Source organism: Excalfactoria chinensis, chromosome 2 (genome assembly GCF_039878825.1).
Source record: "Excalfactoria chinensis isolate bCotChi1 chromosome 2, bCotChi1.hap2, whole genome shotgun sequence".
Classification (NCBI taxonomy): Eukaryota; Metazoa; Chordata; class Aves; order Galliformes; family Phasianidae; genus Excalfactoria; species Excalfactoria chinensis.
Genome location: NC_092826.1, coordinates 37,729,881 through 37,801,969, shown reverse-complemented (window position 1 = coordinate 37,801,969; position 72,089 = coordinate 37,729,881). Strand labels below are relative to the sequence as shown.

At 37.6% G+C, this 72,089-nt stretch overlaps 1 protein-coding gene across 1 annotated transcript; it reads right to left on the bottom strand.

The window, feature by feature from the left end:
• Window positions 1-25,014: 25,014 nt before the first annotated feature.
• ALKAL1 (ALK and LTK ligand 1) lies at window positions 25,015-60,725 on the bottom strand (the record flags this gene model as incomplete). The annotated part of the gene is made up of 5 exons (XM_072328074.1): window positions 25,015-25,240; window positions 27,966-28,042; window positions 29,766-29,846; window positions 35,693-35,746; window positions 60,626-60,725. Coding segments are annotated over 4 exons (300 nt in total), but the record flags the coding sequence as incomplete, so codon positions are not given.
• Between the last annotated feature and the right edge of the window lie 11,364 nt (window positions 60,726-72,089).

Sequence of the window (72,089 nt, the reverse complement as noted above, 5' to 3'; positions counted from 1 at the left end):
TAAAACATTATAAGTGTATGTAATAAGAGAAAAGGACTGTATGGATTCATGTCAGTGGAAGAATTGTTAAGCTGCATAAAGTCAGGCAATTTTTATTTCATTCAAACTTTCCCTTCATTCAGGTCTAAGCATTCTAAGTATGCAACTGGAAGCAGATATATTCTTTTGCCTGAGATACTTTTACATTATTTTGCAACAGTAGCTTAGGTCTGTATCAAATAGCACCTGAGATTATTTTCCTGTGAAGCTATTGTTTTTAACGCTTAAACAAAAGGAAATATATATTCACTTCCATGTACCTTCAGCATTCATTATTCTATTTCACCCCAAATTAATGTGTTTCAAATGCAAAACTGCATTATAAACTTGTGGAATTAGCCAAACTACTGTGTTAAGGACAGCTTCCTGGTGGTGGGAAAGGCATTAGACGAATAACAGCTCTCAAGGTTTAAGTGGTGCTGCAGGGTATTAAGCTCCATAGAAGAGCTGAGTAAGACGTGTCAGGTACTTTATATTCATGGACAATTTCACAAAGGAGTTGATCGTGCTTTCCTTACATTATGAAAGCCAATAGGAATGGCATGGTTACCAGTTTAAAGACTGCAGAATTGAGCCTGTCACATTGGCTGCTAGGGAGTTCTTTGTATTAAGTGTTCAAAGGCAAACATTCTTGTAGGTATTTGCTATTAAATTGTTTCATAAAGGCCACTTTGAGCTTTTAGTTTTTGAAATACTGTAAATTTGCATGAGAGCCTTGGGGCAAAATGCAGAACTTATATAGGTTAAAACAGCTACTGCAGGATTCAACCCTAAGTTCATAACTAGAGTTAGCATAATGAAAAGAAACAGACTTACCACTCATCTGTATAAATGGGTGGCAAGCAAATAACTGCTTAGTGTCCATTCCTCTGAATATTGTTCCTAAACTTTTTATTTTAATGAACAAAAAATCTAGGTATTCTGCATACTGACACAAGCAAATTACAATACAGTTTCTACAGTTTTTATCTGCTAAATTCCTGTTTGCAACTCTTACTCATCATATAAGAAAATATGCAGGGTATTAAAAGCTACATCTACTTCAGATGGAGACTCATCAAAGCTGTCTCATTTTGTGTAAAACACTTAACAGTACACATGCAACTCTGAATGTTACACAAGTGGATAAGCTTGGTTTTTCTCTCTGCAATTAGTCCACCTTTACATGGAAGAGTTTCAAGTAAAAGAGCTGAGACCCTGTCCACAAACAATTTTGCCCTCTAACTTGGCAATGAGGACTCCAAATCATCCCATGAAGCTGAGGGATTTCGGAATAGGCCTTAGAATGATCAGAACTGACTTAAGAGGTTGCATTTCTCTCCCCTACTGTGTTTTAGTTGGGGTTAAACATTATATGCTTATCTAACAGGATGCCTGTCTTCCCTGCAGGATCCAAAGAAGCATATATAAATCTGCCCCACACATTTGCCTAAGACATCTGAGAGTTCCTCTGCCAGCTCTCTGAGCTCACAGACACAAGCCAGATGTGGTCTGGAAGCTATAGATCCATTTTAGTATGGCCTTATGCCCAAACTAAAACATCTTGCCTCAGCAGAGCTGTGTTAATGACTAGATGGCTTCTGGACAGCAGCTGGTAAACACAGCCAGTTCCACTAGAGGCAACACAAGATCACTCGCCTGTGTATTTCCTTGAGACTTCTGTTTGCAAGTCCCACGAGTAATTTGGTTTATGGAGTTTCCCAACTCTATTGGGATTTTAACAGTGCTATACATGACAAGAAATAAAAGGACAGGCACTACTAGGAATTGTCTGCTGAAAACTCCAACACTATGAGAAAATAAAGCTTCTCCAGGTGTAGGGAAGGTCCTGGTTTTCAGATAACTGCTTAGAATGACAGAACCTTTGCCTCCTCTTTGCCTCTGCTGGTCCATAGTCCTTAGAAGCAGTTGACTAGACTTAGATGAAAAACATCAATGCATTACAACTTCGGATACTACTTTGGCTAAATATCCTGTTTACAAAGTGTATAAACTAGTGTATTCATCTCAGTCTAATTAGGTTATTAATTATACAAAGTTAAAAAAAAAAAAAAAAAAAGTTTTGTTTCCATTGAATTTGTATGAATTTGTGCACAACTACTGCATAAAGAGACTACATAAGTTAGAAACTCTCTTGCTCTGTTAAGACAAGATAAACTGACATTTCTAATAAACAATCTGAATAATTCTGAATACACAGTCAGTTGGAGGCATGGGAGGGGAGAATTAATTTCCTTTTGCTTAAAAAAAAATTAGATTAAGCCAATACACTACACTAGTCACATGATTGACAAGCATTATATAGTTACTTGTTCTGGTCGGCACAATTCTACTAAGCATTCTGGAATTTCAGTTGTAAGGTTCAGATTCAAATCTGTCATTGACCATATTAAACATTTGATGACTTATTCATACTTAAGATAGATTAAAGAAAACAAAGAACAGTGTCTGTTGATACTTGCACAATTGATTCATGTAGTTCACAAATATTTCATATATGCCTTGCATTACTGCTGGCATGTTACCTGCCTGTATGGAGATTCAGCCCTCACATTCTCACTTGTTATATCATACTAATTAGAAAGCAATGAAATGAATCACAGAAGTATGTTATTAAATAACAAAAGTATAGCATGACTAAAGCTTGCTTGAGCATCAGAAAATCCCAGGGGTTTGAGTAGAAAGTTTCAGTAAACTGACCGTTCATTGATTTAACTATTTTTATTATCATTTTGCTGTTTAAATACACTGTAAGAATACCATTGTACAGAATCCAGACAGGTTTTATTTCATGTATGATGAGGCAAGGAGATTGGACAGAATGATAATTATAAACATCTTAAAATGTCTATGAAATACAACTCAGGTGATACTTGGCCTATCTGAAAAATCACTATCTAAATTTCTATCTAAATCAGCATAGTTTATTGATCTTTATCTTTTTACATCTTTTTCCGTATTACTATGTCTCATGAATAGTCAAAGACATACAAGCATCATATTTGTGCAAACTGCCTGAAATGGAAATAGTGCTGGTTTTCAACACATACTGACTTTGCTTTACTCTGCTATTTAAACCAGGATAAATGTAATTTGTTCTAGCTATGCAATGCACTATCACTGGACTTTGACAAGCTGCAACAAATACAGTGGGAGAAAAACTGATCTTGGGTACATGAAAATAAATTTAAATCATTCCACTACACCATGTCTATGCAAGTTTCGATCCAAACTCAGTACCAGTGTTTCAACAATAGAAGTAGTAGCAGTAAGCAGCAGCAATTTTAGCAGGTTTATTTCAGCAGATATCTGATATGCATCGGATTAGAAAATATTTGACAACCTATGGAGAACCTCATGTTTCTAGATTCACTGTCTGTCAGGATAATGATGGGCATCTAGAATGTCACAAAAGTCCTATGTGTAAGTCACCACCTGGAACAGAAATCATACTCATCATTACTACAAAAAGCACTATATATCAAAATTTCAGAGTCTGATCCAAATAATTCAGAAATATTGATGGAAAAAAATGAAAAAATAGTTAGGACTTGCTGATTCTTTTAAGTTACTACTGCACAAATGGTAAAGAAAAGAAAATAAATCAATTTGAATACATCTTTCCTTCAGGAGAAACTAAAATTTGCATAATTTCTTCCAGATTTTTTAAAGCATTGTTGCTCTCTTCTTTCAGTGTTTGTGGAAGTACTCGTAGTCATATGCATAAAAATCACACATTAACCAAGAAACTAAGTTAAATTTTAATTTATTTAACTTCACTTTTGCCTGTACTTGTGTTTGAGTCTCTGTCACAATCACAAATTGCGTCATTTTTCCTCTGATTTTAATACTTACCTACGACTATCATAAGTAATATAATCACACTATTCTGTAACTGTACCAGCTGCCAGACTTCTATCCAAACAGTGTTCTTCCATTAACATTATACACAATCCTAACAATGTACCTTTATCAAGTATTTTCCACTGTTAAATTACAACTGCTGTTCTACTATTGTATTTCTCTCATACTGATGGTTAAGTTTCTGGAATACGCATGGTTTTATTCTAGTCAAGTAAGCTTAATACAGTACAATTTTCAGACACAGTTTTAGTGTTTTACTGTGGTGGCCAAAAGCTGCTCACATACCTGGTTGCAGACTTTTGATTACTGGACTTTGAGACACTGAGATGATTGAGTTGATCAGCAGAAGGCAAATATAACAACGATTTTGCAGATTAGCAATAGTGAAATATAACCGAAAATAAGCTAATACTCAGAAACATAATCCTAAGTGAGATGGTTTAAAGAACAGAAGAGGTGAATGGAAGGGTCATGAAGAACAGATTCCTACTGAACTAAACAAAGTTGAACTTCTACTACTATTTTTCAGATCCCCATACTATCTTGAGCTTAAAAAGATATACTTTATAAGATTAAAATATAGAGATATTTTAAGTTTTTCTACTATGCAGTGCAACAGAAATGATGGTTTTAAGTCTAGAGTTTGTTCTACTATGCCGCACTATAGAAATTATTGGCTTGAGTCTAGAGTAAAATGTAATGACAAGAAGTCTGGGCAAAGCGCTGGCCTTAATACTCAGCAGAAAGATCATCCAAGGAATGAAGCAAGATTGCAAAGTGGACAGCAGCAGTTTCTATTTCCTGCCATTATTCCCAGAAAGGCCTCCATGGGTATACATTTTGGGGAGGGGAAAAAAGCACAGCCTGGAAATCAGAAGAAGTCCTGTGATCCCTTGAGCTTGTCTTTAAGCAAGTAAATACAAGCAGAATCACTCTTCTGATGCAGACTGGGAAGAGAAACTGGAAAAGAAACCGTGCCAAGGAAGAAAACAGGGCATCTATCTCCAGACCTCCTTGTTGACAGCTGAGGAATGAGTCCAGTGTGTGCAAAAACTTAACCTTATCCATCTTCTAGATTTCTTGTGTAATCAAACTGAGCTCTGAAATAGCATGTGCAGTCTTGAATGTCTTACAAACCAAAATAGAGACATTGCTTGCCAACTGTGTTTTTCTAATTTCCCACAGCTCAACACAGCACCATATGTCATTGAATCATAAATATACTAATAACATTTATCCTTTCAAGTTGTAATTGCCTAGCCTCACTGATCTTTATGTAATCTTTGATTATTTTTTGACACTGCATGCCTCTCCACTCATCAGCTGCAGCAGTATTTCAAGTTGGAATATCACAAAGAAGATACATTTAACTGAAACAAAGTTAATGCACAGTTTATTGAATTCCTTACAAACTCACATCACAACTTTTTTGTATGTAGCATGTGGTACCAGTATTCCCATTTTAGGAACATGTGATGACAGTCTCATGCCCAGCACCTATCTGCTGTACACGCAACATGAGATTTTGTTGGTGATGTGAGTCTCTGAGTAGAATCTAATTCTAAAATAATGGCATTTAGGTCATGGTGCCTTATTTTTGATAACAAGATTGTTCCCTATATTTTTCTAAATATTTTTTTCAACTAACACTTAAATACTCAATCATGAAGTCTTCCACTGATTCAGTGGGAACTTATTCCACAGAAATATTAGCAAAGCTAAAATCAGAATGGACTTAGTTCATGATTTCCCTTAGGTTTTTATGTTTGTTTTTATTCCCTAATTTGAAGAAAAAAAAAATCACTGCTACAAAAGTTAAAATATTTAGGAGACAGCTGTATCATTCAGTGGTTTAAACATCATACTGTTTTAAAACCCTTCACCTTTTAATGTATCTCTAAGCCAGCTTCTGAAGAAAGAGGAACATCAGGAAATGCAAGGGGCTGAGGAGCACCAAACAAAGCAAATGCTCCAAACTTCATTATATCTTCCTCTCAACACTTTTAGGGAGAGATTTTATACAAGTCTCTTCCTAGAAGGAAGAATTTTACCACAGGTAAAATTACCTGTGCAGATACATTCATCTGCGTAAAAACTGTTTCTGAAATTTTCATAAGCAAAATCACACATCACAGATGCATATAAAAAAGCCTCTTTAAAAGATCCTTTTTAAAAACCTATGTACTCACTAGTTGCTCTGTATTACAGACACTGAGAGAAGAAAATCACTGATAGTTTCACTAACTACTAAACGTCCACTGAAGAGTTGGGAAATGAACAGTATAACATTTCCTCCATTGTGTGATTGTTTGCCCAGGTTTATGGTATTTGTTTTGAATTACATCTAATGCTTTTTGAGCATCTTAAAAGGAGTACTCTTTCCCTGGAAGAAAATTAAACAGCATATTTTTATTGTATTTTAAAATATTACTATTATCCTATGTTCATTTTATTAACTTATTCTGTAAGCAAATGTTTGTGGTATAATTAATCCCCTGAGAAGTAAATAAAGTCTACAGCACTTAGGCAGATTTATAACCTTGCCAAAGCAATTATAACTGCATTAATTCAAAGGCTGTTTTTCCATGCCTGAATTAGGAGACAATACAACCAAAGACTTGCGGTTCAAACCTTGGATATATATACACTATATTTTGTGTCAAAGGCTATTTTTTCCTCTGTACGAAATTTTAAATTATGCATTTACATTTTTTTTCTTGTATTCCATTTTCCAAAATTAGTGGAACCAGATTTGAAAGCAGTTGTCCTCAAAATTATAACAAAATAAAACAGCATTTAAACAACCTTTCATTACTGAATCTTTAAATTAAAATTTAAAAAACAAACAGGAAAAAAACAAACAAACAAACAAGAAAAAACTTTCATTCTCAAAACTAATAAAATTCACTGATCTGCTCTCTGATAATTAGCCCCACACACAGAATGGCCCAGGTTGGAAGAGACTTCAAGGATCATGAATCTCCAATCCCATTACCACAGGCTGGGCCACCAATGCAGTCAATGAAGCTCTTGCTTCATAAATTATACATGTATTTAAGAAAAGGAATAATTCAACAAGGTCCTACACAAGGTAGAGGCTATTCCAGAACTACTATTTGAGATTCAGCTCTACACTTCAATTTTTTTCAGAGAAAAATGCCCTTCTGCACATCTCCTCCCTGTTATATAAAATGGGTATGACGTTAGCATAGAAATGAATTCATTTTATATAATGCATGTTGAATATTTACCATATGTTTAACAACACTGAAACCAAATTCTGTGCCAATTCTTAAATTTAACATGAACTGAAAGTGTAAAGTTTACCAAGAACATGTACATACATGACGGGCACCCTTCTTTTTCCCTCTCCTTGTGTGCACAGTATGATGTAGTAGGTATTTCAGTTACATGAGAAGGCTCCGTGATCATCCATCCATGCAGCTGCACCTAGTTATGATGAAAATGGGAACTTCAGATATTCTTCCTTGGTGCTGCAGTTCAAGCGTTTCATAACTCTTTTTGAGCTGCATTTAGTCTCCATTTTCTGTGAAGCGTCATGCATTTCTTCCTTAATGACCCAGTAAAATTTATCACAGGAAGATATAAGTGCAAGATTTAAATAAATATGCTTTTTAAACCTCTGAATTAGGTTATTTATATATTTTCAAAATATTTTTAACATAGAAGTTTCTAAACTCTCCTGTAATATAATTTTTTAAAAAATATTTCCTTTGTGAATATTCAAATTTAGTAAATTTCTTGATGCCTCTCATGTGAAGTCCTTTAGACACAGAAGTAATGTTCTTTAGGCAGATAATTTAATAAGTCAGTCTACTGGCTTATTTTCAGTTTTTCAGTCTACTGACTAATTTGTCAGTTTCTACACAGTAAATGGAGAGACATTGTGCTCTAAAAGACACCATGTAGTAGAAATTACCTTTTTCCCTCTATGAGTAAGAGAATCTAAGGCAAGTAATCAAATGATAGGAAGTCGAAAAACTCCTCATCAGCTTCTCAGAAAACTATGATAATGCTAAGGACCCCTGCACTAGATTTTTTAAAGCAATCAAACAAATGATACAAAAAAGCCAAACACCCAAACACATGAATACACATAGCTGAGAACAGAAAATTACTTTAATATTTTAATTCAGAATCACTAGCCTTACACATACACCTCTGCAGTTCACATTTTCTTATTAGATTTGAAACCATGCTAGTTGTTCACATGGATCCTTCAGTGTGGGTAGCGTTCTCTGTTTTTTTGAAGTTACTAATAACACTGATAATCACTACTCAGTAAAGTAAAATAGTTCTTTACAATACAGAAGGGAAACTACGGGAACAACACATAATCCAGGCTCTTATATTAGGCAAACACTGGAATTTGTCAGAGTCCTTTCATTAACTCTAATTTCATGCACAAGATACTGCAAAGCCCAGAGTTAAAAGTGCACATCTAGGGAGATGGGAATGAGAGATTCAGATCTGTTTCCACATTAGCTCCATATTTGGGGTGTGGGTTTACATCACAAGGGTGCAGCAGTATTGTTGCTTGCTACATGTACTACATAAGGATTTTTTTTTTTTTCTAGGCTTAACTGATTCTCTGTAAATAAATAACTGAACCACATGGTTTACTTCACAGGACAGATGCTATAGGGTTTTGATGTCTATGAAAATATTATAAGGTGAGATTTTATGCACCTGATAAAAATACTTTTTTCTGAGGTTGGCAGAAAAAAAAAAGGCCTTGAGGATTTAAGAATTAAATATAGGCACACAAGTCCTCGTTGTCTCTGCATTTCCATTTCTTAGAGGCAGAATACAGTTAACATGGATTTCCTAACTCCCAAATTTAATTTTGAGGGTGAATAAATTACAAAACTGGCAAGTACTAACATGCCACAGTAATAAAAAATAGGTTCAGATTTGTTTTACTCATTTAACTTAGTTTGTAAAATTAGGAATGAATAAGTACCTTGAGCAAGAATGTTTTTTCACACAAAGAATATTAACCACATTTCTGTGTGAGCAGCATATGAAGTGTAGAATATACGAGGATTTGGCTTCTTGGCTAAGTAGTACTTTGTGTTTGGGTGCGGGGGGTGCTTCCAGGGCCAACACCCAGTCCCAAGAAGCTCTTGGCTGAAGCTCTGCCTATGTATCCCGACAGCCACAGCACACAGTGTCCTGCAGCTTGGTCTGTAAACAGTCATGGTTTCACTGATCTGTGACATCCTCAACCACAAGCACGTACCCTGGCCTGGCTTTACCCTGTCTCTGGGGAGGTATCTCTCTGGGGAGCAGAGGCTGCCCTTCTCCTGCCCAGGGCTGTGGGATAGGTCTTGGCTGCTAGCAGCCATGTCAGCTGTGGTCACCAGAAGCTCTTTCCCTTCCATGGTTTATAGGTTCGGTCGGCTCTCATATTAACACCATTATCATAGAGTCATAGAATCATAAAATCATAGAATTGTTTGAGTTGGAAGGGACCCTTACAGGTCATCTGGTACAACTCCCTTGCAATGGGCAGGAACATCTACAGCTACATCACGTTGCTCAGAGCCCCATCCAGCATGACCTTGAGTGTTCCCAAGAATGGGGCATCCACCACCTCTCTGAGCAAACTGTTCCAGTGCCTCACCACCCTAATCATAAAACAACTTCCTTATATCCAATCTAAATTTCTCCTCTTTCATTTTGAAACTATTTCCCTCATCTTTCCACAACGGACCCTACTAAAGAGCCTGTCCCCTTCTTCCTTACAGCTCTACTTTAGATACTGAAAGACTGCTATCAGGTCTCTCCAGAGCCTTTTCTTTTCCTAGATGAACAGCTTCAGCTCTCTCAGCCTGTCCTTGTAGGAGAGATGTTCCATTACTAACTGTGTAAATAAGCACTATTTAATGCTGCGTATGACAGTTTTATTTCATTTCACACCTTGTCTGTTGTTGTATTAGGCGAAATACGGGGATTTCGGGCTGTCACGCGACAGGCCCTCCCCAATTTCTGGAAGGATCGATGACGTGTACAAGAGAGGCATACACGAAGAGCGTAGTTTATATAAGTGTGTGTTTGCTTTAAGAAATCGCCATTTTGCTGCTCATCCTCTTGGTGTTACTTCGGTAATTGGCCCAGCTGCGGGCTTCTAGGGTCATAAAGTCATTAGTGGCCGTAAAGTCTTCAGTCTGTCATGGCCAGAGTTTTCTCACGTCCTGTTCAACTGCCTTTGCATCAACTTGGTAATTTCCCTGCAACCCTGATCTTATGGAAACAAATGTAGGGGCCTGATTTAAATGTCTGTGTACAGTTATGCTGCTGGAGGTGCAGCCTGAAAAAGACTGTAGTGAAGTTCTGCTGGTGCGAAGAGGACCCAGATATTGCTAGAAAAAATAGTTACAGAAGACACTCATAATTTCAGAAAGACCAGACATGACCAAGGCATTAAGTGGCCTTTTTCAAAATCATAAGTTGGAAAAACAAAATGCTTGCCTTTTGGAAATGATACAGTGAACTGTTTAGTTGAGAAAACCAAAACTAGATTTATTATTTTATTAAAAATAAACAAGCAAACAAATAGGCAAACTACTAAGTTAAAAAGTACATAAATAAATGGAGACTAATAAGTATTGTGACATAAATCAATACTAAGTATTTGACAGTCAAAAGAATGATAGTAATCTCTTCTGCTGATAAAATCATGGAAATAAAGAAAAATAAAAATAGAAATAAAAAGAGAGAGAGAACAGAATAATTTCTAACCTATTTAATCTTTAAGGAAATATTTATCTACTTGAGGTAGACTTACCCAGAGCAGCTGAACTTGGAGATTCCAGACTAAATTGGCATTAAGATGCATCACATAACATTCATTGGATGCAGGAGACATCAAAGCATTTTCTGCTATGATTCTTTGTGCTTCATTTATCTCCTGAGCCAGAGAAGCCATACACTGTCCTTCACTTTGTTTTTTCTAATTGACCTAGCACACAGTGATTCAGTTAGCACCAACTCCAATGCAGCAGCATGTTGTTTTTGGTAACTGGGCACATCTAGTGATGCCTTTTCTGAGTTGTTCACTAGAAAGTATACATTGGAAGTATCTCTTCACAATCAACAGGAAGTCTATTTGCTGTCTCATAGGGTACTTGCAGATGAGTTCAGTGAATTCCATGGCCGTGGTCCTTTCCCTGCTATTCCTATCACCTAAACAGTTTGGCCTTGCCCCATCTCCCTTCAGACTGATAATGCATTCTTTGGACACATTCATTCTTTCATCATATGTTTGAAAACTACTCATACATTCACAGGAAACACAAACAAACCAAACATGAATACCAAAATTGATTGTGTCTTACACATACAATCCCTGCATCAAATGGAAAACTTACATAGTTTCTCCTTACAAACAATTTGATCAATTATCCTGTGTTTTATATCTGATATTCTTTCCTACTTCTTTCACCTAGGAGGAGCATGTTCATAGCAACCCACAAATCACCTACTCTCTTTTCTCATTCTTTCCTTTCTTCCTCATGATACCAGTGATTTCTCATCCGAGTGGTTTTTGATGGGGTTCTTTTTTGTTTGTTTGTTTTTCACATAACACAAGGATTTGTTTATCCAACTTCATCAGATTGGGGAAATATCTTTACTATAGACATACTAATGCAAAAAACAAGTTTCTTCAGTTTCTTCAGTTAGATTGCCGATTTTTTGATTTATCTGAAGTTACTGAATTTCTCCATCTCTCTTCTTCCTTTTACTGTGTAGGGAAATTTTACAACTTTATTCTTAAATTAGATAGGATGCATTTAGCACTAAACACATGAAAAAAATCCAGGAGTAAACTCAATATTATCCAGCAATGCTTCTACTTAGAGAATATTTATGAATGCCTTGGCGTATAGAATTTGAAGCATTGCTTTTGGGGATAGAAGTATAAACAAAAGAGACACAGCCCAGATTATTTCTCCAGCCTTGCCAGCTGATTTTGGGCAAAGCAGCTGATGACATAAGTCAGCAAGCAACATCAGAATTTGCAGCTTTCTCGAGATGGACAAATTAGGTGAACCTACTGAAAGTTTAACCTAAACCATCTAGACTTAAAAAAAAAAAAAAAAAAAAAAAAAATTACTGTCTTACAAATCATTGTGAATAATTCAAAAAGTAACACAGGGACAAGAAAAAAGTGCTCAAATTATATAAACTTTGTAGTTTTGTATCCCCAAGTAGAGGAAAAGTAATTTGTAACTGAAGCTGCAATTCCAAAGATGGATTCTAGATAGAGAAAACATCAAACAGAATAATAATAATAATAACAACAATAAAAGATATAGAGTAACATAAAATTAAGAAATAAATTAACTTATTTTAATATAAATATAACATTAATATATATTTAATATTAATACATGTTAATATTAATATTAATTTATTATAATTAACTCATAATACATATAATATAGTTTATAAATATTAATTTATTATAATTGATATATTAATATTGATATATTAAACGATATTAATATAGTTTAATAAAATCACTTATTTTTGCACAAGAAAGCAGATTTTCCAGGAAATAAGTTATGAAAGAATTGTCTTCCTTTTGAGCTTACCCATTAAGTAGATTACACTGGTAATAATTTCTTGTCACACTAAGAGATTAAAGGATTTTCAGACCTTGTTCTGGCCTCTTTTTAATACAGAACAGTAACTCTTCTACACAGATGTAGGACTCAGTTGTCCTACATTCAGATAAAGATAACTGGTGGCAAAGTCTAAAAGTGTTGATTTCTCTGTGATACAAGTTTATTTCCTACACTTCCTCTTCATTTTTTTAAAATAGACTCTTATCTTCCCATCTCTGCTAAGATTCAACAAGAAAGTACTCTGAGCTGTTCAGATAAATCCAGACTATTTGATGGACAAGTGGGTCCTGACATGAAAATCTTACTTGGAAATAGCAGCTAACATATTTAAGATCACCCTGGTTACATCAGAGAGAGAGAAACCTTCCTTTAAAAATAAGCTAGCATAGCTAAGAAAAGCACAGGGCTGCAATTTATTTACAATATACAATTTGTATCAGCTCACGAGCATTTGGTTAAAGAATTCATCGTACCATTTCATTATATCATTATATCATTATATCATTTGTTGTATCATGTTGTCTATACTAAGGAATAGAGAACAATTTACATGATGTGAACTGTTGTGAGCAAAAGACAGTAGCGATCCTTAAATGAAAGCATTAAGGCATAGTGTGTCCTGTATTTCTGGTTGACAACACAAAAGACACAAATGTAACAGAAGACAAGTTCTGAGCAGATCACTAAAAGAGCGCATTACTAATATATTGAACACAAACTTTTTTGAATGAAATACTACAATCTACACTGCTGGTTTTGGACTATTTACCCACCCTCACAGTTTTCTGAGAAGTCAGAGTATGCTTCTTAAGGCAGCCTACACTGATGAGCCAGAGCACTTTTTGTACAACTGGAGAAATTGGTTTGAAAAGCACATCCATGTGACAGAACAGAGTATTTTCCTAAATAATGATCCAGATGATTATTCTTAAGACCATACAGTAAAGGTAAATGCTTTATTGTTGCAGAACAGGCATGGCACAGTGAATATGATGAACAAGTGCTGCTGAACGCCAGATGGCACGAATGCAATTCTAATGTGATCTTCTTTATCACAAAACCCTAACTTCACATTCAATGAAGACACATACCACTGATGTGAATTAGCACAAAAATGCCCCCTGCAATCATGAGGCTCTTGTGAACATGATCTTTCATCATGTCTTTCTTCATGTTTTATATCAGCTGATCCTTGTCATGATGCAGATACACAAAGGACATATGGAGCAGATATCTGGCATGCAGGGACTTCTATCTGGCCAAATGGGAAACAGGCCATGCAGGACATAGAGAGAAAGTCACTTTCATCTCAAGCCAAGACTATAGGAACCATTCTAGACATTAGCAGACCTTTTTGTTGTAGACCTTCATGTTCAGCATGGAAGAAGATGCACACATATTCCATGGCAGCCAAAATAAATAATTCTATTAGGACTTACTTATTCTTATATTTTTGTATGAAACACCAGAAACATATGCCCTGGTGATGACAAAATACTTAAATACTTAAATTTAGTGCATAAAATACCACCTTGCTGTTCATTTGCAATTTTTTAATGTTGCAAGTAATGATTTCTTGCAGTAAAAAATTAGGCCAGACTGTTTGTTGTTTCTTTTTTAGGTGTACACTAAATAATAATAAGCCTTCTAAAATACCAGATCTTCCTTATTTTGTAAATAATTGGCAGTTTTTAATCGTAGCCTGATATCTATCCTCATGTGATTAAATGTCACAGTACAGCAAGACTATCTGGATATTTGGTAGTCTGAATCACTTTGGAGAGACATTATCTTTGTCATTTCTTTTTCTTTAGCAATTGCACAGACCTTGCAAAGCTGCTTATGGTCAGCCAATAAACACACATCAAATGCAGTGTTAGAATAATGATGAGAAAATGTGGAAGTGTTTTAAATATTTTTAAACTAAAGAAAAAGTCACCGTGTTCTTTCAGCTTTCAAAAAAGTTAAATACAACAGTTGCTTCATATATCTAATCTCCCATCAGCCACTAAGCCAGGAAAGCCAAAACTACATATATCAATAAGTAAGGAAACAATAACAGAGATATTTGGCTCGTTCTTGCTGTTGCTTTGCCTAGAACAAAGTTGTTAAGAAAGATCACTAATTTTTAGGAAATTTAAATTTCATTAGGGAGGAGAAGTGTCAATCAAAGCAGTTTTTATTCTTTAACCTGGTTTAATAAAGATGCTTCAGACAAAAGTGCTTTTGCAACTCAAATTACAGTCATCAAGGTTATTTGTGTGGTACTGGTACAGCATCAATAAAATGGCATTTTCCTGCTGGAAAGAAAACCGTCTATCATGTTTTCCAAGACTGTACTTAATTTTAGACTATAGCTGTTGCCAGTCTCCTCCTGAAGTCCTATTTAGAAAGAAACAGGGAGGGGTGGAAAAAAAGCATGGAGCTTGAGGACAGAGAGGATCATTAGATGATCCAACTTTTTATATGTTGCAGGTTAACACATCTTTATTTGTTTAGATATTTATTTAGCCTGATAATTCATTAAACTAGTGTGCCTTTTAGAAAAGCACCCATCCTTAATTCTTTCTTGATATTTCCAGAGAAATATCATACCTCCTGATAGATTAATTTTTTGAACAGATTATTAGTGATTTAAGACCATCACAAATTTGAATCTGCATAAAAACAGCTTCCAGCTTTTGGTCTGTATTGTAACTCTGTAAAAATTTATGAAGTCCCTTTGTGCTTTCCCTTGGGAAAGTAATTAAACATGGAAATCTATTCAATACTCTGTAGCCTTTAAAAATCCACTAGGCAGAATGAGCCCTTTAATTCTCTCATTCTAACATACAGTCTCCAACTTTCAGACATCTGTATTCCTACCCTGTATTCTGTCTGTACATGCAGCAAATGTACTTACCTTCTATATGTACAGATAAGATATAGTTAACATGCAGATAGAAGGCCACACAGATAAGATATACAGAGTGATGCTACATATTACAAACATAGCACCACTTTTGCCTCTCAGATAAATGCGTTTTAACAGATCTAATATGAAACCTGAACTCTTCTCAGAGTTTTGGGGATATAATCCTTCATTCTGTCTATATTGTCTCTGTTTCATATTCCTAGATATGTAATCTTGCTTTTGTTAATATTAATGCAATGTATTGTAAATCAGTCTTGTCATCTGACAATACATGTGATCACCACATTTATGTCTTTATTTAACATTTATTTTTACTAGCAATAATATCATACTTCCAAGTAGATATCAAAAGTATGTAATAGGCTTTAAAACCTTAATTCCTTTGCTGGCCCTTTTCAAAAGCATCCCCCAGTTAGTAGCAGATTGTCATTAAAAATTCATTCAAAATCAGCTTGTTAGCTATTTCTAATTTGTTTGAATGTGCCCTTGGATGCTACCCAAACAAACAAATAAAAAAAGCCAGGACATAAGGAAAACAAAAATAAATAAATAAATAAATGAGATCATGGCAGTTTATTAAAATCAGAACACAAACCACTTTCTTCAAGAAAGGCTGACTGAATTCACCTCTCTGTCACATGCAACCTGACTGTATAAACAGGCTTAGAATTTGATGGGGAAAAAAAAATAAGAAAACCAATCAGTGTGAGTTCTCATGTTGCACTCCCAGTATAGTCCGTGACAATTAAGATTTTTACAGACTGACACAATGGGGTAAATAAGCCTGTCCTCCTATGGTTTCTAATCTTCTATTTGTTCAAACAAGCAAATTATTACAGAATCTGGGGCTGGCAGATCTCCCTAGGTCCATCAGGACCAATCCCCAGCTGCAGCAGCAACCCCAGAGCAGGGGTCCAAGCCCACATCCAGGCAGCTGCTGAAGGTCTGTGAGGAGCAGATCCCACACACAGCCTCTGGGCAGCCTGTGCCAGTGCTCCATCAGGTACAAAACAGACAGCATTTCCCCTCCTTGTTTACAAAAGTGAGTAAGCAGAAGGAGATAGGCAAAGGAGAAGGTAAAGGCAAAGAACATGTATTTTTTTCATAAAGACTACAGCCACAGAAACACAGTATAGGCCAATACCAGAATACATTTTCCAAAATATGTGGATGAGTTAAATCATCATGAATAAAAATTGCGACGTTCTTGATTTGATTGTGTCTTGTCAAGTTTCATCTCTTCTTCTCCCCATTTTCCAGATCCCTTTTTTTACCTTCTGGCATATAGTAACAGGAAAGAAGAAATTAATTTCAGTTTTATTAGTGAGAGACGTAAATCACAGAGAGTGAGTCCAGCCTCAGTATAACATGGAAGTGTTGTTTTGTTCTACCAGTGCATCTTGTCCAGTTAAGAAGTTATAGAAATTCAATTTAGAGATGATAGATGTAGAGCATATTGAGATTCTTCCACTGGAAATTTTATCTAGCTATCATCTTCCTTGAGATATTTTGCAAATATCATGTTGCAAACTATTATTGGACCTTATGTTATTTTTAAAAATAACAGTTCCACACAACAAGAATATTACAGAACATGTGCCTTCTCTGGCTAAAAGCTAGCAATCATCATGATGAATTAGACATAAGTTATGAGATTTCCATGGAGGAAAGAATATTGGACCTGTGAAAGAATGTTATAATCCAGCTGTAGCAATAATTCCAAGTAGCTTTCAGACACTGAAGTCTTAATAAACTTAAACACTTGTGAAAGCCAGATTTATTGATGCAGTTTCACTTATTGAGTGGGTTCAGAGTTTTCTTTTCTGGGCACAGCACCAGCTGGAAAGATGCCTTGGAATATGCATTCCCTCATCCACAAGATATTCTACTGAAAACATCACATACCTTTTCTTCTATACCTTATCCTTGTAACATATGTATTGTCAATACTAAAAAATAACATAGTTCACTATTTTATGCTGTACAAACTAAAAGTGAAGCAAGTCAACAAGACTTTTTATTCATTGAATTGGGATATCAGTTAACAGGGCTCACACCTGAGATGGCAGGTTTCTGACATTTCCTATGTAGGATCATCTTGAATATCTGGATATGTTTTTACATCCTTGATTTTTTAAATTATTTTATTTTTAATTAGGAAATAGATAAGTTTGCTCTAACTTTTGTGTTTGCACACTCAATAGGTACATTCTTGGCATTCAGTCATGCCACCTTAGACTGTCCCTTTTTTTGCTTGTTTGTTTGTTTTTGTTTTTTAAGTTTAATGTGATTCCATTTTGATGTTGGGTTAGTAACCTTTATGAACTTGTGTCTTTTCCAGGATCACTTGTTTTGTCAAGAACATGGGTTTCTTTCCTCATCTATGAGGAAAAGTAGTTCTTCAGTTGGCATCAGCATTTATTTCTGTTCTAAGCACAGGTAAATTCTAGCCCAGTTCTAGTGTAATGAAGTACATGCCATGACTAAAATACACTGTTTTATCTCATGTTAATAAGTTTGCAACTTAGAAAATACATTGAATGGACAAAGAATTAAGGTATATGGAATTACTTGGTCATTGTTTTAAAATACAAATGCTAAAATGGAATTCTAATGTCAACAGAAAAAATGTCCAGGGGATGAAGAACAGCTGTACAGTAGAATAAGAGACATATATAGAGAACAACAGCTAAAAAAGAACAAGAGGTTTGGAAAAAAGAGATCCTTCATTTTTATAGAGCTGACTTAGCTGCCATTCCACAGATTTCTAGGAAAATAAATACAGTTCAGCTCAATAGGTCAACATTTTCAAGGCTGCTAAATAAATAGGACTGCTGACCAAAACATTCCAGAGAAGATACATCCCTTGCATCCCCATTACATTGAGCAGAATGTAATATTTCTTTTTTTACTAAAAAGAGATATAAATCCCTGATCTTCCAATATATTACATGTAATTGATACAGTTTTCCTTCTGATCAAATTATGATGTTCATGGCATATCTTATAACTTCCTACAAAGTATCCATTTTTAGATAATAACCACAGAGATTATGGCTTCTAGCTAGCTATTAATTTGTCTCAAGTTCCAACTTTTCATGTGTAGAGTATGATGAAAGTATACCTGGATACTCCCAGCGAATTCAAAGCACTTGCATTTCACAGTCTGCTATATAGAAAGCAACTGGTAATCATGGAGAACTTGATCCTCTTCATCCAGACTCTTAAATTGGGAAACATAGCTTTGGGTAGCTCAGAGGTCAGATTAAATGTGAAGTCCCTGGCACATAAATACAACACAAAGCATTTCACAGTATCACAGTATTGTGCGAGTTGGAAGGGACCTTAGAGATCACCAAGTCCAACTCCCAGGATTCGAGCCCTCTGTGTAGCAGAGCAGCATTTCTGCCACTTACGCCACAGGGGGGATTCGAACCCCGGGCCTCTGGTGTTGCAAGCAGCAACTTATACCACTGCGCCACCAGAGGCACACATATTTCATAAATATTTGTCCAGAAGTTGAACAAATTGTCATTCCTAAGAAAGCTCCTAAATATCTCAAGTTCAAAGAAGCTTAGAGATCCAAAAATATTAAACGACATCTTCATATAGCACATTGACTTGTATCATCCATTAACATAAGGAGTAAAATATTTGAAGCTCTTTGGTGACTGCACTATAAATTCATTGTGCCCAATGAAAGATAAGGAATTTGTTAAAGAAGAAAGACAAAGATAGTTGTGTTTATCTCTATGTACTGGACAGATAGAAGTTCTGAAAGAGGGCTAATTTACAGAAAATTTTTGCATCTTCAAGTTCATAGTGACTGAGCACAACTGACAGTGCCACAAGAAAACAGCAGTCAGCCCAGCCTTGTGAGGCATGGAGAATGGTTTACCCCCACATTCAACTGCTTCAAAACTTTTGCTTCTTTTGTATCAGAAGTGTTTGGTAAAATTTTCAATCCTGTAGTAAAATGAAACTTAACAAACTAAACTTTGCTGTTAGAAACTGTTATGGTAGAAGTTTCCACTGGATATAACTATCGGCAAGATTATAAGCATTCCAATCTAGCTCCTAAGAACTTACAGTTTAAAAAAAAAAAAAAAAAAAAACAACAAAAAACCTGTTTCATTATGTTACAAGCTTCCTGTCTCTTCACCCTTTAGTGAAGTATCACTGGCTACACAAGGGTGCTATAATAAACAAAAATCAATATACTCAGTGCACAGGTCTCCTAGCACTTTGCTTCTCTTCCAGTATCCTATAGCAGTTTCTGTACACACAGGATGTATATTAGCATCATGCCAATTTTCTTAGCAACTGCAATCTTCCCGTAAGAATTTCCCATGCAAACTATTTTCTCTGTCTCCAAAAGAGTACTTCAATTAGTAATGCTATATCATGATGGAAAGCACAACAATAGTGGGGTATCAAAGCCCTAGGTTGCAGTAAGAACAAGTCCAAATACAGCAGCTGCAGACACAGAGATAAAAGAAAAAAAGCTGCTTACTCTTTAAAGGACTCAGGTAGGCGGGGATCTTCTGCAAAATACTTTTGTCCCCATGGTCAGCCATTAAATGAGTTCTGGGAAGAGGTGGATCCTGGCTCCATATTTTTCAGTTCTTCAGGTGAATTGCATGCACCTGTGGTCCTCTAGGTTGTCCCTGCCTTCTCACCAAGTGCTCAGTCACTTGTTCAAACCATGACTTAGTATTTCTGTAAAAACATTAAATCCTGCAAGTTCCCCAAAGGTTCTAGAAGATCAGGGAGAAGGCTTCCATTTCAGTGTATTTTTACTTTTGTTTTTGCATTATTTCATTCCAAAGATCAGTAATATTATCAAAAACACTAAGTACTAGTGAAACAATATTCCCAAGAAATTAAAAATACAGTAGGAAATACTGAGGTCAAGATACCTACATTAGATATAATGCCATAGCACTGAGGTAGCTGACACAAAGGAGCACCATCAGCAGTGTATATACAGTTGGTGTATGACCTCTTAAGCTTAGCAAATTTTTTTTACACTGTTTTGCTTCTGGATTCATCTCTTCTGTGCATCATAAACTTTGACAGTTTTTTTATAATAATAGCTCATATCTCATTTTTTTTAACTGTCTGTGAGCAGGTGATAGGACTTTCTTACTCATGGGGACAAAGAGGAAGTGTCCAAAACTAGGTGGTAAGCTCAACTGTTTAAAAGGGTTAATGAAAAGGAAAAGAAATGAACAGAATCACAGAATTGTAGGGGCTTGAAGGGACCTCTAGAGATCACCAAGTCCAATCCCCTTGCAAAGCTGGCTCCCTAGACCGGATTGCACAGATAGGCATCCAGGAAGGTTTTGAATATCTCCAGAGGAGAAGTCTCCACAACTGCCCTGGGCAGCCTGTTCCAGCTCTCTGTCCCCCTCTTCAGTTTTTAGCCATTTCCCCTTGTCCTGTTTCCACACACGATTGAAAAGAATCGGGCCTCATTCTTTTGCCTCCTGCACCTTAGATATTTATAGACATTGATGAGATCCCCTCTCAGTCTTCTTTTCTCAAGGCCAAACAGACCCAGGTTGCTCAACGTTTCCTCATTGGAGAGCTGCTCCAGACCCTTTATCATCTTCGTGGCCCTATGCTGGAAACATCAGCCAGCAGCAAATATTAGTTTAGAAAGTTCAATCCCATACTGCAGTGCAATAAGTGCTGTCTATCATTCATTTTGTTTTCACTTTTCCATTATTTCCTCTCACATTAAGCATCTTTCATAGCCCAACTTCAGCATGGACAGCATCTGGCCATAGAATGACGAGAGTGGCTGAGCTGAATACTTGCTTCCCCAGCACAACAGCCACTAATCCTAGCCATCTTCATCAACTAGATGTTCCACTAAATCTCCCTGTGCTAGGTTGCTCTGATTTATGGGAGGAATGCCTTTATTTCTGTTTACCATCTTTATTTCTGCTACAAGACCTTTGTGGTTTGGAGATCCCATGTATGATCAGGAGGATTGAGCGGAATCCAAAGGGTGCTGACTTATTTGTCCAGGAACAAATAATTAAAGGTTTCCATTGCCCACTGTATCCATCTACCTTTTCTCTACGACTCAGTTTCCTTCTTTTAGTCCCCAACTGAAAATGTTTATAGCCATTTATACAACCTTTATGATATGATTGGAGTGTATATTCACATTTCTATTTTAAATTCCAGTTATTCCACCATCACTTCTACAAGTCTTCACCTTTTGTCCAAAGTTAATTTCTAAGCTTTTGCTTGCTTTATTTTTTCTAAGTTTTTCATTTTCTTCTTAAAGCTAACATCTCACTTTATATTGGAAATTAAATTTCTCGTTCCTACAAATTTTTCTCATAGCATTCCTTATTTCCTGCTCTGTTCAGAAGATCAGTCTTTGTTGTGGGAAAAGCTCCTTAGAGAACTAGAGAACTCTACTGGGCTGACTTGATGTCTGTTGTCAAAAATCACGTTGAGTGGTGTTTTTAGACAGCCCACATTCAATCCATTCTCCACAAGGTCATTATTTCCATGTACACTTTCCTAGATTAGTTTTACTCTATACCTTTAACCACTTTGAAATGAGAATGAGGTCTTAGCTCTGCATTTGTGTAGCACCCAAAATACAGCCCAGGACACTTTCCATAATGTTGTGACTGAAAAATAAGTTTTAGCTATTAAAAGAGAAAACTGAACTTTATGTTACTGTTTCCATTCAGGTTAAATCACCAATGGCCTTTTGAGTTTCTCTGCACTATGCCAGAGGATAGATATTGTTTACCTAAAGTGGTTTTCATTACTAATTCAGAAGTCTTCAGCGCAGTGAAGCTGCCTGAGAAAGCGAATCGATTAAACAGTGAAAGATTGGATTGAGACATTACTTCAGCTGCTGGAGCTGCCCTTACGCAATATTCTCTATCAGGATAGAAATTAGACAGAACCTCTTAAACATGAAAGGAAAACATGCTTACAAAGAACCATAAGCAAACCTTATTTTCAAAGCCAAACTCTTATTTCAGTTTAATAATATGAAAAACAAAAACAAAAACAAAACAAAAAAAAAAAACTAAAGGAATGCTGTAAGAGAAAGCACGTGTTTGCTTAACTTAGAAAAATGCAAAGCTTACTTAAAAGTATCTCCTCTCATATTCTAAGAATCGTGGTTCTTCATCTTCCTTTCAAATAACCACTTTCCAAAATTGTTCCCTACAATTTAGGATTATTAACAAACTTTAAAACAAAAAAGATTAAATAGTGTAATTACTCTTTTACTCAACTTGGTAATTTTTGGTAATTTTTTTATACTACTAATTTTAGTAGATTTACATCTAAGCACTACAGTGAAGAATAGAGTTAGGTGAATAGGAGAAATAATGGAGGGACAGTACAGAATATCTAGTTTAAATTCCAGCCACTTGAAGCACAATGAGCAACAAAAAGTCTCAGGGGCCAAGAAGAAAGAAATACATGCCACAGCTTAGTCAGAGAATATTTGTTTTCAAACAAAATAAAAATAAAACCCCAAAACAAAACAAAAACAACAACAAAAACCACCAAACTACCCAAAGCCGAACTCTAAACCACAAAATTCTAGGAAATTATTAGAATGGAAGATTTGCCGTCTGTAACTCCTTTCACACACTTTTAACAAAATTTTAATTCGGTGTATAAATCTATGCTTAGTATCCTTATAATATTTGTGAATCTTCCCAGACGTAGAAGTTGAGTGATCAATAGGAAGCATTTATTCTGACAAAGGTGAAGCTCTTAATTTAGCACATTAATGTTCAGAAATTGCATTAGACAAACCATTTGAGGCTTTCTAATTAGTCCTCACTTCCCAGAAGCTTCTTATCAGAAGAGAACATATTTTTTTGCTTCTCCTTTCATTATCATCAGTAGACCTTTCCTGAGGAATGAAAAAGTACATTTTTTGAAATAAATAAATAAATAAATAAAAGGCTAAAGACAGAAGCTTTCTCAAAGCCTCTGATCACTATTCTAAAAGAGAAACAAGGTTACCTATCTCACCAACAGGGATTTTACCTATGTTTTGTATTTTCACCATGAATACTCCCTACCACATGGCTTGAACAAGGCTTGAAAACTTTGCTCTTGTCAAAAGAATACAGTGGCAGTAAATTTGAGAAATAACTGCTAAGAATAAATACAAACAGCATTTGACAGCCTTCCAAGGACTACAGAAAGAGTAACTAAATCAAGAGCTGTGAGTAAGGAGCAGCTTTCAAACAGGTGCTTCAGAATATTATTGCCTAGGCAGAACGTGACCTCACCTGCAGAAGGTGTGAACTGAACTGATTGATGTGTCACAACACAGTTTCAATATTGAAAGGTAGTGAACAATTTAGAAAGAAGAAACAAATCTCCTCTGGATGTGAAGTAGTTGAACGTCTATATGCTTATTCAACAAGGAATCTCAGGACTATGTTTCACTGCTATTTTGTACACAGAGAACTGTTGTCCGTAGAAAATAAAGGGCTCAAAAAGCCTACACTGAAGGAAAAGATAGATTGACTCTGAGGGAAAATTTCTTAACAGTCAATTAATCAGCAGAATTGTGATCTGAGCACAGTGATCAACATGCATTGTCAATTACTTTATGCCTAACCAAAAATGCCTCACTTCTCACTTCATACTAAGTTCATTGTATAGCAATAAAAAATCTTTGTCAAGTTTGCAAAAAAAGGACAGCTGAGATAAATGAATATTAAATGCTACCATCACAATTTAAGTTTAAGTAAGATTTAGCACCCGTGCTTTGGATTCCTCACAAATAGGAAATCTTGATGTGTTGCAAGCCAAACGCTTTCATTCTAGTCTACAGTTTCATACAACTTGACATTATTTTTCACCTATGGGGCTCTTTCATAATGCTCTCTTCACCCGCACTGTGTTCTCCACAGTAGGTGAACGATACATTTTTATTGGCATCCCATTGAACAGAATTTACCTCTTAAAAATAAATGTTGTAAAAAAAACCTAAACACAATAGTTTGCATTTCTCAGTGGAAAATTATTTCCACTTTGCAAGGTTAGTTAAGTTTACATATTAAATAAGTGACCTCTTAATAAATGTAAATAACCCCAGGGAAAATAGTTTATTTTTATGTTCTTTATTCCATCAAAACTGCATTGCAGTTTTCCAGTCTTTATATTTACATTATTTGCAACTCTTTCCATAAGTGCCAGTACAAATGTAACTGATGATAATCCAGAATAGTCATACAATTGTTCCTGAAAGCAAGGTGCATTTCTGAGCATTTTTTTTTTCTGATGCGCAATAATATATATATTAACAAAGCTTCATAATATAAAATATCTTCCATGGCAAGTAAAACTTCCCCACAGCTTATTCAGATTTCAGTTACATAGACTTCTGCATTTCAAGTTAGTGCAAATAATGAAAGTAAGAGCCTGAGCAAAATGATGTAAATACAATGGAACAAGAGAAACAGCAAAATTTTCCCGACTCCCTGCATATGATTATAACATTTAATCAGTATATTATTAGTATTCTTTATATACAATGTATTTAAATAAGTGGCTTGTCTGAACTATAGGCAACAAATTTACAAATTAAAATAAAATAATGTTTTACACAAATATGGAATGTCCAACAAATATATGAAAATAAAATGCATCTAGTAACAAAATGACATAAATCAAGAAGGTAAAAGATGTCTTCTCTGTCCTGGAAGATTTCAAGGCACTTTCTTGGCAAATCAGAATTCTCTCCTTAGTAGAAAGTCTGCAAGACAAAAGGACATGCAATTTTAAAACTAGTTTCAAAACACAGAAAAAGACTGCTTAGTGTAATTCTGATTTCTGCAGTTTTCAGTTATCTGCAGATTTCCTAAGTCCAGACCACCAGTGGGTCTTGCTTTTTTGCAAACATTGATGAATTTGGCCGTGGTAAATGCTCAGCGTTGATGCAAAGATGTTTAACACACAGCGCTTCGTGCTGCACATCTCAGAGGAAAGCCTCCCATGAGTATACTTACTTGCTTTTGTAGATACTGAGTTCAATCAAGTGCTTCACTGCCATTTGCAAGCATCTGATGTAAAAAGAAACTCTCAAAGCCCTGACAGCAGTCCACTCCACCCAGCAGTGTGGAGGCCACCCTCCCTGACCTTCTCCAAGGTGCTGAAGCAAGTCTGAGGCTGTGCCCCCTGGCTCCAGCTGCAGCATGTTACCACTTCAACGTGAAAAACAACTTTCCAAGACAAAGTTTCATTTCCAACACATAAAGACCACATCTCCTTTCCTGCTCAGATACTTGCAGGGCAAAGAAGAAACTATCCATGTTATAGAATTGCAGTTCTGGTTTTGAGGAAAAGGTAGCCTCTTTTAGTACTCTAAGACAAAATGTTTAAAGATATCTGACAGAACAGTTGCCCTTCTTTCTTGCAGTCATCTCTCTCAAGATTTTAAAGCAAAGGCAAATTCCCTCATGTAAAACATTAGCTAGGACCCAATCCACAGTAAGCTACAATGAGGGTGGAGAGGAAAACAGATTCTCTGTGCCAAAAGCTGGAGTAGATGGAATCACCAAATCATGCTACAAATCCAATGTTACTAAGAGAATAACACAGGCAACTCCTGTGCTGCCCTGTTTAGCCAAAAGGAAGGAAGAAAAGCTTCTGCTGCCCTTCATCTTTCACAGAAAAATGTACACTGCTACATGCAGGCACTGGATTGCTCTCATGGAAACTATTCACTCCATCTACTCAGTGGAGAAACAGCACAAGGAAGCACAGAGGAAACTGAAAAACAGTCAGATCATAGTTCTGCTTTTGCCTGTAATGTTCTCTCTGTTTTCAACAGAGTAAAGAAAAAAAAACAGCCTAGAGATGATTTTATGTGAACACAGTGTACATGAGCTGCTAACATGGATTACCCTCCATGAGCAAGCTAACATGGCTTACCCTCCCTTTCCCACATGTCATCTCAGAGTATGTTTGGCAGGCAAATTAGAACAGCTGGTTTTGCAACTCAGGAACAACTTATGATCTTTTCATATTTTAAAGATGGAAATGGGATGTGATAGTGGCTTATGTACTGTGAATATGGAAGCAGGCTTTTGACTCACCAGATTGAAAGAAAAGGGAAAAATGTACTAGAACACTCAGAAATGTTTCTGAAAGGCCCAAGCCATGAAGCCAGATGAATGGAAAACAGATAATATAGATGAAAGTTCATAAAATGAGGGATTTCCAGGATGCTTTTGAATGTAGAGGTTTGAATAAGAAAACTAACAAGCACACTGTTTTGCAGAGATGCAATATATATATATAAATTAATTAAAAAAAATAATAATTTAAAGGACATTCAGAAAGGATTACTGGAAAAAGGAAAGTCCTGACAAAGTAATAGCATCCATAACCAGTCTTAGGTTTGGTGCCCTGATATATTCAAAACCATGTGCATGATCCAGAAGGCAAGAGGCCAAACAGACTGGAAAAAAAAAAAAAAAAAAAAAAAAAAAAAAAAAAAAAAGCTAAGAAAATAAATAAAAAGGAAAAAGAAAATATGTCATTTCTTCTCAGCACTGAATTATTGCCATATTCTTCTAAGCATTTTTTCACAGCCACCAAAATGAATCACACCTCCACTTGGAAATCAAATTAACTAACACTGATTCATATCCTACTCTTTCTTTCTTATTCTTGATTAGTATGAATTGAAATCTTGATTCAGGAAGAAGTGACATACACAGCTCCACTAAATTCCAGGCAGTATTTGACAGAAGGAGGTTGTGAGAGGAAACAGAAGAAATCAGTTTTCACTGATTTTATATATATTTCTTGGCCCATAAAAATCAGTGCTGTTTTTCAAATTAGTATGAAATGTGAAAACATTTCTTTTATCAGTGATACTGCTGTTTAATTAATGTATTTAACATGTTACTTATTAGCCGGTACCTTTCACAGCTTGTTAATTAAAAATTATTACATCTTTATGTTCAGTTTACTACCACCACTATTTATGTTATTAACCTTAGATAAATTCTTAGAACACAATTTGAGAATGAAAAGAGGTTCTGACAATGAATGAAGTGATTAAAATTGCAGACCTGAGACCAAGACTTTCCTCTTCCATGCATTAACAATAGAGCCTTCTTATTTAAAGGCTTGAAATGCACTGATCAAGTCTTCATGCATTATTCACCTTCACCAACCAGTCTTCTCAAAGTTTTGACAGCAAGATGTGACCCAGAACATAATTATGGTCTACAGTGCCACAAGGGACTGGTAGGACATTATAATGGGGCTTGTATCAGAGACACCAGTGCTTCCATATATTTCCACGACTATCTAGTCAGTCTTAATAGCAGTGCCATACTTCCGTATTGATGCACTATTTATATAATGTTTCTGTATGCACATGCAAGGACAATGTACAAATGTGAAATAAATCATTAGACTATTAAAGAATTTTAAAAGAATAGTGAGAAAGAAAAAATGATACTTACATAGCAAACATCCTAGGACTGTGTACACAAAGGGCTCATTGCTAATCTTGTTAGCAACCTTGCACACCTTTTATAATCTAAAAAACAAAAATACCAACGGCAATAATGGACCTCAACTGCCAGATACTCTCAAACACTGTAAAATTAAATGTAGGACTTGTAATAGATTTTCAGGCTTTCAACACAAGAATGCAATCCTCTGGTAGAAATCCATTACATTACAATTGCAAGATGCAAAATTATACTTTATTCTATCTTGGGCACTAGAGGAAACGTGAGTAATGGCAGCAATTCAATTTCTACTCTTAAGACGTATAAGATAAAGTTGAATTCTCAGATTTACCCGAACTTAATTCATTACCTGGGAGGCTACTCTAATATGCAGACTATGAGGTATTCTGACACCAGACTCTCAAGCTTTTTTATTGTTCCACCTACTATTGACTTTGATAAGAATCCATATTTTCCATGTCTAAATAAACCTTCTAATCATAAGACTAGAGACACTTGTTCTCCCACTCTGGTGCCCTTAGTTCAAAGGACCAGTTGTACAAAGTGGTCTCTGAGCCACTGCCATCTTATCGGATGGAAAGCTCTAACTATTTGGTAACAAGGAAGTGCATTTTTCTTCTCTTGTTTTGTAAGTTTCGTAACAGAAGACTTAACAGAAAATATGCCAAACGGCAAGAGACCAAGTGCCAACCTGGGATCAGGGCTTCAGGGAATATTTGTAAAAAAAAGCATATAACTGTATCAGCAGGAGAGGAAGCTAGTCATCATTAGACATTCTGTGACAGGTAGGGTTTTCCCTGAAAGAAAATATCAACTCCCTCTAAAGAGACACAAAAAGATCCTGGCTATGATCAACCTTGATAACTATTCTAAGTCTTGGTGCCAGATAAGGTGGAGGCAGTTCTGAGAACTGAACTCTCCTAGATCAACAGAACATTTCAGGCTGAGTGAAACTCATTGTCTGGCTGAAGAAAAGGAGAAATAAAACTTGATTTGGTTTTAATGACATTTTTTTCAATTCAATTTTTGTGTTAATAGTTAAGTTTAAAAATCAGTTCTTCACACAGTCCTAACTGCAAACTCAATTTTAACTTTAGAGAAAATATGTTTAATTAGAACAGAAATAGCACAACTCTGTTTCTTAATAGGAAAAAATGTAGCACTCAGACAAGACAGTCCAAACTATATCCATGTGCGGTGGATATGTATATTCAAGATAGATGGCAGGCAAATTATGTGACATTTTTGTTATGTATCACGTGACAGATATGTGTCTGGCTTATCATAATGACTATTTACAAAGCTATTTGCATAACTTATTAGAAAAGTGTCATCCCTAACTGACATGTATGCAAAAATAAGATATAACCATGTTGTTAAAGATTAACAGAAGGTAGGAAATTGTTCAGATTTCATCTTATTGCACAAGTAAGTAGGTAGATCTAATGGGAGTGGAAAGGAGAACACAGCTTCACTGAGAACCCATCTCTTCAGTGGCATGCCTGATTATTTTCCCCCAGAATTTTCATTTCATCTACATTGGTCTCATTCAGGATTTAGAAGGAGCTATGTTATATGTAGTTGACCGCAACTGCATTATATATAAATAGACATATAGATAACATAGAAAAATCTCTGTGCACTAGAAGCCCTTGTTAAATACTTTAGCAGTATTTAACTGTTACAGAAAGATCAGCACATCAAAAAAAGAGCATAAAAAGCAGAAAGCAGGTTGCTTTAAGATAAATATCACAGTTAGAATTCTAAAATACTTTAGTTGCTACTTACAAGCTGGTGTTGAGCAGTCCCTTGTATTGTGATACAGTCGATGAAAGTGCTTGCTGCACTCTGATGAAAATGTGACTGGCCCTGTTAGAAGGTAAGCAGGAGTTAACTACAAGCTTTCAGTGGCACTACTTTACCATTTCAAACAATACTGCCAACACGTAGAATTAATTTCAACGTGTTTTGATAAAATTACCCTTCACATTTTGCTATACATTAAATAATTTGAAACACAACTATAACAATATCTGCAACTGAAACAACAGAAAGTGATACTATTACTATGCGACTGTACAAGCTGAGTAGTGTGGTTGATAAGACAGGAGGAATGCATGCCATCCAAAGGGATCTGAACAAATCAAAAAGGAGGCCTCTGTGAACCTAATGGAATTCAGCAAGGTGTTGCACTTTGGTCAGAGAAATCCCAGATATGTATACAGACTGTGAGAACTCCCTGTGAGCAGCCCTATCAAGAAAGACTTAGGGATGCTTCTAGATGAAAAACTCAACATGAGACAGTTGCACTTGCAGCAGCCCAAAAGACCAACAGTACCCTAGGCTGCATTAATAGAGAAGTGGCCAGAAGCACAAGAGAGGTGATTGTCCCCCTCTGCTCTACCCTTATAAGGCCCCATCTGGTGTACTGCACCCAGGTCTAGGGCCTCCACCACAAGAAATGTGAAGATTTTGGAAAGGGTTCAGAGGAAGGCCATGAAGACGGTGAGGGGGATGAAACATCTCTCCCATGAAGAAAGGTTGAGGGAGCTGAGCTTTTTCAGCCTGGATAGAGAAGGCTCCAGGGTACCACACTGCATCCATCCAGAACTTAAAGGGAGCTTATAAATGTTGATCTCATAACTGTTTATAAATATCTAAAGTGCAGGAGTCAAGTCACTGGGTGTAGACTCTTTCTAGTGGCATGCACAGAAACAGAACAAGGGGCAATAAGCAGAAACTGGAACACAGGATGTTCCATGCTAACGCAAAGAACTTCTTTATTGTCAGAGTGACAGAGCACTGGAACAAACTGCTTAGAGAGAGGTTGTGGGTTCTTCCTTTCTGAATATATTCAAAATTTGTCTGAATTCCCACCAGTGTGACCTGCTATAGGAAACTTGATTTAACGGGGGCTTGGACACAACAGAAGTCCCTTTCGACCCCTACAATTCTGTAATTCTGTGATTTTTATAAATGGGAGGGAAACAGACTTTTTAGCATGGTATCAGAGTGATAGAATGGGGAGATGGGAGGAATAAGGGTTTTAAATTTAAATAGAGCAGATTTACATTAGATGCCGGGGGGAAATTTTTCACCAAGGGAATGTGCTGGAAGCCTTATGCAGTACCTGACAGGGTTGGAAACCCTGCCCATGGCAAGGTGTAAGAAACAGATGACCTTGGAGGTCCCTTTGAACCCAAGCTATCCTATGATTCATGATACTATACTCATGATCCAGATAAAAGAAAAACCTGGAAGTGATAGACCACGTTAGCCTTGAAATTCCATTAATTTCAAATTAATATTAACATTCCCTATGTGGTGAAAAATAGAACAGTGCAACTACAGCAGTATATAGTTAATTCAGTAGTTGTTATTATAATAAAAAAAAAAAAAAGTTGTTATTATAAAAAAAAAAAAAAAAAAAAAAAAAAAAAAAAAAAAAAAAAGCAGAAGCCATGCAGGTATTATTCCTGAAGATATGTAAAAGCAATACTTTAAGCAAATATGAAATTCTAAGCCCTGCAAAAGTTAAGTAGCTTGACCTGCTAATGCTTCTAATTTGCACATCAATCATTTATAAAGCTCTGTATGAATACAACATGAATGCTGAGGAAAAAATACAGCCAAATACTACCTAGGAACATAATTACTTGTTGAAGTAGTTCTAGCAGAAAGGGGCACAGACCTGTAGAGGGCAGCATATGTTTTAACATTTGGATGAGGCAAATCCCTGTGTGCCCAGGGTGTAGCATGCTGTCTGCTCTTCCAACTTTCTTCAGATATATCATGTTAACTATTCGTATTAACATTTGATAATAATGTAAAGCTACTGGTCTTCAAACCATAGCTGATAGGTTATAAGTCACCAGAGGCCTTCCATAACTACTTATAGCCCCAGGAATGTAATAGCGATAGCATCCAAGATGAAAAAGAACAAAAACATAACATTTAAATCACATGATATGTGGAAGCAGATACAGCTGTTTAAAACCAGTTTTGGATAGTTAATTTCTTTTGATATATTTTCCTATAGTACCTATTTCTCAAATAAAGGCTCTGTCATTGCACTCATTTGTCCTACAGTCTCCCACAGCATCCTTGCAATGAAGCTTAGAAAGTGTGCAAGATGCTTAGATGAGTGGATGGTGAGGTGTACTGAGATTGTGCACACTGGCAGAACTCAGAGAGCTGTAATTAATGGCATAGAGCCTAGTTGGAGGCCTGTAACTATCACTGTTCCCAAGGGTCAGGTCTGAGTCCAATCTTGTTCAGCATCTTCATCAGTGACCTGGATGAAGGGATTGAATCTACCCTCATCAAGTTTGCTGATGATGCAAAACTGGGAGGAGTGGTAGACATACCTGAAGGCTGTGCAGTCATTCAATGGGACGTGAACAGACTGAAGAGCTGGTCAGAGAGAAACCTGACTGAGGTTTGACAGAAGCAAGTTTAGAGTCCTGCACCTGGGGAAAAATGACCGCATGCACCAGTACAGGTCAGTGGTTGACCTGAAATGGAAAATCTCTACAGAGGAGGATCTAGGGGTCCTAGTGGACAACAGGTTGGCCATAAGCCAGCAATATGCTGTCATGACTATGAAGGCCAATGGGATCCTCAGATGAACTAAAAAGAGCTCGGCCAGCAGGTCGAGGGAGCTGATCCTTCCCCTCTCCACATTGTTGATGAGGCCACACCTGGAGTGTCTGTCCAGTTATGGGCTCCCCAGTTCAAAATACAGGGATCAACTTGTAGTAGTCCAGTGGTGGGTGATAAAGATGATGAAGTGCTTCTCTTTGTGAGGAAAGGCTGAGAGATCTGGGTCTGTTCAGCCTAGAGAAGAGAAGACTGAGGGAGAATCTGATCAACATTTATAATTTTCTAAAGGGCAGGAGGCATTTGGATGAGGCCAGACTCTTTTCAGGTGTGTAGTATTACAAGAAGCAATGGTCAAAAGCTGAAACATAGGAAGTTGCACACAAGTAAGCAGAAGTAATTCTTTACAGTCAGAGTGATGGAGCACTGCAACAGGCTGCTAAAAGAGGTTGTGGAGTCTCCTTCTTTGGCGATATTCAAGACCCATCTGGATGCCTACCTTCGTGACCTATTATAGAGAACATGCTTTAGCAGAAGAGTTGGACTCAAATGATTTCTAGACGTCTCTTCCAGCCCCTGTAATTCTGTGATTCTGTATTCTGTGTTTTTTCAGCCACAAGTACGCTTCTGAATAAACTGACAAAATAGTCTCTGCAACTTAGAACTGGAAGATTGTTGCTATGTTTTATCTGAGTGAGTAATTAGTCTGCAGAGAAAGTACGCAATTTGAAATTTTCAAAGATGTATGAAGATAACAACAGCTTTTGTCACTGAATGAATTCCTTGTCCCTTCAGGTAATATGTGGTTTTTCAGCTTTCTTCCTTACCACAAAATACAGTCTGTTAATTTTATTTCTGCCTTATAGAGCAATCTGTGTCAACAGGCTTTTCAAGCCAAATTGATAGATAGCTTTATGACTCATTATATTATTTATGATTTTTCCTACAGTCAAGGATTGCTAAATACAGTTCTTCCTTGGCTTTAAAATGTCTACTATTCTTGGCAAACTAAAAGTATAGAATAATTCTCTTAACCTTGAAACTGTAAAGACAATGGACTGTGAAGTTAATGTTGAGTTTTCTCTCCTCTTTTTCACAACTTCATTAGTTCAGAATGTCCTAAGTCTTGCACTAGTAAACACTAACTTGAAATAGTTTACTTATTTAAAGTAGATAGAAAAAAGGTTATGATTTGAACGGAATCAAGAAAAATAAATGTAGACTGTATAAGAAAAAAGACTAAGGATTAGAGGATCTAATAAAGCTGTGGAAAAGACAAATCAGGCAGAATGCCCCATCGCTGAAGATCCTAATAAAAATAATAAGAAAGATGTAGGCAGCAATCCTGAGCCAACAGAGAAATAAACTTCCAAGAATTTTGGAATGAACCTGCTTCCCTTATTCATTCCAGCTATTCTTAGTCAAATAATTTCAGCAATTTTGATGACAGCTACCCATGCAGAAAAAGACTATTAATTTAATAAATGGTTCCAGAAACAGGCCTATACGTGTATTTTGCTCTTTTTCACTTCTGTGACTTAGTATTCTCAAAATACCTTCTGTAAAACTCATGGCTATTTTTTTTGCTGTTGTTTTTGAGCAAAGGAACTTATTCTGTAGCCATCATTTAGACTACTCAGATTCTTATGTTGAGATTGTTATGGTGGCTGAAAAGTTTCCAATGTTAAAAATGAAAAGGAAACATTAATTATTAATTCAAGCAAAACTTTCTTGTCTGCCCTCCTCAGAATAGAATCTTCCAGTACTCCTGTGCTACATAGAATAGCAAAAGTTCAAATCTATATGTTCCTTTCATTTCTTTTTCATAGGAATTGAAAGTGACAAGGTTCATAATTATTCTTTTTTACTGTAAGAATGAAGAAGCAGCTGCATGTAGCACCATTCCGGTAGATGCTATTAGTTTGCAGTGAGCAGCTGGCAGAAAGATTCTTACTGTTGTGCTTATCCTGAAAGTCTTAGGACCCCTCTTCCATGCACAGGAAACAACAAATTCTTCCCTTTCCTGCTATGGACTGTCCAAAATTTCCAATTCTCTTTATCATGCACCTACTGCCATCTCTTTCTTTCTCCAGGTCTGAGTTTCACTAATCCCAATAACATTTAAAATCACCAGCAGATTTGCTGTGCCATACATCCAGATCATTTTTCTGAATTTCAGAATGTTTGGAACTAGAAAGTAAAGAATCAGCACAAGCACATTGCTGTTGGCAGCTTTTGTTGTTGTTGTTGTTCTGTTTACATTCTAAGAGTACAACATTTTTTCCAGTAGTTACAAAATAAAGTACAAAAGATAAGTGTTACAAGTGTAGTTATACAACTGTGTTTCAAATTTCACATGCAATTATTTGACTGTATTCATATTAAGCTTCCCTGTTTAACATAGCTAATGTTTTTTCTGATACATTTACACTGATTTCTTTACACTTCCTTTACTGCATTTGTGTGCTAATTTAAAACAAGCATTCACACATAAATATCATGATATAAAAGACAAAAAGTGTTTTGCTGATATAGTAAAAAACTATACAGCTACATAGATATGATCTGAAAGATATATTCAGTCCCACTAGAAGATTTAAAATTGTCTTAAAAATTAATATGGTAGAACTGACAACTATTATAGAAAAACATATATTAAAAATTTAAAAAAGTAGGTCTGAGTTCTCTCATTTAAATATTATTTGCCAGAGACAGTAGATAGGTGATGATGTATTTTTAACATCATACTGCTAAATGTTTGCATGTGGATATACAGGATATATGCATATAAATTCAGTAACCACAACTATTAATTTTCTTGTGAGGCTACAAATCAGCAAGTAGCAATAGGATCATAAAAATGAAACAATAGGTTTTAAATCATTAATGTTTTATCTTACTGTGTTTATAAAGAAGTATTTTAAGCTAGATTATTCAAAGAGAGACTCAAACCAAAATGCTCTTCATTCTGAGTTCTTCAAACTTTCTGGTCCTAAATGATGGAATTATAACTTTACAAAAGTTAAACTTGTTCACTAACCTCAAGAAAGCTAATATGTGATTCTTCCTATGGCTACTTAGAATATTCATATATGGTTAAGAGCAACTTTTCTTACCTGTGAAATGTTTAATGAATTTGTCTTTTAGGCTGGAATCTCTTGGAAAAATTTCTGAGGAGAGAAGAAAATAAACATATCTATGGAGTATGAATTAAAGTAAAAACACTGAAATCATTATATACAAGAAATCTTCTGTAAAGAGCCACAGTAATGCTGATCTTTTGAGATCACTTCCAATCTTACTGACATTCTGTGATAACTTCTCAAATTAATCTAGGTTCTTTTGCACTCCTTTCTTTTTCTTACTTTTTGTTTTGTTTTGTTGTCTCAACAATATTATGACTTTTATTTAATTCACAGTGGAATATTATATCCTACTACATGCACTATCAGACTTTTTGTTGACTATTTCTGTACATCTTAGAACTTGAATATTGATCTGTACATTCAGAAAAGCCATAAATAATATAAACATGATATCATGTAATGACCAATTGTTTGAGTACATAAACAAATTATGCAAAATGCCTACATGCAAATGAAATACCATACATTAGGTAGCAAAATAATAAATACCTTTAGATAAAGTTTCCTACAGTTCAACTATGATAGATACAGTCCCTGTACATTTTTATCATCATTATTTGAAAAATACTGTGTATTTTAAAATAGTCCCTTTTCATATGTGGCACTTTTTCCAAAAAGAAAAAGAGGAAGTACATGTCTCAGAACAGACAAATGAATCAACAAGAGTGGAAATGTGACCTAACAAAACAACTACACTCACATATTTTTGCAGTGGGATGTTGACTCTAACTTACAGCAGAAATTTTATTGCAAGTAAATATTCTTAAAATTACTACATTGCTTCCAAGTCTTAAACATATTTCACTGAAAAACTGTATGAAAGATTATTCAGTAGTTGTACTTATTACTGCAGACAAACTAAATATCAACCACGTTATATTAAATTCAAAAGAAATGCCTTTCTTAGCACTAATGCAATGAATTGATTGTCTCAACCTTAGGACCTGAAGCTAAGCATATGTCATGGTTTTGTAATGTTGCTGTCAATATTCCACATCATAACATCAACGTCATTTATAAATATTTCCTTGTCATTTATGTAAGTTCTCCTTCATACTATAGAACTGTGTCCAGTTCTGGGCTCCCCAGTACAAAAAAGACAGGGATCTCTTGGAAAGAGTCCAGCGGAGGGCCACAAAGATGGTGAAGGGCCTGGACCATCTCCCCTATGAGGAGAGACTTAGGGAACTGGGTCTGTTTAGCCTTGAGAAAAGAAGGCTGAGAGGGGACTTGATCCAGGTTTATAAATACCTGAGGTGTGGGAGCTATAGTGGCGAGGCTGGTCTCTTTTCAGTAGTGCGTGGGGACAGGACTAGGGGCAATGGGCTGAAACTCCAGCATAGGAAGTTCCGCACGAATGTGCGCAATAACTTCTTTACAGTGAGGGTGACAGAGCACTGGAACAGGCTGCCCAGGGGGGTGGTGGAGTCTCCTTCTCTGGAGATATTCAAGACCCGCCTGGACGCCTACCTGTGCGACATGGTGTAGGGAGCCTGCTTTGGCAGGGGGGTTGGGCTCGATGATCTCTAGAGGTCCCTTCCAACCCCTATAATTCTGTGATTCTGTGATTCTGTGATTCTGTGAAGATGTTAATTATCTTCCAAAATAAATTCTTACCACTGATTTTCGGCATTTTCTCAGAGGTCATATGAGTGTAGTTTTAGGCTGGAGTTTTAAGCTAAAATGCCCAAGCCCCACTGCAACTCAGCAAGATGAGAGCACATTATTTACTTAACATTCCCTGAAAATCTCAGTTTTAACTGATGTAAATTTATTTTGTTTCCTTACTTCAAATGAAGTATCAACCTTCCTAAACTTAAACATAGAATTTTACTGTCATGAAATATCAGGAACCTTAAAATTGTACTCAGAATGAAGCATAAGACAAGACAATAGTGAAAGTCTGTATGAGTTTTGAATGGGATGCCTCAAGTAGGCCAATACAGAGGAACAACTGAACACTGGTGAAGGCTGGGCTGAGAGCGGGCCACTTCTGGCTCTGACAGAAAATGTTTAGAAGCCAGGCTCTTTCAAAATGTATAGAATTTGCTCTGAGAACAGAAATCACCTTTTGCCCTGTAAAATCCTTTAGGAAAAATCTATAATACAACCTGGGCAGAAGATGTCCTCCTATATCAAACATGACAGAATATCAAAACCCCACCCTTTAGTACTCAGGCAGAAAACAGGATAAAATATATGATTCTGAGAAAAGGAGCTCAGCATTTCAGACACACACAGCAGCTGTAGCTGAGAGTGATGGCTGCAGGGACTGCTTCCTACAAGCAATTTCTCTTGGCTCGGGTTTGCTCCATCCCAATGAGAAAACTAGGTCAGCCATGTGTGGTGCAGGGGCTGGACAACACTTTCTGCCTGCTGCAGCTGCCAGCCTTCAGGGCAATCATCCTTTCAACATGTGCTCACGCCTCAGCTTTCTTCAAGCATTCATTTTCTTCTCTTATACATTTGCCTGCTGAAATGCAATTGGTGAGCCCCAGCACTCCACAAAGACAACCCAAGTTCATTTGTATAAAAAATACAGGCAGCACAGGTCAATGGAACACTTTGGTCTGCTTGCTCTAATGGCATAGGCAGCTCTGCCTGAACTGTCAATTGCCTGACACAAGTACAATAATTTTTTGGTCTTCCAGCAGCATATGAGGACCTCAGCACTGCTTATGACCAGAAAAACTATTTCTTCTATAGCTATTTTCTAATTTTTTTTTTTTTTCCTCAAAAATAGGTTTCTCAGATTGTCTGTGTTGAGCATAAGGAAGCTCTCCTAACTGTGCTTATCTATGAGGCTGATGTCTGAAAGAACTTACAATTTGAATCAAAATAATGACCGTCCTGAGAGAATGGAATAGTTATCATTGATTCCCAACCAGATCACACTACAGTCAGAAGCAGGATCACAGCTCCATACAGGATCCTTTTATCAGGCAATGAAAGATCACCAAGACAGAACACCTACACTAGGTTATTCTGGCTTTTAGCCTGTTCTTAGTTGCTTCAATCATACTTCATGTGTACCTATCACCTATAAAAAGAGACATCTTAATATCCGTTCTTGCAATGCATGTTCACATCCTCACAGAGCAAGTTAAATTCCTCTGACGTTAATTTCACAAATGAAAAGCAGCAACATGTAATAAAAGAAGACGGATTGGCAATATGTTGCTGAAATCAAAACACTGTGAAGTGACACTGGGCAAAAATACAAAGGAAACAGGAAAATGAAAGAAACCCACACAATCAGGAAATACTGAGTAGAGAGAGTTTATTCAATCCATGCCTCAAAATCATCCCACACAAGCTAAAATACAGCCACTATATATACCATAGGGGAGGGTATTGGATTGCTTTTTCATCATTTCGGGGATTCTTTAGACTGTAACATTCTTGTGCTTAAACTTATAAAACTTACACTGCTCTTTAGAGACAGTACATCTAAGACAAAATGTTTTTGTGCTACTGACCTTAGACTAATCACTATAATCCCATATTATAACCATAAATGATCTCAACTCAAGAATTTCATTTTTACTTAAATTAGGACCTCCATGTAAATCTGCAGATGATTACTAATCTTGGGCATAATGCTACCCATACTACACTCCTTTCACAGAGACCAGTGAACATGGGCAGCTATTAATTGTGCTAGTACAGATATCCTGCTTAAAATATAAAGAATATAAAAATACATAATGAAAGTTAAGGGAAGTTACAAATGTAGGGGATTCTCCAGTTTCACACAAAGACTGGTTAATTTTATGCTACAGTTTCAGCCATAAACAATCCCAACTGTTAATTTTCTTAATCTGAGTTGTGATACCTCACATAAAGACTTGGGGCTTCAGGTAGAAGTTGTGTGGATGTGCCGGAGTTTTATCCTATGCTGAGATAAAAAGCCTGTTTGAGAGTAAAAAAGCTCTGAGCAAAGCAGTAAGCAACAGCTGCTCCAGATCTCCACTTTACCCACAATTTTGTCATAAACTTTCCAAAGCTGATTTAAACCACTGTTGTAAAGCTAATGCACTTGTTGTTCAGCACCTGGTTGCTGAGATGAATATCTAATTTTTCAATAATTTGGACGTACAGAGAGGTAGAAGACTAAATAAATCAGAGTTCCAGGCTAGGGCATGTGCTCAGCCTGAAATAGAGACATGGCTGCATCTCCTTGGCTGAGGATTACCACTTTTCTTTGTTCTCTGCATTAAGACTGCAAAGCTGTGACCACAGGTGCTAATTTTTTACCCTGTGTTTTCATTGTCTCCAGCACTAGCCATAATCCCACCTGGAAAATTAATGTCCTGCTTTAGTATAAATAACAAGAAGACACATGCTCAGAGCACTGAATTAGTCTAAATCCACACAACACAGCTTGTTGACAGCTCCACATCCTCATATCCTGAGGTGATATCACCTTGGCAGAAAAAAACAAAAAACAAAAAACAAAAAAACAAAAACAAACAAACAAACAAAAAAAAAGTCTCCAACAGGCAGCAGCCTTTGCTTACTTTACTTAACAGAGTGCCCTACAATGTCTCACTTCAGGCTGGACTCCAGGCAAACACAGAAAATGAGAAGCATCAGATCTTGGGCTCTTTTTCATTCGTCTCTCTTCATTGGATCTTAAAGGTCCCTTTCAGCTCAAGCCATTCTACAGTTCTATGATTCAACGACTGTCCCTTAACTCATGTATGTAAGAAAAAGAAATCTTCATCAAGAACCATGATCTTCACTTTTTGTAAGAAAACCCATGCATTTAAAATAAATAAATAAATGCACATTTTCTTCAAGTTCTGAAACAATTAAAAATAATAATAAAAAGAAAAAATAATAAATAAATAAAAGCAGAAAAAATAGTAAATGACTGCTAAAGCATTTCTGGAAAACTTCTCCAAGGCAGGTAAACATTTCAGGAAAATGCATGTGTATCCAAGGGAAGATGACATTAGTTACAACTATCCTTCCATCTGCTACCTAAACTGTATTTGTCAGATTTAAACGCTGAAGATGCTAAAGTACTCTCCATAGCACACTTCAATTACAGTATTTAAAGCCTGGCACTTTTAGCCAGCCTTAGTAATTTTCAGAATATCCACTGTAATAGATAGTCTGTCCTATGTTGGTATAACAGGCCTTTCTGAATCTTACATTGTTCTGCACTTCAAGCAGTCACTTATTAATAGAGTAAGCCAGACAGTAGTGCGTGGGGACAGGACTAGGGGAAATGGGCTGAAACTTCAGCATAGGAAGTTCCACACAAATGTGCGCAAGAACTTCTTTACAGTGAGGGTGACGGAGCACTGGAACAGGCTGCCCAGGGGGGTGGTGGAGTCTCTTTCTCTGGAGATATTCAAGACCCGCCTGGACGCCTACCTGTGCGACTTGGTGCAGGGAGCCTGCTTGGGCAGGGGGGTTGGACTCGATGATCTCTAGAGGTCCCTTCCAACCCCTACAATTCTGTGATTCTGTGATTGTGTGACAGTCCAAAAGATTACAAGCTCATAGAAACTTGTTTGTAAATAAACACTGTTCAAGATATGATCAACAGGAATGGTAATGTATCTTAATATATTGTACAATGATTCCAATCTGTTTTACACTCATACTGGTAAATCCATTTGGAGTCAATATATGTTCTGTCTATTCTTCAGAAAGAGGAACGATTCAGGAATTACCTCTCCTTTCCTTCTTGCATACTTGCAACAATGCCAAGATGTTTTTACTTCATGGAAAAATATGATGTATGGTGATAAAAGTGATAGTGATCTTTCAAATGGAAATTCATAAAGAAAGTGGTAAGTTGTCAGAAGAATTTCTAGAGATGAAAATAGACAGAAACAAAAAGAAAATATCCCAGTGAGGAAACATACCTGAAAGATGAATGAACGGAAAATTGCAATGCCAGGATGAAAGTATTCATCAGCACGATAGCAGTATCTCTTAAAAATAAACAATGTCTCTACAAAAGCAGTTCTTAAAAGCAAATACATAAGAAAACAAAACTAAGATATCCTTTATGCCTTAATTTAACTATATGATGATTCCTGCAAATTGTAGGAAGGGATATACAGCTTCAATAAAATAAACAACAACAAAAAAGTAAAAAAAAAAAAAAAAAAGAAAATAAAAAATTAAAAGTCTTGTTCCAGATCAACAAGTAAAATAGAAAAGAGTACAAACATAAGGCATCATTGTGGGAAAAAGAGAAAAGTAAAATTCCATTTGACAAGAGCATGTTGTGGTGCTGAGTAAACTGTAGGAATCTGACTACAGTCAGTGTCACATGTAGCAAAATATCCTGAGAATAAATGGAGCATGAAGTATGGACCTAGAGATTCTGATTCAAGTATTCCTCCTAGACACAGACATCACTGTAGGCCTCTGTCACAGGCTGTCAATCCCATCTCCTCACTAAGGCACTTGCCACACCACAGCCTCATAGTGCTTAGGAGAATGGCTTCTACTGTTGTTAAGAGTCAATTAATACATACCACTTTCTTCAGTATCCTGACCAATTGAAAAGCCTCAGTTTCCTACTTTCATTCATTCTTAAACTGTGGCTGTGACCAAATTAAATCTTCTACTGTTAGGCCTAGGTAGGACAAAGTTCTTATGGAGATGTCCAGCAGCTTTGACTATGATGGAAACAGGGTTTTAAATGTTGCTATACCATTGCAATCGGAATGGTATCACCTTTTGTTCTGAAAAGAACAGACATATTAATATAGATTTCATATAGATTTTAAAGTTTCTGTGGATTATCAGGTGGTGTCCGATACATCAGAGAAATAGAGTACACATTTAACTGATGAAAGCATGAGATGTTTGAACTTCCTGCCCGGGGACATCCGGGTCTGTCCAAGAGTAATCCACACACTTAGGACAAATGTGTGCTTGTGTTACAACTCACAGACTGATTTTTTTTTTAATGTGCTTCCTCTTGTACTTTCTCACAGGGAGGAAAGAATGAACATTGCTTTATGCAACAGAGAGCAAATCCTTCCATCACTAACAATCGTGAGACTTTAAACATTCTCTAATTTTTAGTATTAGAAATAACTGCTATATAAGAAAATATCTACTTAGGCAATGTAATTTAAGTATTTTTTTAGTCTTTTCATCTGTGATTACTACCATATAAACCCTACTTCTGCTTCGGTTTTTCCAAGTTTGCATAACTGAAAGCTTTATAATAATTTCTAATTACCTCAGTCATTTGCTTGTTTACACACACAAACACACTCACTGCTTTCCTCCAACAGATTTGCAGTTTGTTCCTGTGGACAAGGGAAAACAATCTATTTCTGTACTCAGTATTCCAGGACATCACCATGTTACTACTTCTGTTAAATAACACACACAGTTCCCACTTACTGAATACTTTTATTTTGAGACTTTGATGTGTACATACTGAGTTCCACAAAACATAGATGGAAAATGAGTTAATGCTTCAGACAGATGCATTCCTTTCCCTATGTAATACCATTGTTTGAAATTCAAAACTTACCAGATGCTTCCAAGTGCTGTGTAATGAAGATTACAGTAAAAATTAGCAAAGATTTCTAGCATTTTGTATCCTTGTCTGCTCCAGCAGGTGAAAAATGACCTGCTATCTTAGTATTTGCTGGGAAAAAAAAAAAAAAAAAAAAAAAAAAAAAAAAAAAAAAAAAAAAAAAAAAGACTGAAATAGACAGAACATTACTTGGCTTCACGTAGATGAGAGCGTCTGCTCAAGAGAAAATCCTGAATTAATCTACAACTGCATACCACTGCCATCTACTGAATGTAGAGTATGCTGAATGCACTCACCACATACCTTTCTGCTCTGGAAGCTGAGTTTACTAGGATTCCCAATAATTCTCATCTCAAGGGAGCCCTTTCAATTCTCACAATACAAACTCCAGCCTAGAGCTTAAGGGTTGCAATTCAGAATTCATAATGAATGATTAGGTCAATTTATCTTCTAGTTCAAGAGTTGGCATAAACAGTATTCTAATCTCTTTAGATTAATCTGCTGTCCGTGAAACCTCTGTTTAGTACTTTGACATTATTTATAGGGAATATTTGGAATGCAATCTGTGATATTTAATTGTACCTCATTAGTTAAGTACTAAAATGCTAGTTCCACTTCCGTATTGAAATAATGCTTTCATGCTTATTTACATGTCCAAGTTTGAACCTATGCTTCTAAGTATACTTAAACTGGTGACAGAAAGTTTACTTTCCCTGATGTTCATTCCAGTAATATTTTTCTGATGTGAACACGGCAAAAAATACTCCATTTACATGCTGAGTAATTGGTATCTTTTCACATTCTCCCAACTTTAGTTATGAATAAAATATGTGGTGTTACATATTTAAGATGAAGTCTTTATTCTGTAATATTCTTTAGGAACTTGAGTGGTGAAGTGGGCTGTGACATCCATCAGTTTAAAAGTACAATGACTGTAAAGTGAAAACTGAACAGGACTTGCTTTCATTATGGCTGATCCAGTCTGCTATGTCAGTCACTGCTGGCAAGAACACCACATTAAATGAAATCAGTATATAAATGTGCTAAAGGTGGGCATAAAAAGAAACACCAGTTTCTAAAGTCTTAGTCAGGCATTTATTCATTATTTCTACTTTTTCCCCCTCTCTTCCCTGTGTCAGTCTTCTCTGACTCACACATAGAGTCAGACACTCATTCTTATCCCAGAGACTCTGCTAAGCGACATCACCTATTTCTTGCCCACTCTGGTAAACGTTATCTGTATCAGTAGTTCCCTTAAATCCAGGGGAATTAATATTCATGGGGAGTCTGTAGGAGAGTAACTGAATCTATTTGTTCCTACCAAAATTATAGTGTTATGAATACTAAGCATTGGGAAAAAAAAAAAAAAAAAAAAAAAAAAAAAAAAAAAAGGATTCTACAAAAGATTTCTTTACACAGCTCATATAAACAAATAAGGACACCTTCTTTAAAGCATAGTAAATTCAACTATTAGTCACAGCTGCATGGTCTTCCTCACTCATTAACACCTCCTTAATGCAACTGAAATAGAAAAACAGAAGCTGTTTTGAACCAACATTTTTTTTTTTCAACTTTATTATTATTGAAAATGTCTGGTGGACATTTGATTTAATTTAGTCAGATGTGTAATCTTTAGCAACACTCTTTATAGAAGAGTATGGAAGGTTCTGTATATTTTATAACATATCGACAGTAACATATGCAAAAAAAGCAAGGCTAATGTGACTTAGAACTTCAAGGAAAATATATTTATATATAAATATGTATAGATATTTAGATATTTATTTAGTTATATTTAGATACTTATTTATCCCTGCTGATAAGCAAGAGGAGTCTTGCATTAGGTAGGAACATTCTAGTTCTTTGAAAAGCTGATAAACAAGAGTCTAGGAGGCATTGCCTGAAGTAGCAGATGGCTGTATTTAATAAATTCAGTAGGATCCAGTCATGTGATTCTAAGTGAGAATCTTGCTTGAATTCAACAGATAACTATTTCATCTATGTCCTGTGTGACATCATCACCATTAGGTGATAGCCTATGGTTTTTAAGAGAGTAGAATATTTTCAGGAGTCCCCTCTGCTAAAACTCCTTCAGAGCTTTTTCATAATGAAATGTTAAGTATTACATGAAGACTATCTAAGCTTGTAAAAGTATGATAATGATGGATGTGGTGCTCAGGGACATGATTTAGTTGAGTTAGGGTAGAACGGTCAGGTTGCAGTTGGACTTACTGATCTTTGGGGCTTTTCCCAACCCAGGCAATTCTATGATTCCATAAGCCATGCAAAACACATTCTCCTATGCTGAAAAGTGCATTCTTTGCCATAGTGTTTTCTTGTTAACTCAGACATACTTTGTTTATTCTCAAATCATTAAATGGGATTAGTCCCTGAATTAATTCAGAACAGAGCTCCTTGCCACACTTCTAGCACAGGGCAAATTCACAAGTACCATTCTCCTGTTTAATCTATTTTTTTATGAAAAGAATGTCCACTATCTAACTCCTTTTTAGATCTTTCAAATTGTAAAAAAATGCTACAGTTTTCATGAAAAGTAACTAAATTTTGGTGCACATAATGAAATAGACTGCTTTCAAATAGCCTGCATTTATCATAGTTTTCTTTCCAAAATACCAGAAGTACAATTCTGCCATCCACTGATGTCTCAAATGGCATATGTGCTCATTTGTATGAGAAACTGCACCTCATTCTTTAACTATGAAGGAAAATAAAAGAATTATGTTTTCTTCACTGCTGCCATTTCCTCTCCATTCATCTGTGGTAGAAAGGAAACAAAAGTAAAGATTGCCCTCTTTTTTAGGAAAACAAGAACTTTATTCCCATAGCCCTTGTACGTCCCTACTGGCTCTCACAAGGTCTTGTCAACACTCCTGTACTATTACAGCTAGTGTCATGGCATACTTGACAATACAGATCTCCCAGGCACAATCTGTGGGACACCGGAGCTCTTTCATACAAGTAAAAGGAGTTGAAGGTGATACAAACCCCTCTGAGACAAACTTTTCTGTCTGCCTTTTTTCTGCCTCAGGTGAAGTCAGTCTGCACCAGAAACTCACAAAATCAAAATGGTATGAGCAAACAAAGCAAATATATATACCTTTCACTTGAGTTTGCTTCTTTTCATTTTATGATGATGCTACCTGGGAAGAATACGTAAGTTCTTTCCCTTATAATCCAACTTTCTGACCTTAATTTGCAGGACTATTTTTGAGACACCACAACTGCTCACATTTTCTCAGTTTTTCTCACCTTGTGATACACATCATAGTAGCATACAAAATGAAAGCTCTTGTGACAGTAGAAAGGAACACACATCCAGAATTAAGAGAATAAAAGTAAGGGAAACAGGAATGGAAGCATCTGGTTTTCATATTAAATCATTTATAGCACCTACACATGATACACAGGAGATGGGCAGCTACCTAGGATTCCTGTCTTGACCCTTACCTTCATCACTTCTTCAGAGACTGAGGGGGAAAAGTACATTTCAGTAAGTTCCTCCAGAAATCTGAGCAGTAGAAAAGCTTTCAGCCATGGGAAGATGATAAAGACCTCATATTCTGGGGAAGGATCCAGCCAGCTTCTATCTTCACTGTTCCCTGACCATGCTCTACTCATCCATTGCATTTTGCTTGACTGCACTCCTTTTGGTCTCCTCGCTTTGGCTAGTCTCCGCCAAGCTGTTGAGTGGGAGCAGGGAGTGACAGGAATAGTTAGCAGCAATTGTTGCTATGAAGACAACTATCGGCACGGGCAGTAATTCCAGGGAGGCCTTCCTACCTCAGCAGAGCAGTGACTACAGCCTGAAAGAAGTTGCCAGCGTCCTCTTAAGGGCAACAGATTATCCCTAGAATTGGCTTCTCTGAGCCTGGACACTGAGTTGTAGGAAGGACATAACCTGAGGCCGAAGGAAGCTAACTCACCCGAGTTGCAGAAGCAGCAATTAATCACATCTAAAGGGCTGTGATAGGCATAGAGGGGACTGGGAGTAAAATTTTACCTACTGTAAACAGGTTTTCAATACTGCTAGTACTTTATTCCTCCTCTCTTTGATCTACCCTTGCTTTGATTTTCCTTTGGTTAACTTATCAATTGTGAAGGGAAAGTAATTGCTCATTAAGTGCCCAGAAAATATACTCAGAAAGAGAAATCATGCTGAATATAAGACTAAACTAACAGTATTACTTCAGTTATTATTATTGTCATGAGCTTGGACATTCTGAATGTTGGCTGGCCAGGAGACAGGTGCTTGCCAGCCCCCTCCTCACTGCCACCCTCAGATGCCTTCTGAGGCCTGAATACAGAGATCAGCACCAAAAGGTTCCCCTGAATCAGAATATTTCTACCAGCATCTTCCAGTATGTCCAGAAATATGACACTAAGTAATGTCTTCTTACTCCATTTATAATGTCATCAGTTACTCACTGTACCAACACTCATTCATCATCTGGCCAGAATTTGCAGAAATACGTCAGCCTGCAAATTGGCTGTAGATCTTTCAAGATACTTTTCTGTCTGTCACCTGTCTAACCAAGATTTCCTTGTCAGTGAAGCTATGAGAAGGCTCTTAGCTGGGTAACAGTTGCCTGTTACTTTCTCACAAAAACAGCTACACGCGTGAAGACTTCTACCAGAATCTTTCACTTCTTCCTGAATGAATGATTATCAGATGAGTCCATTTAATTTAATTTTGATTATGCTTAAATGATTCTTTCAACTTTTCATTTGTCTTTCTTCTGATTCTTTACTCTCTCCTGGAAAGCCTTCTTAATTAAACACTTTTATTTTTTCTACTTAATAGAAAATGTTAAAATATTGAAATGCTTTGAGTTGGGATGCAGGTGTAATTCTGAGATAGTCAGAGCTTCAATCTAAAAATACAAAATACATATACGTCTCAATGTATGTCTTTGAAATTGGCTTCTATGAGAAACTGACACCAAAATCTGGAATTCCACTTTCCATATTTAGAGGCTTAGGAGCCACCTTCTGCATGTCAAATTTTAAAATAAAAACCAAAAGCTGACAAGGAAATACATTCTGCTTAAAGTCTTAGCTTAAGTTTACAGTAATAAGACACAAACTACTTGTGCACTAACAGCTCTCTAGGATTTCTGACCAGTACAAAAATGATTCTAGAAAAGGTCATACTCTCAAGTAACAGTTTTGACGGCTGAAAAACTCTGGAAGGAGAGCATAGCCTGATTCTGTTCTCCTTGATTTCAACAGAAGCAAAAACAGGTCCTCAATCTGTGTGTAATTCACATGATCTACTTAGCTAAACAATTAAGTCACAGCTCTGACATCTGATATTTATTTTAAGTTCTTTGAGCCAGATTCTCCACTCTGAGCTAACCCTTTTTTCTATTCTGTTGGCACAAAGGCTGTAACAACCGTGGATTTTCCCAGCTGGAGATTCTCCCAGCATGAATAAGTCTTTACCTGTCTGGCAAAACCAGCTTTCATGTAATTTCCTCCTCCTTTACACTCTCTGAACTTTAGCCATCTTCTTATGTGAAAGAGTAAAAGGTTTGGTTACAACCCTGGTTACCATGTTCAAAATACACTTAGCCTGCATACTTATATTTTCAAATTAAAGATAATTTTTTAATTTTAAGCAATCCAGAAGCTTTTGTATCTAAAGTAACTCTTCTTAAATACCACAAAAGGAGCACAATTGAAGATCCGTCTAAGGTACATCATCAGTAAGACACCTCAGAAGCTCAGCATCTCCATTAGCCAGAACACTGTTGTGTTCCATTTCTGGGCAGAATACTATATAATAATATAGTATTATAATATATAATCCTTAAATGCTTGCAAGATACATTAAATAATCACCTACAACATTTGGCTAATAGACATGTGCTGGCACATAATGGCCCAGAAAAGTAGGCATACAGTTTCATACACTAAGATTTTTGGCCAAGAAAATGAGTCAACCTGGGAGCTCAGCAACATCAAAGAGAGCAGTTTTCATAATACCATGGTCCCTTCTAATCCACTGCTTTCTAATCTGCCACTTTTAATTATTCATTAAGATGTGAACAATGAGGTTGAAGTGTCGGCATCTAGTAAGGCTTCAGCTAACCATAATGAAATTATAACAGGATATATTTACTAGGTTGAATATCTTGAATTCAGCTATAATTATGTTTATTAGTAATTCTTCAGTAGCTGCTCAGAAAGCATGTTTCCATTAGTTAATCCTTGCCTATGGAGACCTCTATATTTATTTGGCAAAAGAACATTAAGGAGCATGGCTTTCCTTTTCTGTTCTTGTATGTAAATCTGTATTTCTACCAGAAAATACTGTGGGATCAAGAAATAAGCCAAATCTAATGGGCACGATTGCTTTTCTGCTATTACAATTAGTGATCAGACTAAAAAACAAAACTGGAATGTATATAGTTTTAGATCTGACAAGTTTTATATTCAAAAAATTTAGAAACTATAGTTTGTATTGCAAGCCCACTGAATAGCAACAAAGACACAGACAAGCACCATGTGCATAATTCAAAATAACATTTTTTCTTCTTTCTCCTCTGTCAGACTTGCAAACATGTAAAACCTGTAATTATTCTGAGAAGCAAAAGAAAAGTCACAAAACAATTACAGACTTGATGAGTTTATGAAAACTTTTCCTTTTCCCTAAGAGATCCAAATAAGCAGGTTAAGTTATTCCTCAAGCAATTCAAATGGTAAACTGTATGGTATTATGCAACTTTCATTATTTTGAATACTAAGTTGTGAATATATACTTTGTTCTTTCCAAGAGGAAAGATGTATTATAATACTTATTGTTCATTAAAATATAAAAGGATAATTCACCAAAAGTAATTAGACATATAGACTGACTAAACTATTTGAGGTATTAATTTACTAAAGCTATATTTTTACTATTCACAGATCTTTTTTCTGTAACAAATAACAACTTCTATTCATTTATCAGCTACTTGAAATCACTTAACTATCAAGGCAGATATTACAGCTGAATCCAGAGACTCCAAATCATATTTGGAAAGTTATTGAAAAGCACTTGACTAAAGGCAGTGTCACTCTCAGAATGAGATACAGAGACTAGATATTGATAAACATAAAGAGGAAATTCACTTTTTGCAATACTGCAAATCTTCATGCAAGTATTCTCTTTCAGCTACCATGGCTGCTAATAAATGTAAACTCTAGAATATTTACATAAATTAAACACAAGAACAGCTGCAATACATCAAAAGGAATACACGAACTAGTTAAATCATCTGAATGAAAGCTGATGACATGTACTCAACTGCATACAAGCCAAACTCAGAATTGACAAACACAGGCAAACTCTATTGGAGTGAAAGGAAATGGGATTGAGTTTACCAGAGCTTAATCAGGCCTTAGTCTTTCTGAAAGATGAATAGGCTCCAAGTTGATTGCAATGCAAATTGCAAGATTTAAGTTTATTTCAATTTCCTTTACTAATTTTAGAAACATGTCTATTTCTGTCTGAATTAAAACAGGTTCAGAACTGTTGTAATAGACTAACAACTCACAGATTCTCACTTGTTCTGAACTCCTATCTTAAAGGTTTTCTAGTGAACATTCATGCCCAGGCTAAGGTCATCTTACTTTATTATAGTTATGCAAGGATATATCTTAGAAATGACAACTGGGATCTAAATATTTTGAGGATTAAATATAAGTGCAACAAGAACAATGAGCTACTTAGACATTGATATTCAAGGTCTTCTCTTGGAGAAACTTAAGCAGGTGTAAAATATAAGCAAGCCATACATTTCAATAGTATTTGCCAGGTAGAAAGAACCACCCTTAAGCAAAATTACAGAAAATTCTTTCCACATCCTGGAACTGAAGAAGTTTTATGTCTCTCTGGGTTTTAAAACAGCTATTGCTACATATTTTCTTTCCACTTGAGTCTGACACCTGTCTGGCATCTTGATAGGCTCAAGATCATGAGATACGCTGAGTTTTGAATGATTTGCCATGTTTTCTTCTGGGAGAAGCTGCTGGAACCTCACACAGATGACTACAGTTTTGGAGGGGGTTGCGAAGCAGTGAGAGGCAATACCACGCCTTAGCTTCATATCACTACTATGAACTTCTGCCTACAGGAGCCCACATGAGGTGCTCTGGGTGACAAGCTCCAGTCACAGGACTGTTCCAACATGTAGATACAAAGCTGTGGCTATTGTGACTGTGCTGAGACAGAGCTGAGACTAGTGCTGGATAGAGGCAAAATTAAAACACCATTCCTAAAAATGTATGTTTCTGAGATCTTTCCTAAGTGTAGCACATGAGAATAAACTTTATTTCCTTGTATGGGTAGAATATTATGATCACAGAACCACAGAATTGCAGGATTTGGAATGGACCTCAAGAGATGATCAAGTCCAACTCCTCTGCTAAGGCAGGTACACTACAATAGGTCACATGGGCAGGCATCCAGATGAGTCTTGAATATCTTCATAGAAGGAGACTTTACAAGCTCTCTGGGCAGCCTGTTCCAGTGCTCTGTCACCTTTACTGTAAAGTTCTTCTGCACATCAGTATGGAACTTCCTATTTTCAAGTTTTAGGCCATTTCTTCTTAGCCTATTGCTATGCACGACTAAGAAAGGACTGGCCTCACCCATTTGCCTCCCATCTCCCCTTAGATACTTATCAATATTTATCAGATCCCCTCTGTCTTCTTTTCCCCAGGCTGAACAGACCTAGGTTACTCATTCTCTTTCATGTACGTCCCCATGGATGAGAACAGTCTTGCATGTGATTAAAAAACAAAAAACAACAGCAAAAAACATACACACATTGTCAATTATTAAAATTTCAATAGCAGATGAGAAGCATCTCCTGTTAGACATGCTATGTCATTAAAAGACAATGAAGAAGCAACTACTTTATCATAGTTACAGCAGTAACATCACAGCTATCTTCTCAGCTATTTTAATCCATTAATTTAAAGGGATTTAGCATTTTTATTAGTCTTGTGCTGCCACATATACTGATGAGTGCACATTTCCTAACACTTCATTTCAAAGGTTTCTTCTCCTTATATCTTGTTATCATAAACAATAAGGGTTATGGAAAAAAATGTGTCTAACTCGTTTCCAGTAAGTTTTTGCTTTTGATTGTCATCTATATATTAAACAGTCAGGTAGAAAGGAAAGCATAATTTAAGCAAAACCTTAACTAAATTTTCATCATGTTGCCACTAAAGTTGTGTAAGATCTGCAAGGAACATTACAATAATTGCTTTAGTGATGCAAAATCAAATATGTTTATTTTCAACCCATAGATTCCGAACTACATAGGAAGAGCACATGTCCTAAAATGCAATCTAACCAACTTAAATTGAATTGATCTAAAAGATCAATTTAAGAGATCTTGAAAGATCTAGGAGACTTACAATAAAAAATTCAGAAGTGTTTTCATTTTATTTCTTTTTTGCATGCAAAGTTGTGCTCTTCCCATAATTATTTTATTACTCCACCACTGTAATTGTATTTTAAAAACAAGGTATTAAGTTTATAAAGCAACCATATTTTGTAAATCCAAATAGTATTTTCCACTGTTGCTAAAGTTGGTATTAAACAAACCCATTTTTAGGTGCTCTTGAGTAAAGACAGTGGAGTAATTGAGGATTTTCACCCAGTAAACATAATAAAATATAGTATAATATAAAAATGGCCACTAATCAATGAAACGCTTGGATCCTTCATGTGTTAAATATTGTTCATAGCCTAGAGAGAAAGAATCGCACCCTCAAATGTAATCAATATTCAATCAATCCTCTGACTAGACCAACTGCTTTCCATTTGACCGACATTAAAATGCCCCAAAACACAAATAAATAGCCTGTGGGACTTCCACTGAAATAGTAACCTCTAATTCACAAGTGACAAAATGAAGTACGTATCCTTAAATTGAACAGAAATGCCTAACCATCAGTTGAAGCTAATAGAGATTAGCTGCTCTTTTACCAGCAAAATGCTTTCCATTTTTGCATCTTCTGATTTCTTCTCATTGCTGAGATTCATGTTCAACTTGTTCTCCTCAACAGAGTTGAGATTCACTTGTGGTTTGATGGGCAAGGAGTGCATGCTAACTGCTGAATCTTCAACAATAAAAGAACAGTTGTCCCAAAAAACATGGTTTCTACCAATTAAAAAAAAAAAAATAAAAATAAAAAAATAAAAAAATCTAATTCTGTTTAACACTTTTAAAGTCAGCATACATTCCAAACTGTTATACTCTTTTCTAACAGTCTGCTTTAATATTCTCCTTCATCTTCAAAACCAAATATAAGTGATGAATTGACGAAAAAATGTTATTCTTCTGTACAGAATGCTTTCATCAAAAGGGAAGGCATATATTATGGACATTAAAGTGCACTAATACATTGTGTTTAAAAAACAAATTTCACAAACCCTTAAGGTATTTTCTTTTAAATTATCGTGAAAATTACTAAATATCACTGAAAATTTTAATTCTCTAGACAGCTAGTGTAGCACAGATGATGAGGAGACATTCTCTCTTACCTCCCAAAGTACTTTCTGGTCACTCAGAGAGATCATCTTCAAGAATGATCTCAAAGATGACAGTGACAATACAGATTAGAAATGGAATCAGCCTCCCTTTTCTTTCTGCAGCTTTCCAGTGGCTACTGTCCTATATAGAAAGTGTACACGTAAGCATATGTGCCTGTACCTATGGATGTACATAAATTTAATAAGTTTGCTCTTCTCAACTTTTTAAAATCTTTCTCCATGTTTACACATGTATTTAAAAATTAAAATAATCTTCAGAATTGAGGAAGTGTATTTTCAAGGCAAAAAATTTATCTACTACACAATAAATGTCCCGCAAACCTATATGCACTTCTGTACTACCATTCTTATACTTCTCAGAGCCTTCAGTAAATTAACACCTGAAATAACATACTAGTAAAACACCGAGACCTGCTGTTGTTTTTAATTTTTTTATGATAATCAGAACTTCATGTCTACAAGAAAGAAAAAAATAAATAAATAAATTCAAATCTTTAGTTTGTTCATAGGCACAGCGCCAAGGTAGACTAATTCAAAATGCATGCCATAGTTCCTGGATTACAAGCATTTATGCTCTTGGATCTACTTTGAAGTGAAACCTGTTTTATTTGTTGCTCGCTGCCCTGCACACTGGAGGAGCCCTGGTGTACTTCAAGTTCAAATCTGGTGTAATTTGGTGAGGATCTGTCATCTTTCTGGCACTAGAATTGAACATATTAGTAAAATATCTCTGATATTAGCAATTACATATCTTGTCATGATAAATACAGGGCATTTCTTTCCAAATCCAAAATTGGTCTAAAATGAAAGGCAGAAGAAATCTCCCTAATGAATAAAAAAGTCATTGTTGGGTTTTTTGTGCATAACAGCTGAGCAAAAAAAAACTTCTGCATATGCTGAGATCGTCTTTTTTCCTCTGTTGTGTTATACTGCCATGTAAAACACTGGATGCCCAGTCTACTGTAATTCCACAAGGTTTCTACCTCCATATGCCAGCACATCATACGTTCATGCATTGAGACCTTTGGATTGCATTATGAGCAATGGAAATAAGAGCAGAGCCCCCTGAATGTTAATATAAACATTTCATTTTAAGGACTGTTCTAATGGATCCCCCATACTTTTAAATCCAAATTGTATAGTAATTACACTACGATAGCAAATATAGTTTTGTTATTGCTCACTCATTGGCTATCAGGGTTGGTTCATGGGCTCAACACTGCCTACCATGGTAATGAAGATCTCTGGCTTATCCTAGATTTCAGATTAGTTCCGTTCAGTGGCCTATCTACACTGTTTGGTAATCATACTTGCCAAAATCACAGCATCACTATTACAAGGCATACTGCGCAATGCATCTAGGAACCCAAGCAAATGAGAAAACTAATGTAGCAACAGACAAACAAGTAATAAGGAAATCATATCCATGAAGGATCTGTATGTAATGACAGATGCAGATCCCTGAATGGCAGGTTGAAGGAGTATATATACTCTGCAGTATTTGGGTTGGCTTAAGAAACTATAAAAGCTGGAAGTAGACTAGATGTACTAAGATTATTGAACTCTTACAGTTCAGAGAACTAACACAGAAGTAACACATTGTGGAAGCAACAGCTGTGGTAAGTAACAGCTGTCCTGAGCAAAAGTCCAGGGTCATTCCATTTGAAATAGTGAAAATGATGAAAAAGCACATGTTACAAATTTGCACTTGTCAGAAATAAAACTTTGGAGTGTGGAACTGTGACTTTATGACAGGAAACAGTATGTCATGAGTTAAAAAGTGGTGAAAATCAAATTGATTAGGAGAATTTATCATGGAAAATTTGAGAAACATAGAATCATAGAATAGCTCAGGTTGGAAAAGTCCTTAAAGATCATCAAGTCCAACTGCAACCTAACCATACTACCCTAACTCTAACAACCCACCCCTATGGCTGAGACTGAAATATTGTCGGTATAATTAATGTAAAGTCATTCTTGACTTGTTCAGGAAAGACGGTGGGGGAAAAAAAAAAATCTACCCTAATTGCACTTTTGTGGATTTAACTGACTCCTAACTTTTGTACCATCCGAGACAGTGATTATCAGTGGGATAGTCCTACCAGACTCATTGGGATTGCTCAGATTTCAGAAACATGATATTGAGAAAAACTCACATCCCCTCTTTACCTTGTCTTAGTATCCACTTGTCTGGGCAACATATGACACCTATACTTCTCCCAACACACAACTTACTGGGCATCCATAGATGTTCTGCTGAGAGGAATTACACCCAATAATCCATTCAGTTTGCTAATTCTGTGAGAATATATTTTTCCCTAACTACTAGATCTCACATATGCAGTCATGGTTTACTCACACATCATGCCCATCCCAGTTACAGTAAAGAAAGGTGAACTCCATAACCATTTGGAATATTGGTTATATTAGGCCTTTGAAAGCAAAATATATCTGCCTTGTTCACTTTCAGAAACGCATATCCACCAAAGAGAATGATTACTGTAAGGGGAAAAAAACATATATTTATATATGGTATGATAAAGGGAGGACAGGTGGACTAGATGATCTTGTAGGTCCTTTCCAACCCTGTGTGATTCTATATAATTACATTTTGGTAATCATAATATCATAATTTTGGAAAATGTCATTTTTATTAACTCTCATTTTTCTGTATCCCTTCTGAAGGGCCAGCTATTTCTACTAACATAATACACTTTCTTTTAAAATATATATATTAATAAGAATACTTGAAGATAAAAGCATTACAGAGAGCCCTGTGTTATTCCATGCCATACATTTTCATTTCCTAGGGACAAGGTTTACATTCTTCTGTAGCATCCTTTTTCTAATCCAGACCTGCAATTACACTCACTGAAGTAGTTTAGTCTTAGGCACAGGTCTGCAGGTCTTGCAGAATTGGAGATTTCCAACTGTAACTGTCTCAGCACTATCACGAGATTTTTTAAGTGAGCAAAAAGTGGTTTTGATTCAACTGAAAACTAAAATAAATATCAAACATATCTTTCAAATATAACTTGTTATGAATAATGGTTAAATCAGCATCGTGTCATGGCACAATGTGCAGTTTTCTTTTGCTGATGTGTAAGAAATTTTGGCACAAAACTGAACTCTTAAGTTTAACCACAGAGTTTGAACAGTTTGAGGGCCAAATTTTCATTCCAATATGTTATTCAGAATCTGAAGTAGATACGCTCAGGAGGCTAATTTGAACATTCTGGTAAGCTAAAAGCAGTATTTATCTTCATTCCTTCATGCTTAAAAAGTAACTCATCAAACTGTTTTAAAACGCCTTGCTGGTCTCTCAGCGCAAAGACAAATTTCAGTACTCTTCCCCTTGTAAGTCTAGAAGTTCATTTCTCCTTTGGCATGGGGAATATGCAAGGAAAGAATAGTTAAAGCAGATTTATATTTTATTATTATTTCCCAAGTCATCTTTAGATCTAAATATATGGAAGATATGTAGGTTCTGCGGAAAGTGTTTGGATGAAGGTAACAAAGATAATCTCAGGAAAATGGTGAACTATTCTAGTCCTCTGACATGATATTCCAAAATAACTTGATGTTGAATCCTCTCTTCATGAAAAAATGTATTTGGGTTCTTCATGAGAAGAGAAAAAATAAAAAACTTCTGTACATCAGAAACTAAGGGATAGTTATGAAAAGAATTGGCCATGGGGAGCTTTCATAACTGGGCTTGAAAAGTTTATGAGGCACTTAAATAAATAAAAAAGAAGAAGAAAAAAAAAAAAAGAATATAAGAAAATAAGAAAAAACATCTCAAGAATAGAGACTTCACAGAAATCAGGTAAAGTATGTTGTGACAGAAAATCAAGTCCTACTAGCTATAATAACTAAGAGGACTAAGAGGAACAACTTGTATTTGAAGTGAAATCCTACTAGAAATCCTAGCAGAAGTTGAAGATTGCTTTTGGGTTAGTTGGCATCATTTCTTCTGAATGTAGAAGTTAAGACAGATGAAGTGATGGGAAAACTAGTGCCTTTATTGCAAGTGTGGGTGCTTTTCATGGCCCTATAAGATACATGATGCAAATCTTCATATGGATAAGAAGTGCACAAGATACATCTCTGATGCCTAAGGGGAAAAGGACCTGAAGAGTCATTTCCAGGCAGGAGCCCACAACAGCTCTCTGCAGGTTTGAGTGTCCATCCCATTTCAGTGCTGCTACTTCAGCCAAACATATTTTGATGGCTGCCCATTCTGCCTAGTTAGAGGACCCCTAACAAACCCCCATAAAGCAATGTGGCTATTATTTCCATGACTAGCTCAATGCCAAAGCCACAAGCCTCTTTCAGATCAAGCATCGCAGACCAAACAGCCTCACTTTACATCTTTTCTAATATAACTGATAGATATCTGTAGGATGTCTGACAATGTCTCACCTTTCTGTCTCTAGACTCACTGAAGAAACCCGATGATGTTGTGCTTTTCTGTTATGGCCTGAGCCATCACAGCAAGGAGGATGATGTCCCATCCCCTCTCAACACTTCATCCCCCATCCTGTGCTCCTGCCACTTGCATCAAGCTCCTTTTGCAATTCACCCAGTGGAACACCAAGCCAGCTCTCCTCACTACACAAACAGCTAAGTCCCAAGAATAAAACTACAAGAAGACAGGGGTGTGAAGATACAAATCAATGAGCTGAATTAGAATATGGTGGAGTTAGACTAAAGCTGGAGCCAGCCCTAAGGGAAGAACAAGAAGGAAAGCACCTTAAACCCTCCTGGCATCCAGCATCCTCAGAAAATGGGAAAATACACAAAAACAGGAATACTTTTCATTCCGTATGCCTGACTGTGCTTGATGCTTTGTGTTTCATATGCAAGAAGCAGTTGAGCTACTCAATTCTCTTTTATATCAGACACTTGGGTTTCATCTTCTGAAACAAGTGGAGCTAATCCAAACATATAAATGATCCTAAATGCTTGGCTCTGCAAGCAGCTGAATGTAACACCTCTTCTGAGTGGTGGGAAGATAAGCAGTTCTGAGAAGATGACACTCAGGTCCCACCTACCAGAGCAGAAACTGACTGCTCCTGTGCTGGTGACAGGAGTAACAATGGCTGAAGACTTGTAAGTATAGCCTTTTCACTGTTTTCTGCTCCCAAAACAAACGCATACCATCACAACAGGTGCTAATTTCTATCTTGGCCATTTGTCATTTAAAACAGAAGGAAGAAATATCAAAACATGATCATTTTTTAAACCCTAGATCTGAGCTTTCTGGGCTGCAGAAGGCTAGCTTGGTGGCTGGCCACAGGATGCTGCACCTGTGCCAGGAATAAGTGGGGAACCCCTCTCTTTAAGGATGTTCTGTAATTCCACCCCTGTAGCATACAGTGTATTTACTAAAACCAGTGATTAATAGAAAGCAAACTTCATTATGTATATATTACATATGATGAATTCAAGAAAATTCCTCTTCAAAGCTGCATAAATATCTTATGGCTTGGTACAACTATACACTTAGGAATAAACATCTCAAATGGGGATACCATTGTCCATAATGGATTTTTTTCCCTAAGCCACCTGGTACCAGCAATCACTGCTCTCAAGTTTATACTTCTTTCATTCTCTTGAAAGGAAAGCATATGCAAGGCACCTCACATTGTGCCTTGAAAAAAGCCTTCTTGCATTTTTTTTCTTTCCTTGAAAAGTGTACACTGAAGGTTTGCCTGAGGCACATAAAGAATTAAGCCTCAGTAAGTAATCACTCATGACCAGTCACATTGAAAACCTTCAACATCTTTTCAGTTAGCATAAAGATCTGTGGCTAACTGGTTTGGGCTGCCTCTGGAAAAGGAAGGAAATCAGGAATTTTGTGGGGATGCTCCAATCTGGTACTACTGGACCAGTCGGTGTCCTTTTCAGACAGTGCAATGACCACACTGCGTGAGCATCTGTCCTACCAATCACAGACTCACCTACTGATGTTTGGACTTTTCACACACAGTCAGTGTTTTCTGAAGTGAGATGCTTAATTTCCATTAAAATGGACCACTGGTCATAGAAGAGCAATCTAGCAGTTTCAGCCACAAGGGTGCTCTCCAGGGAGGCAAATCGCTAAGAAGCCACACTCCCGTGCTTTCCCACATCCCGGTAGGGTCTCTTGCAGGAGTCAAGAGAAAAACAGGAGTGGGCTACAGCCACGACACAACCGTTGTTTCAGTCCTTCCGAGCTGCACCATCCTAATCCACACGAGTCAGGAGCTCAGAAATGTTTTGGGTGGCTTTGCATGAAAAAAGCCGCTATGGTAGATGGGACCTGCTGGCCAAGCCCCGTCTGTGACCAGCACCGGGCAGCTGCTCTCGGACTGTCCCCACTTGTCACGGCCAGAAGTCAGGTCTCCTCCCTACAGAGCATCCTCCGGGAGGACAGAACCCGCTCCTGTGCACAGACTGAATCCATCCGAGCAAAACTAGAGAAAGGCATCACGCCAGAGAAAGTCTTTAGGAGTAAGCCGGGATATTTGCCTCTCAGATCATTTTTCCTCTGTTCAAAACAGAGGTGCGCTTCTAACTTTGGAACGGGGTTTCCTGGGAGCTGGCAGCTCTGCAGCGCAGGGAAGTTGGGAGGCGCGCTCAGAGGAGACCGGGAGTCAGCGGCAGCTGAAGGCGGTGAAGCCCGAGTGCCCCCTCCCTCCCTCGGCACCGAGATCCCCAAGGCGCAGCTCCCGTGAGGTCAGGCGATCGCACGCTCTCCCACTCCCCCCACCTCGCGGTGCCGGTCGCGGCGGCGGCGGGACTGACCGCGACGAGCTCTTACCTCCAGCACGGGCGGAGGCGAAGAGCCGGGGAGGCGGCGGGGCGGCGGCAGCGGCCGGGGGCGGCCGAGGGGCAGCAGCGGCGACGGGGCGGGGGTCGGGCGGCGGGGCGCCGCCGCTGTAGCGCCGGGAGATCAGCCGGTCCCGCCGCGGCGGGCGGGGCGGCAGCGGGCGGCCGTCGTCGTCCAGGGCTTGCAGGAGGAGGTCGAGGAGTTTTCCCCGCTCGGTTCCCGCGGCGGGGACGTCCCTGCCCTCGGCGCAGGGCGGCAGCGGAGCCGAGGCCAACAGCAGGAGCACGATGGCGGGCAGCGCCTGGCGCTTCTTCGCCCCTCGCATCTCTGCGGCGCTGGGAGGAGGCAGAGAGCGAAGGCGGTCAGCTCTGGGCCCGGGCCGCACCCCGCCCGCCCGCCCCCCATGCCGCGCCCGCCCGACCCCCGCACGCCGGGGCAGGGGCGGCCCCGCGGGGAGCCGGCAGGAGCGGGGAGCGCAGCTCCGACGTGCGGCCACAGGACGGCCCCGCCGCGTTATAGATGCGGATTAGGGGAAGGTTATTAGCCCCGCCGCACGTAGCGCGGTGCGAGCGATTCGCTCGGCTCTCTTTGCCCCCCGGCAGTCCCGCGGCGGAGGCTGCCGGCTCCGCAGCGGCGGGAGCGTGCGGGAGGGCGCCTGGACGGAGGCGAGTTCCTGGGAAGTTACATCGGAAAGTGCTGCAAATCGGAGTGTAAAGGCCAAAAGCAGTTACAAGAGGCTGAGGCTTCGGAAGCGGAGCGTAATGCCCCTAAGTAAGCTATTCTAATTATAGCAAACAGTTAGGATTAAGGAGGAGGGAGAAAAAAAAACAGTTATTTACCAACAGCCTCACAGTTGGCATTCCCGGCAAATCCTCTCCGGCGAAAAAGTTAACCGGAGCCCGAAGCAGCCAGCTCCTTCCGACGGCTCCGGGCTCTCCCTCTCTCCCTTAGCCGCTGGGGCGCAGACAGCGCCGGGGAAGAGCATAGCCCGGGGACAAGGGAGGACCGCCGGGCGTTCCAGAAGGGCACGGCCAACAGCCCCCTCTTTAGAGGAAGCAGCTTACCTTCAAGCGCAGGAAAACCTCGCCGAGCTGGCTGCGAGGAGCCGTCCGCTGCCGTCGGCAGAGAGCCGCTGTCCCCACAGATGCTCCGCCGGGCGCGGAGCGGGGCGCACGGTGCTGCGCCCGCAGAGGGGCGATGCGCCCGCCAAGGCCATGCGCTTCTCTTATATAGTGCGTACCAGCGTGTTCATCCGAGTACTATCGACTTTAGGTGGGTGGCAGCCGGTGGAGACACCTCTGGTAATCACTCTTGGGCTCGGAGAAGGTCTCCTCTGACAAACTTCCTCCTCCCCGTTTGTCCTCCGGTGGATGGCAACTGCACGCCGAGTCTGAAGAGGCTCTGATCTGTTCGTGAAATTAGATTTCCCCGAAGACCGGGAAACGCTTACTAATAAAGCTGCCGGCTCAAGAGATTAAAATGTGCTTTAACTTAGGGGGATTCCCTTGGGAGTAGATCAGAAGGACTATTTACTTTCTTCTTCCCAAACAAAGAAGCCTTGAGCAAAGTCTGTATGAATTTGGGTCTGTTTTGCCGGGAAGCGATGCTGTGTCTTTGGTGGGTGAATTCACAAGTGAGGGACGTCGTAAAAGTTTGTTTCTCCCAAACAACTCCTTTAATTTTTAACGAGACTTAATGAAAAGCGAGCAGCAGAAGACACTGACCTGATGAGTCCATTAATCACACACGGTGAAATACTTGCCGCCTAGGACCATGGAAATGTGAAAAAACAAAAAGTTGGGGAAATCTCTCTTGTCAGAGAGCAGTGCATGCAGGTGGTCTGGGAGCAGATTGAAAAGCAACACAGTGTCAAAACTATACACATTATAACGGTACCACTGAGATATTTTGTTAGTAGGAGTGGGAGAAAAGTAGAAAGCATTCAAAGTATCCTTGAATATGAGATGACACCTCTCTACAAACTTCGTCTCTTCCTTAAAACTCCATTGTTCCTGCCCTTCCTTGGCTGTCTCAGGTAGGGCATACATAGGGCTGTGTCTCACAAGGGCTGTATCAGTGCTGGTGATGAGAAGAAGGGAAGAAGGCTTCTTCTCCACCTCCTCTTGCATTTGTCCCGTCCTTACCTTTGGTTGGGCAATACAACGTAGTCTGGGGCTCAAACCGAACTACTGAAAGGTTACAAAGGGTTTTACACCTTTTTTGTGGATTCCTGGGGTAGCAGAAGAGAACTGGAAGTCTCTTTCTCACTGCATGATTCACTGCTTCTACCTCTTTACTTGGGGGTGTATAAGGAGTTTTCTCTGGTCAAAGTGTCAGGCTGAGTGAAGAGAAAAAAAGAGCTTTTTCAGCCTGAGAATTAAGGCCTAACAAATCCTAAAGCTTCTCTGCACATAGAATCATAGCCCTTCTCAAGAACTTGTTTGTTGTTGTTGTTGTCTGTTTGTTTTTACTTCATTTTCAGAGGCATATATTCCACTGCAGTATGCGACTGAATCGATTTGAGCTCCCCTGTGCACCTTCATAATTGGTCATGAATTTCATTCACATCTTCTAGACTTGGAAGCAAGTCACATGGAATCATAGAATCACTCAGGTTGGAAAAGACCTCCAAGATCATCAAGTCCAACCAGCTACCTTACTTGCCCAGTAACCACGTCCCTCAGTGCCACATCTACACATTTCTTGAGCACCTCCACTTCCCTGGGCAGCCTGTGCCAGTGCTGAACCACTCTTTTGGAGAATCATTTCTTCTTAACATCCAGCCTGATCCTCCTCTGGCACAACACTGAGACCACTGAGTCTTTATTGTATGAATGTTCAAGGCAAATAACACAATACTCAAAGGAACTAAAAGAAATGTTGCAGAAACAAGAAAATAGCCAGTCATCTCTCCCACATGTCCACCAAAAGATCCCCAAACTCTGCAAGCTGCAGTAGGTGGCTATGCACTTGCAATGAATGAACTCTTGAAACTTCTCATTTGGGAAAATTTAGGAGTTCCTGGACAAATATTACCAAGTATCACCTACATTCAGTGAGTTTTTTATATGCTACACCTAATGCAATTTTTAGAATTGTATAATGAAGATTTAGGGTTCAAAAGCTCCATACCAGATCTCAACTAGGCTTTTCACCATTGTAAGCCAACCAGCTTTAGCTTCGTCCTTTATCTATACTGTCACTCCCTTCCCTCCTTTGGAAGAGCTGTGTAATTCTTTCTTTGGATTGAATTTGTACCCATCCAGAGGGCAAAAACTGGGTTGTTGGGTTTTTTTGTTGTTGTTATTGTTTGGGATTTTTTTTTTTTTTTTTTGTGCCCATGAAGACACATGATTTTTGTTATTACACAAACATACAAGTATTCTTATTTAATTGCTAAACTTGAGGTTGTTTTATTGGTTTCTTTTTCATCACTGTTTTAAACCAAATTGAAAAAACGGGTACTTCATTTATTACCAGGACTTTTTCTCTCTTTCTCTTTTTTTAATGTTACCCTTTGTGTGCTTCCAAACTGGATAATCATGAGGTCAAGTAAAACAAAAGAGGGGTTGTCCTTGAAGGAGTGACTGAGGGCAGATCTATCAGGCCCTAATGTTACTGCAGTCAGTCCTATTCACCTTTGGAGGAGTTGGATCAGTGTTAAAAATGAAAAGAGCCAATTAGAGCCAGATCACATCGAAATCACAAGTTTTAAGTAGCTTTTTCAAAGTCTTTTTTAAGCCCAAGAGCCTTAAAGACTTACTAAAAACAACAACAAAGCACCCAAAACCCTGTCTCTTTTCAAATCGTTTAGATACCTGAATTCTTCAGAGAATATTTGAAAGAATGGCAGCCAGAGAGCAACTTGAGGAAGATGTCTCCTTTACTAAGCCCAGGCAATTCTGAAAGATTGAAAACCCATTTTCAGGTCACAATCACATTGGCCCTTTTTTGTTCGTAGCCCCACCGTGCCTCCTCCTCATTACATGGTGAAAGAGCCCCAGCGTGAAGTTTACATCAAAGAGAGCTTCTTAAGGCTGCACTCAGCGTCTGGTTTGGGAACTGAAAACATGTTCAGAATGAACTTAAATAAGTCCGGTTATTTGCTTCTATTAGCCAGCGGATTTAAACAAGTGAATCACGTTATTTTTTCCTGTGACATGTTCTTATTTTCTGATTGTTCTTAGCCACAAGTCTATCTTTGATTGAAGTTAAAAGCAGACTAGTTAAATCAAAGAATCATTGGGCTGACAGGGACTTGGAGAGATGATCTAATGCTTTCCATTGCCCAAGGTAGAGCCAGCTGTACCTATGTCACCAGAGCTCAGTAAGAAACCTGACCTTTATTTTTCCCATCAATCTTAATACTTCAACCCAAATCCATTAAAAGAATAGTTGGTAAATATTGGTTTAGTAGTGATTTTTTTTAATCTTGGGATTTATACTGATATATAAAAATTGTCTAAATATATTCCCAAAGCACACACTCAAATCAAAGAGAGGCTAAAGAAAGATTTACAGTCTAGGTGTCTTACTGTTTCTAAATGAATCTGTCAGCCAAAGATTTCCGTGGCCACTAAAGTAAATCAAGAAGTAAAACAGAGAGAAAACCTGGTTCTGTTGAAGCCCATGGGAATGTTTCTGTTGACATTATTAAGCTGGGATTTAATGCAGGTTTGTTACTAAAGGTGAGATGAAGAAGTGAAAAATGACCACAGAAATATGAATGTATTAGCCAAAGCAGTAATTTATAGATGTCTGCTGTAATTTCTGATAAATAACAGAGCATTCTGTCCATTTTTTAGTCCACACAATTTCCTTAAAATCAGAGGTGTTAAACAGCTGTATATATGTGTCTGTTGAGGCTGATGTAAACATACATGGTCCTGTCTCAGTGTAGAGGACTTGATCAGATAATCTCTTCTGTATCTCTTGCCATCCTTTATTTCTGTAAGTCTACAGTGGAAGTTAAGCTGTAACTTTAAAAATTTATTCCATAAAATCATATCATAGTCTTCCCAAATAAAATAGAGTGGGCCAATTTTACTATTATAAGCATTTCTAAATATCTCTGACTACAGAGTATTAATGGTCTTTACAGGGTTTTCCTTTAATGAAGTTTTTCTTGAGGCTGGATTGGGTTTGCCCATGCAGCCATGAAGTCTGTCTAGGCAAGAGTGGAGGAGTGTGGAGGGGAGAGTGTGGTGCAGTGCAAGCTCCATCTCTTGCCCAGTGCACACATTCGGCTGAATGAAAATCCACACCTATTACACGTTACATGCATGTGTTTCACTTGATGAGTAAAACAAAGTGATTGCCACTAATAATATTTCAACCTAACTGCAAGTGTGTGTGCCCACCAAGACACGATTTTTGTTATAAAACAAACATGCAAATATTCTTATTTAATTTTTCAACTTGAGCTTGTGTTATTTCATAAGATCACAGAGTCATAGAATGGCCTGCATTGAAAAGTACCACAAAGATTATGAAGTTTCAACCCTCCTGCTATGTGCAGGATCACCAACCACCAGACCAGGCTGCCCAGAGTCACATCTGGCCTGGCCTTGAATGACTCCAGGGATGGAGCATCCACAACCTCCTTGGGCAACCTGTTCCAGTGAAGTGAATGTAAAGTATGTACATTCACAAAGTAAAGTGAAGTATATTTAAAGTATGTACATTTGTGAACAACTGTTTTCAGGATAAAGCACAGGAAGAATAAAATCTCATCAGAAATATCTGAAGAGCTCCCTCAGAGTTCACCAAGAATTGTAAGTACTTTCATCAAACAAGATACTGGCACATTTCACAAACTCAGGATCAAATATCCCACTAGCATCATGTTTTTGTTGCCCTCTTTTTTATGTTTTAATTAAAAATACAGAAAAAAAAAAGTTTTGATACTTATATACTTACAACTATACTATATATTTTACATGCAGGCTAAGACAAGTCTTTACTCAGTGCAGCCCAAGCAAGTCAAAAGGCTGAAGAACCATGGACTAGATGTTACTTTACAAAACAATCTAATCCAAATAGTTTATCCTACAGTCCAAATACAGAGTCATTTTCAGAGCTTAGTAGCAAGGGTAATAACAAGCAGGAAGCCTTACAATCAAGTCTAATTTTTTCTCTCAGTAAGAAGCTTCAATCAGACAAACCTGGATTTAAGGATTTTTGGAGGCAATAGTTCAGTGGCAGCCTTCACCACAGAGGGAAGGAAAATCACTGCAAGGCATGCTGTGTCAGGGTGGAATAAGAGGCCAGAGCTTACCAACCTGCTCCGCCATGGTAATCATTTTTAAGGGAAAGAACATTTTGATAGGAATGTCCTTTCAGGAGTAACACACATTGGTGAATGAAGAATCTTGAAAAGTTTTAAAAAATATATAAAATTGATCTGCAAGGACCACCACAAATGAGAAAGTCAGATAGCTCAAGTTCATGCCACCTACACCTAGGGCCGAAGTTCAGACATTAGGTATCATTCCCTACAGCAAAGTCATTTCCTGGTGCTACTTTTATCAAGAATAGATTTCCACAATGCTCCTTTGTTGATGACCTCTGAGTCACTGTCCAGTTAATACACATAGATCTCTGGAAAGGGAGGAACTAGTGAAATCTCTCTGATTTGATGACAGTAGAAACAAGCCTTGAAATTTTCCTAAGTGAAGCCCTAAATTAAGTTGCATGTGGCATATTCTATGCAGTGATGATCAGGTGTGTAGGACTCAGGTCTCCATTTGTATGTGGCACTGAGTTGCCAGAACAGCTGCACAGAGATAGCATCAATGCATAAGATTTCTAAGAAGCCTTTAATTTTTGTGCTATGTGGCAGTTTAGTCAAGAATTTTGAAAACAAGCACATGCTGAATTCACTGGGTTAACAACTGATTCACTGAGGTGTTTCATAACAAAAAAGTCAAATGTGGTATCCCCATTTATTTAAATAACATGCACGTGATTGTTGGTTTAGGAAGAGATTTTCAGCAGAAATCAATTTGTGGACTGGCAATAAAGGAAACAGGTCTCCACTGCAAACCAGTTTGGGTTGCTGGGATGAAGAAGGCGCAATTATACATGGTGCAACCAGTGGCAGAGAGTGAAGCTATCAAAGGGTGTACTCCAACCCGAAAATAAACAGTTGCTGTGAAATAAGAGTCATAGTTGGCCAAAGCAGTGCTTTTAAAGTCCAGAAAGAGGAATCTCAACTGAAGCAATTCCTCTCTGATGAGACTGCTACTCAAGTCTTGTACTTGAGTCAGTAATTCACACCTTGAGCATAATGAAAACTGGGGACAAATTAGGAACTTGCTCTTAAATTTGGGAAGGAAAAAATGTTAAAATGCTTAAGCTTATTAGAAAGAAATTTCAGTCAGACTACCCAGAAAAGGAAAAAAAATGATATTAGGGAACTTCATTTCAGGAAAATGAATTTGGAAAAGACAACCATGGTCTTTCAGTCGAAAAAATCTGAAGTTATCAAAAAGAATGCTATAGATACCTACTTCAGTGCATGTGTAAATCTTGAACTCCACATGCCCCTACTGACACTTCTGTGACACTTTAGGTCGCAAAAAGTTTTTCAAACACTCTTAAGCAAACATAAAATCTGTGTGAGACAAAAAGAGAAATAATGATGTCTGAAATGGCTGAAGGAAAATCAAGGGAAAAAATAAAAATAAAAAAAAAAATCAAGAAAAATGCCCTGAATGAGTAGGGAAGTTTTTATGTAAACTGACCCAAGAAGCCAGGTCATTCCCTTGCTTATGAGTGTCAGAATGCTTCTGCCTACCAGTCCTGAAGGAAAAATTTCATGATGACTCCATCCCTGGTGACTGATTTATATCTCATTATATCTCACTGAGAGCATGATTGAGATACACTCGGTGATCATCTGAGAATGTAATGACTTACTAATGGATCTTTTTGACACCCTGTTTCCAGCTGAGAAAGTCTCCGGTGATTCAAAGGAAAGGTAGAAAAACGGTCGCTTCCTCCTCTCCCATTCCTGAGGAAAACAGGGCATCTAAGGGATGCGTAGGAATGGTCTGTTTTCCTCATGTGACTACTGAGCATATGAAATTAAGGCAACAGAAATGGAATAGGAGAGCAGTGATCCCATGACTTCTAAATTCTAAATTCCACTGATTATTTCTAACAGTCTAGTTGTACATTCAGCAGCTTATAGAAGCAGTCAGATCGATTAATTTCTTTAATAAACAAAACAAAATAAAACACGTCACTTTATAAGAAATCATATCAATGTCTTTGGGCCAAAAAACATAACATAACAAAACAAAACAAACTGTTTAAATTGTTGCTGTCAGATTTGAAATCCTTTTTAAGATCTTGTTGCATTCTTCAACTTAACTGAGCCTTTTGATGATCATGAGCAGCACATGTAAACTACACATTATGTAAAGGACAATTCACTTTGCTTTTCCTTCTCTTTTATTGCAAGATCGAATTTTTGAGGAACACAGCTACAATAGTGGACCAAAAAGAAGCAGATCTTCCTATGTGTTTTCAGCCATACTTCTTTCCATCCTCTTTTCTTATTCTCTCTCTGTCATAGTTGCCCTACATTTAAAACACTTACTTCTTCTCTCAGCTGCCTCAGTTTCTCTTTGGTATATGTTACTTGATCCTGCCCTTCTCTTCCAACGTCCTTCCCCTACATTGTTCTTTTTCTTTTCATTTAAAATGACACATGACACTACAGCTGAAATATTAAAGATGTCACTCATGAAGTATTTTTTTTACACATCCCTTGTATTTTTAACAAACAGAAAGCCATATACAAAGTTCTTTCAAGGGAAAGAAAGAAACATACTAAACACTCAAAAAATTCCTGCTTAGCATTTTTGACTTAGTACATCAACTATGACAATTTAATAACTGAGTTAAGTAATACTTGTTATATTTTTTAAGTTTAAATCTTCATAGTGGTTATTTTTTATAGCCGGTGGTTATGTTTTTGTTTGTTTGTTGTTTTTTTCCCCTTTTTCTTTGTGGGTTTTTGTTTGTTTGTTTGTTTTGCTTGTTTGTTTGTTTTTTGTTTTCTTTCCAAACTGACTTGAACATTTTTAAGGGAATAAAGATTGACTGACAGAAGATCAAGCTGTCTTAATTACACGGTGTGCTGTCACTGGAGATTTATTTTCAGTTCAGTTGAAAGCAGTATTAAAGCTGGAAGTTGTGCTGAGGTTGTAAATTCCTTACTCTGAATTACTGCACCTTTTGCTACATATCCTTGTAGCATGACCCTATGGGAGCTAAGCAATGCCTGTCTTACAACTTCTACTGCATCCCTCTTTGTGCACCACTGAAGAGGCTCCTTAGTTCAGGTAATCCAAGGTAACCAAATTTATATCAACATCAGTACTTTACAACAGAAAAGGAAACTGCTGGCAGCGAAGTAAAAAAAAAGAAAGAAAATAAAAACACACCAGGAGGCTGTGTTACAGGTTGTTAAGGGAACCCTAAAGGTGCCCACGTGGAAGCAGCATGCCTGCAGCACACGGCCCCTTCATGGCCTGGGGAAGAACTTGGACTTATTCTGGCAGACAGTGAAATGGCTACTGGCCAAGGAATCTGATTCCCAGATGATGAATCAAAGGCACAAAACCAGGGGGGTTTGCCCTCTCTGATTCCCATTCCCACCTCAGAGCACTGATGAATGGGTGTTTATTGGTCTTGGTTGATGGCTACTTTTCTTCTGCTCAATGCCACATGGAGCCTATTTGGCTCTACCAAAGTCAAATGGCTATTTCAGTTATGTGCTTCAGCTGAACAGAGAGGGCAGCCTATGAAGTTCACTTGCAGTGATTTACCCACAGCTCAGTTTGCCTCTCAACATCACTTTTCATAACTGAAAAGTAATACGAACATTTATTATACTTCATTATACTCCTTCTTTCTTTGGCCTGTTTTCCTGGGGCAGAGAATTCTCACCCAATTACATTATTTGTCTAGCTTCTTGCACTATTTGAACTAAGATAATTTGGAATGGCTGCCACAAGACTCATGGAATATTCTTCACACATCTGACACCAGATTTCTGCCCTTGAGTTTCCATCTCTGTTATACCAGCACAAGATGACCTCAAGTTGCACCAGGTTAAGTTTAGGTTGGATATCAGGAAAAACTTCTTTACAGAAAGGGTTGCTAAGCACTGAAATAGGCTACCCAGGGAGGTGGTTGAGTCACCATCCCTGAAAGTGTTTAAAAACTGTTTGGACGTAGTGCTCAGGGACACAGTTTAGCAGATGGTTGTTAGAGTGAGGGTATTATGGTTAGGTTGTGGTTGGACTTAATGATCCTTAAGATCTTTTCCAGCCTGAGCAATTCTATGATTCTAAGAGCTCAGGTGGTTGCTTACTGAACTGGGTCAGGATACTGGTTCAAGCTAAAATTTATTCCTAATGGGTGGTTTCCCATGCATCCCATATAACTCCTCTTGTAGACGTGTAGATGCAGAGAGCATAAAGATGTTAATGAGTAGGTAGCAGGACTGCACCTTCCAGAAGAATGTGGATTTACACTATTCATAGATACATGGCTGCAGGTTACTATGATGTTCTCTGGCAATCCTAATAGCATTTGTGCCCACTGGAATCTGTATAAGATGACTTTCTTACCAAACATAGCAACCATATTCTAAGTGACTTGGAATGTAATGCCTTGCAGGTACAAAAGATTAAAACCATGTAATCAGTTCCAGAGGAAGCCCATCTCTACTGGCTACTCCTGTCTCTGAACAATCGGCATTTTGAGGAGATCCACGGGCAGTGGTGGAGTTTGTCTGTCTTCACACAAGTGCCCACCAAGCTGAAACAGAGGCACTGAGACACTCACATAGCTTGTCCAAAGTAATTTGACCCCTCATTTTAATATTGACACTTTAGGAGAGGCACTCACCTGGCTTTCCTTCAGTCAAGTTGTTTGTGAGCAGTTTTTCCTTGCAGAAGGCATGCCAAGATGTGCTAAAGGCTTCCCTCCTACATGGCTGCATGTGAGAGCCATAGGAGAGTGTCAGCCATTATGGCAGCAGTCTGCAAGGATTCAAATTCACCACTCACGCCACAATGTGCACATCAACCACCTCTGAAGCAGTGTTTGGTATGAGCCCTCAAATATTATAAGACATAGTGGGTTCCCTTGCTCTTCAAATTTCTTATCCACATTGGAGAGTTAATGGAGCAAAAATCCTTTGCAAGGATTGCCTTGGTCTTCTGTAATCTGTCCGAGGAGGTCGACAGCAAACTGACTCAGCAGGAAGCGCGCTCAGTACTGCATTCATTACTGCTCCATCTCTCCTATCTCATCTCCTGTTTTCCTTCCTCCACCACTCTCATTTCATTATCATTGCAGGAATTTGAACATGTTGCTGAGCAAACTGCAAAAGCCTTCCGCAGCAGCTGTGGAACTCACCTGCTAGGCAGCACCA